This window comes from Pteronotus mesoamericanus, unplaced genomic scaffold (assembly GCF_021234165.1).
Source record: "Pteronotus mesoamericanus isolate MK-2021 breed Mesoamerican mustached bat unplaced genomic scaffold, CSHL_Meso_final contig_25, whole genome shotgun sequence".
NCBI lineage: Eukaryota > Metazoa > Chordata > Mammalia > Chiroptera > Mormoopidae > Pteronotus > Pteronotus mesoamericanus.
This window is the reverse complement of record NW_026555105.1, coordinates 21,300,322-21,363,249: the sequence shown is the minus strand read 5'-3', so window position 1 is coordinate 21,363,249 and position 62,928 is coordinate 21,300,322. Positions and strand designations below refer to the sequence as shown.

Genomic DNA, 62,928 nt, shown 5'->3' with positions numbered 1-62,928 from the left:
TTCAAGATGCCCCTAGCTCAGCCACTCTCTGATTGCGACCCCATGAGAGACCTGAGCTTACCGCCCTGCTGAGCTGCTCCCAAATCCCTGATACATAGAAACTCGGAGAGATAATAAATGGTTATTTTGGTTTTAAGCCACTTAGTATTGGGGTAACTGTTGGCAGCCACAGAAACTGGGAAACTGATGAAAGGTGGGGGTGAGAGCGGGTGGACAATAGCGCTCTGAACAAGAAAAGCATCACGTGCAAAGGTCCTGAGGTGAGAAGGGGGCACTGAAACAAAGGTGCAGATGTTGTTGGCAGGGCCGTTTTCCAGGCTTTCTAGAACGCTTCTTTCGATCCCATCTACGTTTCCACATTCATACAGAGAGACCCAAGTGTAATTTCAGGACTCCTGTCTATTTAAGCCTGTGCGGGGAAGGAAATTACATTTCATTCATTCATTCTTTCCATCAATAAGATTAAAGGTATTGCCGGTGCTAGGAGCTTCCCATCGTCATTTTCATGGCCCACAAGGAGGTTTAATACTCTCTCTGGTGCACAAATGAGGAGGCTAAGGCTGAGGGGGGCCGCTGTCCTTGCACACTGTCCTGGGATGGTAAGTGGGAGAAGTAGGTGGGGCTCTGGGGCCAGCCTGGAGGCTAAGCCTGTCCTCCGTCCTCAATTCGGGCAAAGCACCTCCAGGCTGCGGTGTGACCTTAGGTAAATCCCTCTCCTACTCTGGGGTTCAGTTTCTCCTCTGTAAAAATGGGACGATAACAACACTGGCTTCATCGGGATTATCACAAAGCTCAACCTGCTCAATCCTAACAACAGGCTTTTATGCTGCGCTCACCTGTGCTGTCCACTGTGATAAACTCTCAGCCTCTGTGAACACGCTTCCTTGCAAGGCCAGAGGTGACGGTGGAGGCAGAGGTGAAAACGGGGCCCTTGGCACGCGGAAGCTCAGCGAGTGCTGGTGCCTGATAACCAGCCGCCTTTCCTTTTCCTGCCAAAGCCCCGCACACCTGGCTGAATGTTCTCGGTCCCCCGGATGAGCCCCCTGTGTGCCACTGTCACAAGTGGCCTGCCCTGTTCAAAACTCCAACAGGATTTGGGAACACAAAGGGGAAAAAACAATACCAAACAGCCGGATCTGCCCCCACTCCGGAAAAAGAACAGAGAACACCAGAAGGCAACCCACCCGGGAGAGCCCCAACCAACTCCGGGACTCCTCCTGCCCAGCAACCATGTCCCCCAACTCCTTGCCCTCGTGGGGTTAGCATTCCCGAGGGCTGGGGCAAGGAAGACAGACAATAACTATGACACTGCCCAAAATTTAAAATTATTTAGTGCTCACCCGGGGCCAGCACCGCTCTAACGCACTCCATTTTCACACCCCGTGGAATGCTCGGTCTTCCAGGAGGGGGCAAAGGATGTTTACAGTAGCTCGTATGGGAGAAGACATACCTGCTATGATTATTACAATAGCTTTATTAACTCTGTGTTTTGCGTACGCATGACTGTAAACCTGCTTTTGCCACCCCTGTATTTTCTTCAGTTTACCAAGAGGAGTCAGAGGTACAGAAGGGTTCAGTGACTTGCCCCAAGTCCAACAGCTGGCAAGTCACGGAGCCAGAATTTGAAGCAGTAAAACAGGTAAGCAAGTAAATCAAAGATCCCGCAGTCCCCACGCCGAGGATTCGCATCTGTTCCTCGTTCAGGAGACTGGGTTCACCCAGCTGATGAATCAGGATATGGAAGCCCAGAGAGGCGACGCTGCCCGCCCAAGGTCTCAGGGCCAGCCGCGGGGGGGGCGGGGGGGGGCAGGATTTAGAGCCAGCGGCCTGACTCCGGGGCTGCATCCGAAGCTCTTCTCCTGGCCACCCACCTCCTCCCTCCAGCCACAGGCAGCCCCAGGACAAGGCAACTTCTCAGCACTGTCACAGGAACTGAGCCAGGGCCACCTCAGGGCACAACATCCCTTGAGGCCCCGAGGGAGAAGGGAGGATGGAGCCAGCTCCCTGGTGAAGCGTCCACTTCCCTGGCCTTGTAAGGATTTTCTGTCTCCTGAAACAGATTGGACGGGCTGCCTCCTCCTAGGCCTCACTCCTCTGCCCCCTCCCTTTACCCTCTCCCGGGGGGCACTTCACTTGTGTTCCAAGTGCTAACATGGAACTGGAGCGGGAATGTGCTGGTGGGGGAGAGAGAAAGGGAAGGCATGGGGGTGCTGAAATTTGAGATTCCAGCCTCAGTTGGGGGAGGTTGGAGAAAGAGACAGAGAGAGGAAGAGAGTCCAGTTGCGTTTGGTTTTCTGAAGCAGGCAGCGCTGGCGGTTTGGTGTTTGCGTGTGCTCGGGTCTGTGAGTGTGTGCGCACGTGTCTGTGTTGTTGTCTTTCCTGCACTCTGGCTGGGAGGCCAGGCCCCCACTGCATAATAAAAGGGCTCTGAGGGCCCCAGGCAGAGCAAGGCCAGTGTACAGACAGGGTGGTAAGCAGGCAAGTGAGGAGGAAGGAAGGGAAAGAGGGAAGAATAGAGGTGAGGGAGAGTCCTGGAACGGGAGCACGAGGCGGTGGGAGGAGCTGAGCAGCTGTGGCATTTGGAGCAAGTATAAATAGCTGTCTGGGTGGAGCTTGGCCAAACAGGGGTTTGCAGCTGCAGCGGCTCCGTGGGCAGACCTATCCACTGTTGGCCTCAGCGGGCGCATCCTGGGCACGGCGCAGGGCCCTTTGGGCTCTGACCGGATACCCATCACCATCACCACATCTTTGGATGCTCTCCCAGCCAGCCATGCTGCTAGGTGGCCTCCTCCTCACTGTGGCCACCATGACAACAGCCCAGCGGAGGGGAAAGGAGGCCGGAGGGCGCCGCCGGGCACACCGAGTCCAGTATGGCCAGTGCAGCTACACCTTCGTGCTGCCTGAGCCCGAGCCCTGCCCTCCAGAGCCTGAGGCCTTCAGGGGCTCCAACAGCCTCCAGAGGGACTCGCCAGCCCCTGCACTGAACCTAGGGGACTGGCCTACCAAGCGGGTGCAACGCCTGGAGAAGGTGCTGGAGAACAACACACAGTGGCTGCAGAAGGTACGGCTGGGCCTGCAGAGGCAGGGGTGGTGGGCAGCGACTGGCAGCTGGAACGTCCACCTCAGGGGTCTTCCCTGGGCTCAGAGGGCCAGGCTGATGGGACCGTTGTCTCTGAATTGTACAGACTGAGATAAGGAGGCCCAGAGAGGGCCAGCAACAGGCCTAAGGCCACACAGCCAGGATGGGCAGGGACAGAACTGGGAACTAGACTCCCTAACTGTCATTCATTCATTCCCCCGATAAAAGCTGGTTGACAGTTGCCATGGCCAGGCCTTCCTAGGTGCTGGGGGCACAACAGCAAAAAGACAGTGCAACCCCCTCTGTACTAGTGGGCATAAGAGGCATAAAGAGATAAACAGTAAAAATCCACTATGTCAGATGGTGAAGCAAAATGAAGGAGGAAAAAAGGCAAGCAAGTGACCAGGGGTAGGTATTTGAGGTCAGATAAGTCAAGAGGAGGTGACATTTGAACCCTGAGAACAACTCAAGTGAAGGAGCAGCCCATGCAGCTCTCTGATGAGGGCGGGGGAGGGAGGGCCTTTACGGCAAAGGGACCAGCAAGGGCGAAAGCTGTGAGGTGGGAACACAGTGGCGGTGGCTGGGGAACGGCAGGATGGCCAGTGTGGCTGGAAGGAGGGAGACAAAGGGGCGACAAAGGTGAGGAGGAGGCAGACCATGTTGGAAGGATGTTAGTTCTTGCTCCGAGAATCACGAGAGCCATTGCAGGGTTCCGGGCAGGGAGACACACACCTGAATTGGTTTGAACAGAACAGACTGGAGAGGACGGGGTGGGGGTTTGAAGCCCAGTGAGGAGGCTCCTGCAGCCGCCAGGCGAGAGGTGACGGAGGCCTGAAGCAGGACAGGGCTGTGGAGCAGGTGTCCTTGGTTGGATTCTGGTATATTCTGAAGGGGGACCTACTGGGCTCAGCTGATAAATTGGATGTGGGGTGGCAGAGATGAAGGAGTTGAGGACACCACTGCTGTTGTGGCCCAAGACCGGGGCCACTCTTAGATCTCCTGTCCTCATTCTTTCAGCAAACACTCCGAGCACCTACTGTGTGCCAGGCCCTGGGGGAGGCACCGAGGTACAGAGCTGAACGAGGCAAGCTTGGCCCCGGGGTGGGCATGGGGCAGGAAGGACACCCTGCAGTGTTGAAGAGGGGTCTGGCCGGCCCCCTAAGTAGGAGCTCCCAAGGGAGAGAACAGGCCCCAGGCCCCAGGCCCAGGAGACAGCCTGGTGGATAGCAGGTAGTGGAGGGAAGTAAACGGATTCCTGGAGCTTTCGAATGCATTAAACAGCAGACAGTAGCTTATAGACAAAGGTGAGAGCAGAGGAGGCAAGAAGGTTCCCCAAGGTGCCTCTCCAACGAACAGTCCCTTCTTACCCCGTGGTTCCCAAATTGTTCAAATCACATTCCCAACCAGCAACATCCGCTCCCTAATATATGCATATTTATTTAATATTTATGTACATGCACATATGTTAAGATAATATGTATAAGGTATGACACAAATGAAAATGAACATTAAAAAGATGACCCGTGGCCCTGAACAACGTGGCTCAGTTGGTTGGGCGTCATCACACAAACTGAGAAGTCATAGGTTCGATTCCCGGTCAGAGCACTGGCTGGGTTGGAGGTTCGGTCCCCAGACCAGGAACACACAAGAGGCAACCGATTGATGTTTCTCTCTCACATCAATGTTTGTCTCCATCTTTTACTCTTTCCCTTCCCCTCTCCCTGGAATCAATTTTTTTAAAAAAGATGACATATAAAATCATGTACATTGAAGTTCTGGTAGTTTCCTCCTGTTTTCCAAAGGATTGCCTTGTGCACACCCTGGGTTGGTCCGTCCTCAAGGTGGAGAGGATGCACGACCCCTATCTAACCAAGCTTCCTCATGCTCACGTTTGCATACACATTGTGCACACACGCAATTTACACCCCTTTGCATTCCTGCCCGGACCATCTGTCTCCTCAGCCCTCACGCACCATCTCCCCATAGTCTTCTGCGCCCAGCCCTCCCACCCCCTGCCCTGCAACACTTCCAGCCTCCCCCATCCCACCCTCAGGTCCCCCTCCAGGGAGCTCTTCGTCTTACACTCTGGAGCTGACTCTCTGGGGGCTCCACACCGCCCTGAAGTCTGTGTGTCTCTTTGGCACCTGTTTCCAGTCCCACCAGGATTATTCCAAACCTCACCCTCCTCAGGCCTCCCTCTTGGAGCCCACCCCGTCCTCTCGCCAGACCATGGCCCTCCTACTGCAACAAAAAAAGGGGCCTGGGAGAGAGGCGACCCTGAGCAGCCTGCCCCGCACCTGCAGATTCACCTCCAGTCCCCAGGGCCTTTCTCTGGCTCAGAGGGAAGGGTCCCTCCAGGGGCCGAGGCCACTCCCCGCCCCGCCGCCCCCAAGGCTGCGAGTCCCATCTCTGCAGCCCCTCACGCTGCTCAAATCAACCGCCCCTCCTGTGTCTCCATCCACTTCTTCCTCCTGCTGGTCCTTCCCCTTTGTGTTGAATCACATCCAAGTATCTTCCATGTTTCAAAAGGAGGAGAAAAAGGGCAGGGAAGAGAGGAAACAAGCCTCTTCCCCAGCCAACAGCTCTCAGAAGTCCACACGCTCTAGCTCTGCTTCCTCACCTCCCATTTCCTCCTCCCCGTAAGGTCACCCCCCACCATCCCACTTCCCACATCCAGCAGCCACAGGTCAGTCTTCATCGCATTTGGCCTCTTGACAAATTTAGTGCTACCTAACACCATCCTTCCAGAAACTGTCTCCATCAGCAAATCCTCATCCAATAAAACATGCTGTTCCAACCGCTCTCCCAACCTCCTGGCCCCACCCTGGACAGCCACCTGCCTCTCCTACCTAGACAGTCGTCACGGCCAGCGTCCTGGACTCCGTGTCTCCACCTTGGCCCCCACGGTGTTTTCTGTGCTCAGCGGGCAGAGCGGTCCTATTCAGTCCTCCGTTAGATCCTGTCCCTCCTCTGCTCAGAGTCTTCCCAGGGCTCCCATCTCTTCAGAATAAGAAAAGTCCTGACTTCCTGGGACACCCCTCCCTTCGACAGCCTCACGTCTCACCCCTGACCTCCCTCAGGTCACCTCCTCAGAAAGGCCCTCGCTGTCCGCGCTGTTTAAAATAGCCGCCCTCCTTCCATCCCTTCACCTGGCTTCGGTTTTCTCTTTTAGCACTTACTGCCACCTGTTCTTCAAAGCCTCTCTTTTGGTCTGCAAGCTACAAGAAGGCAGGGATCATGCCTGTTTTGTTCACTGCTGGGTTCCCAGGACAGTGCCTGGCTCATAATAGGTGCTCAAAACTTGCCTCCTGAATGCACGGATGCCCCTCCAGTGTCTTGGGTTGCTCCTGCTTCTCCCCTCTGAAATGTCAGTGTTTCCCAGGATTTCGTCTCAACCCTTGGTTTCCTCTCACACTCAGCGGCACGGCTCTGGGGGCTGCCCGCCACTCCTGCAGCACTGTCTCCAGCCTGCTCCACCGCGACACCAAATGGGCATCTGCTGGGTTCCTGTGTCCCAAACCCATGATCCTGACCCGTCCTCCTCCAGCCATCTCCCCTCCGAGAGCCCCAAGTGTCCTGACTCCAAAGTTGCCTGACACTCAGCTCTCCCCTCCCCTGCCCACCTCTCCCTCTGTTTTAGGTATCCCCACCCAACCAGCAGGCCTCTGCACCCTGGGGCTGTTCTCCACCCAGACCCCCACCCCAGCAGCAGGCCCCACCCACCCTGCCGCTCCAGCCCACCTCGTCAGCATCCCGTTTCCCCGGCCACCGCCCTGGCTCCGGCCCTGGCTCAGGCCTCATCACCTCCCACCTGGCTTCTCCACCCCAGGTCTCACCTTCTCATCCATCTTTGGCTCCGCTGGGTGCCTGGTGCTTGGGCAACACTGGCTGAGCCAAAGGATGGATCTAAACCAAAGGCTTTCAGGTCAGAAGGTCACCCAGCTCATCCCTTCAGCTCGCAGTGGAGTGTTCTCACCAGGCATCCATCCGCCTAACCTGATCCCACAGGCTGGGGGTGCACTGGGGCAAAGACCTCTGATGGAGGAGTCAGGTAGACCTGGGTTCGCCTCCTGATCCCGGCACTTGCTTGCTGCATGGCTAGAGATGAACAAGTCTCAGTTTCCTCATCCACAAAATGGAGAAAATGACAATATGTCACGGGGGGCTGGGAAGACTGGTGAGATCGTCACAAGCCACTGTCAGCCTGCTGCTGGGCCACATGAGGACATTGTGTAGCCCGCCTGGGCAAGAACACAGTAGGTTGATGGGCTTTCATTTAATTCACCATAATCTCTATTTTGAGCTCTATGCCAGTGGGTGGGGGAAGCTCAGTCAAGTCAGTCCAAGGGTGGCAGGTAATCTCAGGGCTAGGAATGTCACTTGTCCGTGCTTGTGTTCTCGAGGAGTCCCCAGCCATGCTCGGTCTTTGGTGGGGTTCATGCAGGTGTTTGCTCTGTCATCTCCGAGGTAAGGGGCCCTGGGGCTGACCACTCCACGCAGGCCCCTCGGTGTCTGGATCACCGCCAAGTCACTCTGTGCCTGTGGAGCCTGCCACAAGAGCGGACCCATAGGCCTAGACATGCCTGGCAGTCACTTTCCCCTGGGTCCTGCCACTTTGTTCGGTAGCAGCAGAACCTGGAAGATGAGAGCCCATCTCTAGAGCCCAACCGTTGGGATTCAAGACCCATTCTGCCTCTTCCTTGCTGTCTGAACTGGGGCAAGTTGCTTTATGGCTCTGAGCCTCGGTTTCCTCGCCTATAAAGGAGAGCGACACCACAAGGTGATGCACATGAAGTCCTTGGCCCGGTGCTAGGCATGTAACAAATGCTCAGTAAATGTTGGCTCTTTCTATTAGGTGCTTTGCCTGGAAATACAAACATGAGCCCTATCATTGCTGGGTCCTCCCTCCTGCTGGCTGAGACACACGCCCCCTGGCTCAGGAATCGGTAGTATCTGAACGGTCACCTCTCTGTGGCCCCAGTCGGGAATGCGCACTACCTCCCCAGGGACACTTGGGGCTCCCTCCCCAGTCAGGGGATGGTTGCGACCTTCCCCTGGCTCTTGTACATTCTCTCAGTCCAGAGTCTTTGAAACTCCGACACCTCTTTTTGTCTTTTGCTGTAATATCCTAGAAAAGGAAAAAAGTGAGTTTCAAATAGCCTCACTTAGTAGCATCACCATCATCACCGCCACGGCCATCAGGGAGGACCAGGGCTGACAGGAGATAACCTGCCCCCCAGACCCAGCAACATGCTGTTCATCTGGTAGGCGCAGGGGCGCTGCGGCAAGCTCCCAGGGACCTGCGCCTGCCGGGCCCCTGCCCACAATTCCTCCCCTGTACAAGTGAACAAACAGAGGCCAAGGAAGGGATGGGACTTGCCAGACACATGCGGCAGCAAAAACCAATTGTGGCTCACACTCCATGCTCCTGGTTCTTCCTCCTGACGGGACGGTGTCAGGGAGGTGGGGAGGCCAGATCTGAGAGACAGAGGATGTTCCCTTCCACATCAGCATTCCCCAGTCCCCGGATACCCACTCTTCTCCCAGCACGCAGCCGGCTGCTGTCCTTCTGCCCTGCGCTCAGATGTGCATGGAGTGGGGGGTGCCCTGCCCTTGCTCCCTCTCTCTGTTTCTCGCTCCCCCTCCTTAAACCCCTCTCCCTTTCCTTCCTTCTACTGTTCTCACCTTCCTTCCACCTCTCTTTCTTCTCCTCCTCCTCCTCCTTCCTTCTGGAAAGCCTCTGCCCCAGTGACTCATGTCCGGACAATTGGTGGTCTGCACGCGCATCAGCTCCCTGGCAGCAGCCAGGAACGCTGCGGGGGAGGGGGAGAGAGCTAGCAGGAGAGCAGGCTTCCGCAGCGGAGCTGTTGGGTACAGTGGGTAGTCACGTGGCCTCCTGGGGTCACCACAGACTAGCTCTGGAACCCAGTGCAGGCCCTTCACTCAGTGCCCCATCTGTGAGGCATGTGATGAGGGGTCAAGAGCAGCAGAGCTGGGAAGCGTCAGCCTGCAGCCTGCTCCCAGCAAAGGCACGCTCTTATTCCTGTCATTCCGCCTGCTACCCTGGCTCTCCCGGCCAGGAGGCGCCATGTTTAGCCCTCTCCCACGCCCCCGCCAAGGGGCCCATCCTGCAGATGAGGAGAGTGAGGAACACGAGGGCCAGGCACAGCCCCCAGCTCCTGGCCCATTCACAGCACCAGGCTGAGTCTCTGGGGCCCCAGGGGCAGGGCAGACTCCAAACCCCAAAATGGTGGGCTTCTCGCTTGTACCGGTAACGGCTGGCCCAGGGTCCTGCGTCACTGCCTGTCTCTGTCTCTCTCTTTTCATCTCTGTGTCTCCCTGCCTCTTGCAGGTCTCTCCTGCGGCTCTCACAGTGGCCCTCTGGTTTCTGCGTATATGTCTCTGTCACTCTCTGATTCTCCTGTCTAGCGGGTGTCTCCCTAAGTCCCTCCTTGTCATTCTCTCGGGTTCTCCTCTAACCACGAGGCGATCTGTTCCTCACCACCACCTCCCCCTCCCCAGGTATCCACATTCTCTCTCCACACAGGAGGACACACTGGCCCGATGGCCAGAGCCCACCCTCCAGCCAGGCTACTCAGCTGGTGCATCCAAAGCCAAGGGGGAGGGCTCCGGGGCTGGGCAGGGGCCTCCGACCTGGCATTACCACCAGCCTCTGCAATTTGCTCCAGGTCCCTGACGTCAAACCTCAGAATAACTCAGCCCCCCAGCCTGGCGGTTGCTAGGCCTCGCCTGACTGGACATGGGTCAAAATCATATTCAGCGGGAATGCGGTGTGGGGTCCTGGCCCAGCCCGAGACCCTCCTTTACTGGCCTGGGACTCCCAGCTTCCCCGACCTCCCCAGGCTGCCCGTAAATTCTTGGCATTTTCAGCCTTGGGTTATCCAAACAAGAAATGAATCTGGGTTGCCAAACCAAATCTCTTGGGGTTTGATTTCCTAACCTTACCGCTGGCTGCTTTCTGTTTGGGGCTGGGGGATGGAGAGGAGAAAACAACATCTGTTTCTTGGAGGAATAAGGTTATTTTTCCAAGAAAGAGCCTAGAAAGGCTGGCAGAGGTGCCCTTACCCAGGGACGGCCCGGGAGCGGCGGCCATGGAGGCCACGAGCACGGTTTTCCCCAGAGGATCAGGCTTATTTGTTCGAGCGGTGTGGCCCGGCTCTCCTTCGAGGCCCCTGAGCTCAGCAGGCTGGACCTACACGGACCCTCTCCCTCTTCTCTCCCTGGGCAGGAAATGTGAGAAAAACAAGCCCTACTCTGTCCCCTGAGCCTGCACCTCTGGCCTCTGAGCATTTGCTTAGCCACAGAGCCGGCTCTGAGGTATCTGAAATGGACCCCGGGATCCCTCTGTGGGATCTGAAGCAGCCTGAGCGGAGGTCAAGGGGTCATGTCCCAGTGGCGCTACTGGCCAGCTGTGGGGCCCTAGGGCAACCACCTGCATCATTTGGTTCCTCTAGAAAGTGGGACTCAAAATACCCCCTGCCTCCCAGAGAGGGCCTAGGATAAAGACAAGCAGCGTCGGCTAAGCGCTTCAGACGTGCTAGACACTGTCCTGTGTGCTTTGAGATGATGTCTACATTTAATTGTCACAATAAGCCTATGTAGCAAGACTGCTTGCCCATCAATGGATGGGGAAACTGAGGCACCAACAGGCGAGGTGACTTACCCAAGGGCACACGGCAAAGAAGGTCGAGGTCAGAGTCACACTCAAAGACACCAGACACCCCCCTATCTCAGGCCTTTGCACCTGCCTGGCCCTCCGCCTGGAGCGCCCTTCCTCCTGACTTCCCGCAGTGGCCCCTTCTCCTCCTCTGAGCTCAGCAGCCCGCTCAGCGGAGGGTTTTCCAGCTAAGCTTGGCCCTGACCTCGATCACTACCCCATCTCATTCTCTTCATAGTGCTCATTACTATTGTATTTAATGGATGGATTTAGTGGAAGTGCCCTAGAATCAGATAACTCGCCAATTTTGTTCCTTCCTGATTCCCTACTATAGGGTTGGCCAAAAAGTCCATTTAGTTGTTTCTGGAAAATAAAAGACACATTTTTCGTTTTCACCAATAACTTGATTGATGTAGCTATTTTGAGTATGTCGGCTGTCTCCTGCTATTGGCTTCTGGTGGGTAGAGGCCAGGGGTGCAGCTAAACATCCTCCAATGCATAGGCAGCCCCACAGCAAAGAAGTATTTGGCCAACATGTCTGTAGTACCAGGAAACTTCACCAACCATTTTTGACATGTTCAATCAATCACAACACCTTCTCCACTCACTGCACAGACCTTTTTTTTTTTTTTTTTGCATTTCAGTTGTGTTTTTAACCTTTCTTGAAATAATAAAGCGTATTTTCTTCCATCTTCAAAATTAAAATGGCTGCACGAAAATTCACAAATTTTGAAAAATTTTTTCAATGCACACTGACATGACAGCTGTCACAATACAATCTCACAAAATGGTTTCTAATGAAGTAAAAGACAATTAAGAAGCTACTAGAACCGTTGTACAGGAAAAAAACTAAATGAACTTTTTGGCCAACCCAATACCTAGGAAAGGCCTGGCATGTAGTACGTACCCAAGAAAAAATTCCTGAGGGAATACATGAATGAAACTCAGAGGGAGGGGTTACTTGGAGAAAACATATGTATTATGATGATATGTGTGGGATGTTTGAAAGAACCTTGTGTTGGTGGGTTTGTTTTTTATATTTTTAATTTTGCATACAGTGAAATTCACCCTTCTACACATATTTCTGTGCATTTTGAGAAATGGGTACCGCCATGTAGCTACCGCCACGATCATGATATAGACATTGCCAAATCCCAAAAGTTCTTGTGTCCCTTTGTAGTCAGTCCTTGCCCCCAGGCCCAAGCCCATGGCAACCGTGGATTCTGACTTGTCCAGAAAGCCCTATAAAGGAATCAAACCGCACGTAGCCTTCTGAGTCTGGCTCTTTTTCGCTCAGCATAGTATATCCGAGAGCCATTCAGGTCACTGTGAGAGTTCCTTTATATTGCTGAGCAGAGTCCATTGGATGGATGGACCGAAGCCGTTTATCTGCTCTCAGTTGTAGTAGCTTTTATTTAAACAGTGCAGGAGAAAAGAAGCCTTGGCTACCGAGAATGCGCATCGCAGATGCTCCTCTGTTGTCTTTCTGAAATACCTTGCTTCGTCCCCCGGCCCCTGCCTGGCAAAACTCCTCTCGTTTCCTTCAAACAGATGCCCTCTCCCTGATAAGGAGCAGGGCTTACCGTCCCCATGTCACACATTGGTAAAGGGAGCTCAGAAAAACGTAGTCCTCAACTATTCGAGGCCCCAGCTGGAGAGGAATAGAGCCAGAACTCAAACCCAGGACCAAGAAGAAAGGTAGGGAGGCCAGGGGTCAAAGATCAGCCTCTTTGCAGGCAGGAAGGGTGCTGGGGAGTCCAGGCGCCTGTTTCCCATCTGAGCCCTGAAAACTTGCCAGCATGAGGATTACAGAGAAGGGGCAGGACCCAGGGCGCGGGGGAGGCCGTGGCAGATCCCATCCCATGTCGGTGCCTCCACTGGGACCCTTCCCTCACCCTTTCATCTGGCTCCCAAGCCCTGGTCCACAACCGACACCGCCCCCCCCCCAACACACACAGGCTGACATGAGTCACCGGAGCCCCACCTTAGCCATACTGGCCCATCTGGCCTGGATTGCCTATCCCAGAATTCATTCTGAGTGTTGCAAGTTGGGTGATGGGCCCCAGCTGCAGGTGGCCTTTGTCCCACCCAGCCACTTGCAGCCAAAGGACAAGTGAGAGACCAGTGAGGGTGCTGAGGGAGCTTCTGTCACTCAAGATGACCCCAAGCTACCCTGAGGTCCCACCCAGCTTTGCAGACCTGAGGAAGTCCCTGAGCAAGGAGTTTTGGGACCTAGCCTACCAAGTAGGGACCTTAGGCAAGTCTTCTGGGCCTCAGTGTATCCATCTGCAAATGAGAGGCTTGGGGGAGATGCCTGAGAAGGTCTTATAGTAGGAATGAACTTGTTATCTCGTAGCGCGGAGCAGGAACTCAGGGCCAGGGAGTCTGTATTTTAAACCAGGTCCCAGGAGGCTCGTGACTCATGGGAAAGTCCAGGAGCAGTTTCAGTGTAGGTCTGCTCACCCTCATCCAGCCTGGCGTGCCCTGGCCAGCCGCATGTTGGACTCCCGGGGAGCCGACAGAGGTGCAGCGTGGACGCCAGGAGGGTACCGTCCCCTGGAGATGACGGTAGCCTGGCCTGGGGCGGAGGGAGGTGAACCAATTCAAAACTCGCAGTAGGATCAGAGTGGCCAGAACTTACTAGTGGATTGAGTGCAGCAGATGAGAAAAGAAGAGCCCGGGATGGGGTCTGGGTTTGGGGCTTAAGAGCTGGGCGGGGCCATTTAGTGAGAAGGAAAAGAGGAAGGGAGAACGGGGTGGGGATGCAGGGACGGGTGGTGGGCTCTGAGGAATCCAGGGTTCCATGCCGGACGCTTTTGCTTGAGGTGCTTTTTGGAAACCCGTGCCGAGACGGGTGGGTGGGACATTCACGGGAGAAGTCTGGCGGGGGCTGTGAAAGTCCTGGGAGCGACCGAGCACCTGCTACAGGGCCCCGGTGCATTTGTGGCCTCAGACACGTTGGCATCTGACCCTGGGTGAAGCATATGGAAGGCTTCTCAGAATAATACCTTCAAATGCAAAAAACAAAAGCATAAGAACACCAAGTGATGTTGCAATTGTAATCGAAATAGTAAAACTAAATCCGTGATCTAGTCGTAGCACTGTTTCGTGGTGGGTACAAGAATGTCCATAATTCCAGGGTCATAATGAGCAAAAACAGTGTGTTAAGGTACTGTAACGTGTGGGTGGCGATATGAAATTATGTGTGATTTCTGTTGGGAATGAAGTCCCAGGATCAGCTAATAGCGCTATGGTGTGTGGCCTGTGCTCATAATGAAAGAAAATGCCAGATTGTAATCACAGGTTAGTGAACAAAAGATATAATTTTTTCCTCATTCACATTCATGGACTCTCCCGAGTTTTCTTCACATTAAGGACCCTTGACCTCAGGAGAGAACGTGCAGAGAGACGAGGGCCCAGGACTAGGCTATGAGACCCACGCTCAACGTGGAGGCGCCTGGTTAAGGAGGGGACAGGCAGGAGGTGATGGGGGAGAGAGAAGGAAGACTAGGGGAAAGCGCTGCCAGAAAAAGGGAGAAGGGGAGCGGTCATCCGGGTTCACCGCTGCTGAGAACCCCACCACGTGCCTGGACCCCGCCTCGGCAAGGAGGCCGGAGCAAGGCGAGTTAAAGAGCAAAGGGGTTGCCGCTCTGGGGAGACAGGTGGGAGTCAGGGGGTGCACAGGATTTGACAGGATGGGTTATACTTTTTTCTTGAGCACGGTCAATACACAGCTTTTATTACATTATTTTTATGCTTTTTTTTCTGTATGTGTGAAGTACACCATAATAATGTTGTTAAATTTTTTTTAAGGTGAGGGGGAGGATGGGGGTGAGAAAATGGAGACAATTTGTTCAAGAAGTTGTATTGTTGAAGGGGGGCGAGAAACTAGAACCACAGTTGAAGGGATCTGTTGGATCCAGGATATTTTTTCTTTACTTTTTAGATGGGACCCGTTGAAGCATGTTTATGTGTTGCGGGAGACAATGAGTGTGGAGCTGAGGGTGCAGCAGAGGAAGGGGCGTCAACGGGACAGAGGCTTGAGAAGCTCGGAAGTGCTTGTCTTCCTGGTCCCCCGTCCCCTTGGTGACTTGTACACTCAGGGTCCTGTGTACACATCAGATTCACCGGACGGCTGGGGGTCACCCCAGTTTCTGATTCAGTAGGTCTTGGGTGAGACCCAGAAATGTGCATTTCTAGCAAGCTCCCTGGAGATGCTGCTCCAGCGACCACCCTTTGAGAGCCAGTGTTCCGACCAATACCAGTGAGCCCACATGCGCCCCCTTCAGGATTTGACCTTGCGCTACAATGGAATGTGCCCATACAAAAGCACTCTGGGGAGGGAGGGATGGGAGTGGGCCACTGGGGCGGAAGCGGAGAGATGAGATGGAGGAGGAAGCAGGAGAGTCTGGCCCTCCATCTCTCTCTCCCTGGCCACCTCTCTCCCTGGGGAGAACCAGTCTTCCCAGGGACCCTGGGAGCTGCCCTGAGGGACCTCATGAAAGACTGAGGGAGAGAGTGAGGAAGGTGGGAGAGGGTATTGGGGGAGGGGGAGTGGCAAGAGACCAGCATGTGTGCAGAATGGAGAGGGAGTGGAGGAGGGGCACTGAGCCCTGAGAACACACTGTTCACCTTTGGGACTTGATCCTGGTGTCACAGCCAGACCAACTTATCCTGCTCATGGCGGGGGGCGGGCGGGAACCCTGTCAAAGAAATGAACATTATCTTGTCAGATCCCAGAACTTTCAAGCTGGGAGAACCCTTGGAGCCTGGCTGGATCAGCCCTGTTTGGCACACGGAGAGTGAGGAAAATAAAAAGCTCAGTTTGGCAGATAGATCTGCAAACACTAATTCTGGGAAAGATGAGTCCCCACTCTCTGCTGCTGGCTCTCGCTTAGGAGGCTGGATAATGGGCATGACTTTGTGGGCTATTGCTGATCCTGGCTGCTCCTCTTTTCTATTAATGCATTGAATGCACATTTACTGAGCACCCAGAGTGCATTAAGCATTGTGCTAGACATGGAGGTAAAGGAGTGAGCAGGACCAAGTTCCTGGCTTTATGGAATTGACATTCTAAGAGTAAAACAGATAAATAGGTAATTTATGTTTTATCAGGGATTGATAAGTGGTAAGAAAAACCTGAAATGACATGAGGGAGTGAGCCATGCTAATGAGGATGGTGGGGAGAGGGGCTTCTAAGTGGCGGGAACAGCATGTGCAAAGCCCTGAGGGAGGAGCATGCTTGCTGTGTTGAAGGGATATCATTGAGGCCAGTTCTTCTGGAGCGAGTGAGGAAGGGAGGAGTAAAAGAAAAGATCAGAAGGGTAGCGGGAGGTCAGGTCATATAAGAAGCTATAGTCAGAGCAGACTTTGGCTTCTCTGAGTAAAACAGAAACCCTGAGAGGGTTTTGAGCAGAGGAAGAATGTGATTTCACTTAGGTTTAGCAGGATCCCTCTGGCTACTGAGTGGAGGATGAACTGGGCAGAGAGAGACAAGAGTTGAGGCAGAAAGGCCAGAGAGAAAGCTGTTGAGCCAGCCCAGGTGAGAAGTAATGGTGGCCTGGCATGGCAGAGAGGCCCCTCCTGTTTATCCTGTGTCTTTCATGGACACAGAAGGGACAGGAGCCGTCCCCTAGCCCCTGCCCATGACCTCAGCCCATGGTCTCCCCACAGCTAGAAAGGTACATCCAAAGGAACTTGAGGCCGGAGCTGGCGCAGTTACACCAGCATATAGTCCAGAACCAGACGGCCACCATGCTGGAGCTGGGCACCAGCCTCTTGAACCAGACCACTGCCCGGACCCGCAAGCTGACTGACGTGGAGGCTCAGGTACCAGAGGGTGAGCGGGCGGCCTCGGGGGCCTGTGGCCAACCAGGCTGGCTCACAGCCAGCCTTGGTCATCTTGCTTTGACCTCTGTTCCTGGGTAATGTCAGGGCCTCCTCTGGGTGTGTAATCCCCCTGGGGTCCCTCCCAATGACGCTGTCACAAAATCATCTCCCACCAGGCCATGAGTCCTGGGGGTGACACTGGGTTTGGCTCCTTGGCCTCTGTGACTCCAATGCCCAGGTCTGTGCTGGGCACTGGGATAAAGGGACAGCATACTCCCATACCCCGGGGGGGATCACAGGGGTCCAGGGGAGGTGGATAGCAAACAATTCATTAGACCTCAGGGGGCCAATGACAGAGAGGAAATAGCTGTATAAGTCAGAGGTGAGAAAGTGAATGGATGAAAGGTGACTGACAAAGGGCATGCGTTTGTTGATCACCTACCATGTGCCAGGCACTGCTGGAGGGGCCTGGTTGTAGCTTACAGCACTAAATAAAACAGATATGCATCCCACCCCCACGTGTGGTGGGAGTGGCCACTGGGATGAGTTGCAGGTTTAGGACCTGAGCCCAGGCAGGCCAGTCAGGCACCACTAGAAGGTAGGATGGCAGCACTTGCTGGGAGAGCAGTCCAGGCAGGGAAAACAGCGTGTGCAAAGGCCCAGAGATGGGACCAGGCAGGCAAGCTGCAGGGACATCAAGAAGACTAGAGTGGCTGGAGTGGCGAGGGGGCGAGCGGCGGGCAAGGGGTCAGAAAGGTGATAGGGCCGATGGCATCACAGGGCCTTGAAGGCCATGGTGAGGACTGGGCTCCTCCACTTCATGAGGTGGGAGCCACAGGAAGATTTTGAGCAGGGGGCCACGTTTTAAAGATTTTATCTATTTATTTTTAGACAGAGGGGAAGGGAAGGAGAGAGAGAAGGAGAGAAGCATCAGAGTGTGGTTGCCTCTCATGCACCCCCTGCTGGGGACCTGGCCCGCAGCCCAGACACATGCCCTGACTGGGAATGGAACCAGCTGCCCTTTGGATCGCAGGCCCGCGCTCAGTCCACTGAACCACACCAGCCTGGGCAGGGGCCACATTTTAAAAAGCTGCCTCAGGCTGCTGAGCAGAGAATGAACTGTAGGGGACAAGGGTGGGCACAGCTGGCACAGGACACAGAACGAGTAATGACAGAGGCCAGAGCCAGAGTGGGGGCCACGCAGGGGCAGGGAGGAGGTCAGGCAGCCATTTGGAACATGGAGCTGATGGGACTTGCTGATAGATTAGGTGTGGAGGTCAAGGGTGAGTCCTCCTGGAGCCTGCCTGAGCAGCAGTGATGGGAAGAGCAAATTTAGGAAGCAGATTATGAACTCAGTTAGGGCCTGTGAGTGAGTGAGTGAGTGAGTGAGTGAATGAATGAACAACCTCAGGAACTAACTGCTGGGAGGGTGGAGACAGATCAGCAAGTTTCTGGAATGGTCAAGCCTGTGGGCAGGTAGGCAGCTGCTGCGCAGGCCTTCTGCTGGGCTTATACAGTACCCCCCACCCCCTCCTGCTTGCCGAGGCAGGTACTGAACCAGACATCAAGAATGAAGATTCAGCTGCTGGAGACCTCACTGTCCACCAACAAGCTGGAGAAGCAGCTGTTGCTACAGGGCCATGAGCTCTACCAGCTGCAGGACCACAACAGGTGGGCATTGGCACCAGGCCAAGAGAGGGGCTAGGGCCCAAGCTGAGAGCCAGGGCCAGGGTTGGGGGCTGGACTTGGGTTGGTGCTTGCAACAGAGGCTAGGGACAGAGCTAGAGACCTGGATTAGGCCTGGAGTGAGGGATTATTTGGGGGCTATGGCTAGAGCTACAGCTGGGACTAGGCCAGGGCAGGGGTAAGGACTCAAATCAGGGGTGGAGACCAGGCTGCAGCGAGGAGTGAAGGTGGACACAGGGGCTGGGCGGGGGCTGGGCTGGGGGCCAGGTGCTGTAGGGCCTGGTTTCCCAGCCCTGGGTGGGGACAGGGGCAGGCGTTTTCCTGGAGCTCAGGACACCCTGATTCTTTCTTTCTCCTTCCTTCCTTCCTTCCTTCCTTCCTTCCTTCCTTCCTTCCTTTTTCTTTCTTTTTTTTCCTTTCTCCATTTATTTATTTCATAAATTTTTAAGAGCTTTGTTGAGTTACAATTTACATACCATTCAATTTGCCCTGTAAATTTTAATTTGATTCATTTACTTGTAAAGAAATAACTCTGATCTCATTCACCAACTTTCCTCCCCAGAAGCAACCACAATTACCGGTTTCTTGTCTACACTAGTGGAGGGAGAATCTCTGCATTTATACGCAAATACGCATGGGAGGAACACCCTTTACATTACAAAGGAAGAAAAGAGTCACAGAATATAGCTAAGGCAGAGAAGCAGACATCCGAGACTGATTTCATCTGAGTTTCAAGCTGAGTAGAGAAAAAACTGCCAAGGTCAGGGTGCTGGAGGAGGCAAAACCCACACACAGAGGCAGCCACAGGCCTGTGTACAGGGCGAGGTGTTATTGTTGCTCATGTGATGGGTCAAGATAAGTCCATAAGTATCGCTCAACTCCCTCTGACTTGGGTGCAGTTAATGATAGCTTGTCACCTTCTCATTCTTATTCTCCCACCTCAAGGTGGGGGAGGGCACTTTCCATCACTCTGGATTGGCACGAAGTGCCTAGAAATCAGTGAAGATGGATATCATCAATAAGCTCTTGGTCCCTGGAGTTGGCTGAAATTCTGGAATCTGGGTGTGCCCAAATTCCCTCTGTTCCTACAACATAATTTGGGATCCAGGGGAAATTCCTTCTGCCCTGGTTGGACTTTGTGTTTTAGTCTGGAGAATGAGTCAGCATAACCTGACATATAAGAAAATCTCTCAATTTCCCTCGGCCACCCACCCACAGCAGAGGTAGCTACTGTTCCTGGTTTCTTGTGTGTCTTTCTGTCCATTCAACCAACACTATATTTTGGAAGGAAAAAAAAGGAATAATTTTTTGAGGTGTTACGATGTGTCAGGCACTATTATGGACCCAGGGGTTACAGAAGGGAACAAATACAGAAAAATTCCTGTCCTGGTAAAGCTGACATTCTATAAGCTGATATTCCAGATTTCTTATAAATAAGTTTTTAAAAAATTCCCTTTTTGTCCTATTTAAACCCATATGTAAACCCACTCTTCTGCACCTTGGTTTTGAATGGGTTGTGGTTTTTGTTTCAATTACCATGGAAATGGTTCTATAAGTACAGGACACCCTTGTGGTACATCTGTCCCTGCATTCATTCCCACATCCCCAGTTAATGGGTATTGAGGTTGTTTCTGATTTTTTACAGTTGCAGCCTGTGATGCAATGAATAACATTCCATGTCTCCCAGCTCACACGTGAGCATATCTGTGGGATAAAATGCCAGCCATGAAAGTTCTGAGTCAAAAGCCCTCCTTTAAAAAAACAAAACAAAAAACAAAAAAAACCCCCACCTCTCCTTTTTTAAAACTCATTACCAGAAAAAAGCCTCATATTCATATCATCGGACAGCAGAGACCTGTATACATGAAAGGGGAAGCTGGCCCCCCACCAGCCCCCTCTTCTCCTCTCCAGTGCCCTCTGCTCCAAGCTGCTCCGCAGAAGCAGCGCCCCGCCCCCGCGGGGGGGGAATTCTTTCCCTTTATTTACTGCAGGAGCATCACTGTGTCCTTCCACTGTCTTTCCGTGCCTTCTCCTGTAAGTTCACCTGCGGCCCTGTATATTTACACTATACTTTTGTCTTATTTCTCTCTTTTTTATCCTCCCACATCCGCGGTTAAGACTAGAGGCACTGATGTGCGAGGGTCGCCCCACGCCAAGTCCTGAGCATCTTTCCAATTCTGTGCAAATGACTCTGCCCTCTTCCTCCTTGTGGCTCCAGAATATTTCCGGGAACACCAAACAGAACACTCTCAGCGAGCCTTTGGCGGCTGGGCACTTAGGCTGTTTTGTTTTACCTTATTACAACCCGCCCCCCGACGGGCATTCTTGCCCTTGCTCCCCGGACGTTACTTCCTGAGAGTGGATGCTGGATCAAAGGACGAGCGGATTTGGGATTTATCCTGGCTACCTGGTCGCTGGCCTGTTCCTCCCACTCCTACTTCTTTTCTGTACTGGACCCAAATCCATCTTACTCTTTTCTCCAATCCTCATTCTGCGCCACGGACCTCTGGGCTTTGCAGCCCTGAGCCAGCGCTCTACCTCTCTGAGCCTCAGCACCGATCTGTACCGCGGAGGTACCTTGGGACCCAGGGGAAAGTGAGACAGTGTGGCTGCCTTCTGGGGACGGCGGGCTCACCCCTGTGCGCCCCGCCCCGCCCCTCAGCGCGCTGGAGTCGCGGGTGCAAGCGCTGGAGACGCAGCAGCAGGCGGAGCTGGCCAGCCTCCGCGGGCAGAAGGAGCAGCTGCGGCGCCTGCTGAGCCGCCAGAACGGCGCCCTCGCCAACCTTGAGCGCAGCCTGCGTGCGGCCAGCAGCAACTCCAACCTCCTGCAGCTCCAGCAGCACCAGCTGCTGGAGTCGGTGCAGCACCTGTTGCGCCTGGTGGCCCAGGGCACCGGTGAGCGGGGTCCGCACGGTGCGGGAGGAGGGCAGGAGGGGTTGGCCGCAGACGCCGCTTACGGTCTGGGCCAGGAAGCCATCCCTGGGAAGGCCTCACCGTTCTCCCATCACCGGTGAAAGGGAAATAACCACATGCAACAATAATACTGAAGCCAACAGTCCCAACAGGAACCAGTCCAGATTCTTCTCCCAGACTCTATGAGTAACCCTGGGCATGCCCTTGTCCCTCTCTTGGCCTGTTTCCCCATCTGTTTAATGGAAATGATGATCATAACAAGGATAACCAGCTTAGACTAACAGTTTTGGATTCCAGGATCCATCCTCCATTCCCACTTTCTTGGGCTTGCTCCACCACTCCCTGGGCCTCAGTTTCCCTACCTACAGAATGGGGAGGTTGGATTCAGTGCCTCCCTAAGGACTTCTCTCACCTTAATACCCTTGTCCACAAGCTCAAGAGGGCCAAACAGAAGTGAGGGGGCACCTCTGGCCCTGACATCTGAGCCGAGAGAACACTGCATGGGCCAGCTCCCTGTTCCTCACTGGCTCCTTCTAATGGGGCTCGCCAGGGGTGGCCAGGGCATCCCTGGTTCCAGCTTCCATCACGCAGTCAGCAAACACTTCCTGAGCACACACTGTGTGCCAGGTGCAGTGCTAGGTGCTGGGCTGACAGCAGTGAGCGCCATGGTCTTGGCCTGTGTCTCTGGCAGAAACGCCCACCCGCCCTGCCTGTGGGTCTCAGAGGGAAAGAAGGAAATGCGTATTTGTGAGTGCCGACTATGCACCAGATGTTCTGCTAGCAGTGTTTCTTCTGAACTTTCCAGCCCATGAAAGGCCTAAAAAATGCTGTGCTAAGGAAAGGGAACTTGAACCTGAGGGCAGTGGAGAGTCCCTGGGGAACTGTGAACAGGGTAGGATTGTTTTAGGAAGCTGGGTAGGAACCATGGAGTGGAGGAGAGAGAAAGACACAGGAAAGGGTTCCTACCGCTACTGGATCGCGATAGGGGAATCTGGAAAGCCTTAATAGCACAAGGAGCCTAGAAATATTGTTGGGTGCCAGGAACTGTGGCTGGCAGCAATTTGGGAGCAGAGGGTGGCACCATGGCTCCATCTAAGTGAGCAGACACCTCTGGATAAGGGTTTGAGACCCTAGCAAGCGATAGGCAGGAGAAGTAGCCATCTTCCAAACCATGGGATACAGAGTGACCCAAACCCATCACCAACTGGTACATTGCCCTGGCAGGGAGGCTGCCCACATTAATCCCATGCGTGGGTTTCCTGTAGCTCGGCCCAGGCCACAGGGTCCCGGCACAACGCCTCTCCCCTCAGGCTCACACCAGCCCAGTCTCCCTCCATGGCCCAATGTCTGCTCACCAGTCTGAGGGGAAGTCGTGTTGGGCACCTCCCCTTAGGCACCCTTTGCCCAAAGGCCCTGTTCTTCTGCTGCACTGTCACCAGGGAAGGGCTGTAGGGCACTGTTTCTCTTCTCTGTCTAAATGGAGAAACTGAAAGAGGATTAGCCAGCAGGTGCAGAACAGAAGATTGGATGGAGACAGGCGCAGGAACCAGGCATCCTTAAAGCTTAGGAGGAAGCCTGCATTGCTTTGTCCTAGGGAGGTGGAAGCTGGCAACGGATGGAGAACTCAGGATGTCCAGAAAGTTAGAAGGACAGGGGCACAGGCAGAAAAAACCCAATGCATGCACAACATCAGAAGCAGCATTCATTAACACAGTCTGCTTGCTCAGCCTTATGTAGGCTCAGTGGCAGAGATCCAAGGGGAAGTGGGAAGTGGGGAACTGACAGGCTTTGCAGTCAGATGGAGCAGAGTTCAATCCCTGGCTTCTTCACTTACTAGAACTGGGACTTTGCCTGAGTCATTTAACATCTCAGAGCCTCACTTTTCCTCACCTATATAATGGGAATAATAATAGCACCTATTTCACAGAGTGATTGCACAGAGATCAGATAAGTCCATGTACATGAAGGGGCTAAGCACAGTGTCTAGGACCAAAATGGGTCCATACTGTACAAATCACCAGCCTAGAGATTCAAAAGGACCGAGGCTGGGGCCAAACTACATTGACATCAATACCAGCCCATTCTTACTTTTATACCTGCTGAAAATATTTCTTCTGACCCCAAATGACCCCAGGCAGCACCTGGCTAAGAAACACTTCAATACATAATAGATACTTCACTTCTGTTGTTATTATTTATCGCTATGTTGTTGACTAAGGAAAACAATAGTGGACAGAGCCTTGGGAAGGCCGACTGGAAACCTGAGGCCAGCTGCCCACTCTGGCCTCGCCGGGCTGGGTGAAGCGGGGCTGTCCCTGTTCACCTCTAGGCCTGCACTTTCCCTGGATCTGGCTGGGCTGCAGTTTCCCACGGGCCAGAGTGCTGAGAGCTGGAGCCGCAGAGACTCTGCCCAGGGAATGTTTATGGGAATGATTTGGGGTCTTAGTCACTTCATTTGTGATCTAGGAAAAACTGCCTCCTTCTGCCAGGTACACCAGCTCCAGGACCTAGGGTCCAGGTTCAAGGATGAGGCCAACACAGGAAGTCCTGCCCCCTGGTAGCCCTCTGGTTCCTCATTGGTGAGGCTACCGATCCATCTGTTATTTTAGCCCCATCCTTGGTTACCACCTACCTAGAGATTGGATTCTGGTGGACTCAGCAGCTCAAACCTCTAATTGGATCCCACTAAAAGGAGACAGAGAGGAGAACTTGAAGCCCTCATTGTTTATGTGTCAACAGTCACATTTTTCAGGCCAGGCCTGAAGCCCCAGGGCACCAATGGGATTTGGTCGTTAACAGTCTCCTGAGAGAAGAAATATGGGCTCTTAAGACCGGTGGTCAGCTCCCAGGGCTGCAGGGATGTCCAGCTGAGAAGTAGGCTATGGAGGGGGACCTTGGGCCTCTCCCGCAAGGGTGCTCCAAGGACAAATCCCCGAGGCGAGAGGAGGCTCTGCCTCTGCCAGCCGTGTGCCCTTGGGCGAGTTACTTCACTCTTGGACCTCAGTTTTCTGCCCTGTGGAAGTGAGAAGTACCCCATTGGAGTTCAGGCCCCAATTACCCTCTCCTGAAAGATTCTGGCAGCCTCATCCCTGAGTCATATCCCCTCTACTCTCTGCTCCACACTCTGGCCAGAGTGTTCTTCCTCGGCACAGTCTGGGTTCCCAGCCTGGCATTCAAGGCTGACCTGGCCCCTGCTGAAATTTCGGCCTCGTGTGTCCTCTCTGAGCCAGCCTTGCCCTGCTCCCCTCGGATTGATCGAACTCCCCGAGCTCTCTCTGGCCTCAGCCCTGTTCTCACGGTGTGAGTTGTTTCCCCTCCCGGCCTCACTCAGTTCCCCTGACCACACCTTGCTCCCTGCACACACCAGGACTGTTCCCACCTTGGGGCCTTTGCATATGCTGTTCCCTTTGCCTGGAACACCCTGTCCATCACCACTTGGGCAACTCCTGCTCTTTACCCAGGTCCCAGCTCACTGTCACTTTCTCTAGGAAACCTTCCCAGGTGCGATTCCTTTCCCTGTCCCCAGCAATTCCCACCTAGAACCTGGTACAGAGCAGGCAGGAGCGCGCACCGGGCCCCTCCCCTCTCTCCTTAGCTCACCTCTGGTTGTTTTTGCTTTGTCCTGTTGTAGCCTCCATTATGGCAGCTGAGCAGGTGTTCCAGGACTGTGCAGAGATCCAGCGCTTCGGGGCCAATGCCAGTGGCATCTACACCATCCATGTGGCCAATATGACAGAGCCCAGGAAGGTGAGGGGCTCTTGGGGGCTGAGGCTGTCACAGGTGGTGATCCAAGGGCCACAGACAAATCTCCATCCTCCATCAATATCAGGCTTGTACAACATTTTCGATTTCAAAGAAGGTGGGGTGGCCTCCCTTCTGGAGCCCCCACCCAGCCAGGGGTCAGATCATGGGGTTAAAGCAGAAGTTCCCAAAGTTGTGAGTTTATCCTTCTCCATCCTCTCCAGAGATGCTTTTAAGTTGGAATCACGGGAAATAGTTGTGTTGAAGGTAATGCTCGCTGATGTAACAAACAAACCGTGAAATTCCAGGATCTTAACACAAAGAAGTTTATTTCTAGTTTGCATACAGTCAGTTGAAGCAGGAGTGGGGCCTCTCTGCTCCATGTGGGAAGTTAGGGACCACCTTCAGTGTGAATGGCCCCCACGTTGCCCTGAGCTTTGAGGTCCAATTATCAGGTGGGGAGGGGGGTCAAGGGACAGCATGGAGGTCAGGAGGGAGGGTTTGGGGGCCAGGTGCAGGAGTGGAAGTATATGGGGAATAATTTGCCAGTATTCACACTTTTTACTTCCCTTTTCAATCTCCTTTCAAATCTGAATATGTCAAGGAGAATGGCTCAGTTTGTTTCCAGATTGTCTTTAACACACCTGCCAAACTCCCCTTTTAACAAAAGGAGATCATGCTCTCAGTGTCTAGCTAGATTTTCATAACACTATTTTGTTCTCATTTATTTTACAATTACACTTACAAAGGCAAGTGTACTAGTTTTCCACTTATGGTACTGATGTCTTTTTTAAAATACATTTGGTCTAAGTATTACGCTAGTGGGGGAAAAAAAAGGAGGGATACCATTTTTTAAGTAAATATTCCATATGAAATTAAGTATTTAGCTTTGGTAGAATTTGGGGAGCTGTGAATGGCTGAAATTTGGGAACACTGATAGAGAGGGGAGAGCTAGCCTAGGAGGCAAGAGATCTGGAATCAAACCTAAATTTTACTTTAGACTCGCTTGCCTTGAGCAAGTCCCTTCCCCTCTCTGGGCCTCAGTTTCCCTTACTGCACCCTCAGCCACCCCCACAGCAGATGCCGCTGTCTTCCCTCACTGAGCAGGCCTTTCCCATCTCAGAGCCTCTACTCCTGCTTCTCCTTCCACTGGAAACTCCATTCCCACTTGTCTCTACCCAGCAGACGCATTATCGACCAAGGCCCCGTTCCAATGGCATGTCCTCTGGGAAGCCTCCCAGGGTTTTCCAGTGACTCCTTCATGGGGACTCTCCTTGCAGCTGCCCAAATGTTTGTCATCAATTATCTGCCTGCATTATCATAGTCTCCTCCGAATCAAGTCAACACCGAGGGTTGATTTATGTCTGATTTTTCTCTGACTCTTCTCATCCAGGGCTAGGTACCAAGTTTGTCCTCACTGAACACTGACCATGTAATGCATTGGCTGGAAAAAAAATAACATGTGAACAAATGTAGACTGAAAGATGTGATTGTGGTAGATGGTATGCAGTTTGAGAGGAAGAACTCTTCTTTTCTTATCCATATTGGCACCTGGTGCCTTGAATGGAGCCTGGCACACAGGAAGTGCTCAGAAAACATTTGTCCACTGAATGGAATAGCATTTCTTGAGTCTATACTGGGTGCCAAGCACTTCACACCTACCAGCATTCAATCCTTACACCAGCCCCGCAGTGATAGCGAGTGAAAAGCCTATGTTTATTCAGATCGTTCTTGAGATGATTCATCTCATTTAATTCTTACAACAACCCCAGTTTGCAGAGGAGAAACCAAGGCACAAGGAGGTTAAAGTATTTCTGTCCCATTTTACAAATGAGGGAAGCAAGGCTCTGAGAGGCCATCGCTTGCCCCCTGGAAAAGTGATGACAGTGGGTGGGGAATCTGAGCCTGGATCCTTCTGATGCCCTTGACCGCCAGGCTCGCCTGCCGTCAAGTTGGCCAGATCACACGTGGGCTGGCCCATACCTGGCTTCCTGCTGCCTCCAAGGGCTCCCAGCCCCCGCCTCCCACCAATTCCCTCAGGTTTTCTGTGACATGGATACCAGTGGAGGTGGATGGACCCTCATCCAGCGCCGTGAGAATGGCAGCGTGAATTTTCAGCGGAAATGGAAAGATTATAAACAGGTAACATTACTGCCCTGAGGAAGGGTTTTTCAGCCCTGAAACCTGGTTTCGGAGGTGGGTTGTAGACAGGGGAATGATTCACCCTTTACCTTTCAGGAAATCCATGCTCTGAAATTTAACCTTTTTTTTTTTTTTTTTTTGCAAGTTCTAGCATATATCCTAATAATGAAAGTTTAAATTTCTGTTCTAATTTTTAGAAAAGATAATGTATATACACTGATTTTAAAAACCTAAATACCAAAAAACGCAACAGAAAAAGAGTAATCTCCTTCTCCCACCCCTGGCTGAATTGCTTAAATGAATTTCCTTGTCTTTGTACACTTCCGTCACCACACCTGCAGGAGAGATTCTGCAATGTGGAATTGCTGGCTCAAAGACCATGTGCATTTTACAAGATGAGAAATAATGCTCAATTGTTTTCCAATTTTTAAAATTAAATTTTGAATAAAGAATTTTTGGCAAGATGGCTGAAAAAACTCAAAAGTTTTCGAAGGCAAAACAAATGAACAAAAGTACCCACGAGGAATTGCAACAATGTTATTTTTTGTGGCTGCTTGCTGTTCATTTGATATAAGCTATGAGTGTTCTTGAACCTATTGGGTTTTAAATAGCCTTTAGAATAGCAGAGATACAGGGTGCTCCGATGCAAAAATACACGAAAGAGTGCTGAGCTTTCGGTAATCAGAGGCCAGCAAGACTAAAATGGGGAGTTGGGGGTTCGGTGTGCCCTGTCCTTGGTGCTGAATCCTTGTTCTCACCAAGGTCATTGGTTTGTCATCCTAGGACACCGTTGGCTCCTCTATTTCTTTATATTTCCATGTTGCTCAATTTTTTTCTTCACTATTTAAAGTATTTTTTCTTTCTTTATGTTTATTGTATTTTTCCATTACCATTTATCCCTCTTATATCCCCCTGCCCCCCACCAACCGCCACCCTGTTGTTCATTTCCGTGAGTCCCTTTTCCTTTTTGTTCTGTATTGCTGAAATTTTACAGTGGCTCCCATGTCACCGAACAATGTTTGCTCTACCATTTATGCAGCTGAATAAAATCTTTAATTTTTAAATTGCTAAATGCACGAGTATTAAGTATTTCAGGCTCAGTAAATTTTTACATATGTATTCACCCATGTACCCGCCGTTCTGAGCTGTATACACGGCGCTTCCAGCACCCCTGGAGCCTCCTTGCGCCCCCTCCAGTGAGCACTCCCCCAAAGGAAGTCGTTATTCTGACTTCTATCAACACAGATTAGTTTTGCCTGTTCTTAAACTTAATAGAAACGTGATTCAATTATTTTTTACAGGTTTTTACATTTGCAAAAATCTTAGTCTTTTTGCTCTAGGAGTTGGGGAGCTTCCCTCCCCCCAAGTCTGCCCACACTGTACTTTATGAACTTGATCACCAGGCACAGTGGTTTTGGATAAGTGGCCCCAGACCCTGGCCCAGCCCTGCTCTTTAGCATACAGCCCACCCTGACCCCCCTCTCCTCCTAGGGCTTCGGGGACCCGGCTGGGGAGCACTGGCTGGGCAACGAGTTGGTGCACAAGCTCACCAGCAGGGCAGCCTACTCTCTGCGTCTGGAGCTGCAAGACTGGGAAGGCAACAAGGCCTATGCCCAGTATGAGCATTTCCAGCTGGGCAGCGAGGAGCAGCTGTACAGGTGGGCTCGGGGCCCAGGCTGGTGGGTGGGCTGAGGACCCTTGGCTAGTAACTACCGAGTCTGCACCAAGGGTCAGTCCCGGGGCGTTTCCTCTTCCTACCATCTGTCTCCCATTCGGGCACACGTCACAGGATCTGGAGGCAGCTGGTTAGCACTCAGCACATCCCAGCCACTGCAGGGGCGGGGTGGGGTGGGGAAAATGTTGCTGATGCTGCCATCTCTCAGCGCAGGAAGGACCTTCCAAGGTCAATCACCCTAAGACAGTCATTTCACAGAGGCCCAGAAGAGGAGAGGCAACTTCCCCAGCCTGTCTTATGCTGTGGGGAGAGATGGAAAGATCTCTGGGCTGGGAGTCCAGGGACCTGGGCTCATTCTGGCTCTGCTCCAGCTCACTTTGTGACCTTGGATGAGTCAAGGCTCTGGCGTCTCTGCTCCTCTGCTTCTTAACAACAAGATGAGCTTAAATATGAGCATATTATAATATCATTAAGGTCTCCCTCCTTCAGCTTGGCTCTTGGCTCTGTTTAGGAAAAGGGATAAGCATCTATTGAGCACCTACCATGTTCCAGGCACATTATTTAACCTCCCTCAACACTCTGCTCTACCTAGTTTAGGGATGTTGGAAACTGAGGCCCTGTGGTCATATCTGCCATAGGTGGGCATTCTCCAGATGAAGGGAGAATAGGAAGGACATCTCAGATGGTAAAAATGTTCTGAAAAACGACGGAGAGAGAGCTGACATTTGGCTGGACACAGTTACCTGAAACCTGAGCAAGGCTCTTTGGAAGGCTGCTGAGATCATAAGGAAGAGTCCCACTCATTCAGAAAAAGCTTAGGGGACTTGGGGTAGAGACCCTGGAAAGCACAGTGGGGCCTGGAAACTGCCAAAGGAGGGCCAGGGGGAAAGTGGCAGAACAGCCGCTGGTCCCGTGCCACCACCATACAGAATCAGCCAGCTGGTGAGGTTGGGAGGGTTCCCACAGGGAAGCCCAGAGGCAGCAATGCATTGGCAGCCAGCAGCTGGGCATGGGCAGCAGCGGCGGGAGGGCCACCCTTATTTGTCAGTCACAATCTTGGGGGCTGCTGGAGCCCAGCTGGGGTGCATGCATAAGCCCAAAAAGAAAGTGGCCCATGAGGAGGGAAGAAGGGTGGCACAGGCCAGATACTGGGCACATGCTTCCCAGAGGCACCCACCAGACCTGATTACACATCCAAGATAGACATGCATGCACACAGGCAGGGGTTCGCCACACCCCTGGGGTACACGCAGAGCACAGTATCATACAAGGGCATAGCTACACAGAGAAACACAGGCCACACCCAGACACGTGTACAAATGTCCTTCACAGGAGCCCTCTCAAGTAAAACACGACAGCCCCAGGCACAAAGGCAGAGCACACCCTCAGACCCACAATGGACAGTCTAGCACCAACGCGAACAAAACACACACAGGCAGGAAGAGGCTATCCAAATGTTCACACTGCAGACACATAGACTCAGGCACAGATCCACAGACACATGGAAGACACACCTGATGTGTCCAACTTGGGGACCCCCAGAGAGCTGTGGGTTTGTTTGGGTTCCCCAGGACTGAGCTACAAACATATTCAAATACATTTGAGCAATGGGGCAATTGGGGTTTCCTGACCCATGACTTGGGGGTTCCCCAGAGGTCACAGATGCTCATGCTGGCTGCCAAAGGGGAGAAGAAGAGAGGCAGAGCCTGAACTGGGGACCTGGGCACAGTAGAGAGGCCAGTGCTGCTGGAGTGACCCATGAGGACAATCGGCTTTGTTCAGCCCTGATTTTGCGCAGCCCCAGACTGAGTCTGACCCCAAACCTTACCCTGTCTCCACGCCTGGCTCCGAACTGACATCGCTGAGCCTTCATGAGGCACCCTCAATGGCCACAAGGAAAAGTCAGGACTATATTAGCATACGAGCAGGGGGACCAGTCTGCCTGCCCCACCCTGGGAGTCCATATTCAGATGGGCCTCGTGGCAGGCAGTTTGTAACACCAGCCAACTGAGCCCCAGGTGGCATGTTTAAGGGCACAGTGAGAGCTTCAAGGCTGGCCGCAGCCATCTGGACCCTGAGAGACATGCCCCTGCCCCACCACAGGTAGAGCCCATGGTGGGAGGTGAAGGGACCTAGCCAGGCATATGTCCAGGTCCTACATTCCTTCTGGATCCCACTGGGAAAATCTCCCAGGCCCTGCCCTGGAAGAACCAGAGCTTCCCTGAGCTGCCCTGGCCATGTCTGGCATCCACTTGCCTTCACCTGTAGGACCTTCTTAATTGTTCCAAAATTGGCTGCTCATTTCAGGGACAAGCGCAGCCCCTTCTGTGCTACAAGCACTCAACACTCTCCAACCAGGCAAGTGGAGGCCTGGGCCAGCTTTGTGCCAAGGGCCAGGGACACAGGAACAAATGACAAGCAACACTACCTGTGCTGAGCGTTTATCATGCGTCAGCGCTGCTCTGCGCCCATCACGCACTGAAGTCATCGAATCACAACAGCTGATTGAAGTCCTCACTGTTAATATACTATCATTACCACCTTAACTGCTGAGGAAACTGAAGCTGAGATGTGAAGCAGTCTGCCCAAGGTCAGGCAACTGGCGAGTGGCAGAGCTGAGACTCACAGCCTGGCAGAGAAATAGAAACCCTCCCCAGCTGGCTGCAGAGGTGGAAGTCGCAGGAATAGGGGCTCACCCAGGGCAGAGGTCCAAGGGGGCTGGTGTGGTCAGAGAAGGCTTCCTGGAGGAGGTGGGTGGATGTAAGGGGGTATGATGGGGCTGGGGTCGCAGATGGTCAGCTGGGCAAGAAAATGCATGTAGCTCCCAAGTCAGGCCCCAAAGGGCTGAGATCTGGCTCTCACGCTCATTTGTTCCGAGACCTTAGGTAGTCTCCTTTGGTTTTTAGGATCTTTGTTTTCTCATCTATAACATGGAAATAATTGAGTGTTGTGAGGCTTAAACGAGATGAGTTAAACCATGTAAAGTGTTTTGAACAATGCCTGGCACATGGTAGATGTTTTTTAAAATGTTAGCCGTTGTCCTCACTATCTTATTATCATAACCATGCTCACTCCCGTGTAAGACTCAGGTTCAGCGAGATGAGGGAAGCCTGGCAAACAGTTGGTGCTCCGTCCCTGAGAGGCAGCAGCCAGGGAGGGCAATCTAGGAGGGAAGATGGGCCAAGCACCCCAGGCTGGGGCTCCCCCCACCCAGAACAACCAGATCAGAGCCCCTTCCTCAGCCAGCACAACCTGACTCTGGGCCCCTCTCCCACCACCACCTCCGGTGGCTTCCAGGCTTTCCCTGAGCGGGTATAGCGGCTCAGCGGGGCGCCAGAGCAGCCTGGTCCTGCAGGGCACCAACTTCAGCACCCAGGACGCAGACAATGACAACTGCCTCTGCAAGTGCGCCCAGATGTTGTCCGGAGGTGGGTGCTGGGTGAGGGGAAGCCCCATCTACCCACAGTGGGAGGTAGGAGAGACACAGAGGCAGGAGCAGATGGAGACAGAGAAACACCGGAACTGGCACAGAGACAGAGCAGTGGAGACAGCGCTACGTGGAGACAGAATTACAAAGGGATAGATGGAGAGAAAAACGCAGACCAAGGAAAGACAGAGAGAGGCACACTGTGTAAGAAACAGACAGACCCAGAAAGACAGAGGCGGTAACCAACAGGCAGAGATGAGCACAGTTTAAGAGAGACCTGCAGACTGACAGACTGCACAGGGACCATCAGAGAGAGAGAGAGAGAGAGACAAACCCGGAGTGTGAGAGACTCACAATGACAAAGAGCATTAGAAACCCATGGAGAGACAGAAATGGAGACTTTGAGGGAGTAGGAAAGAGGTTGGCAAGGGGAGGAGACTAGGACACAGAGGGGTTAGGGAAACGGTTGGGCAGCGGAGGGGCCGAGAGGTTGTAGCTGGAGCCCAGGGCCACCCTCCATCGGCCTTAGGCGGGGCGTCTGGGAGTCTCCCTCGCATCCCCATGCCCACTCCCACCTAACCCCATCTCCCATGAGCTGGCTTCTTGGCGGAGGCAGCAGCCTGATTAGTCCTTGGGGTTGGGGGCTGCCTTCACCCCACTGGGGGGCCTCCCGCTCCCCAGAGCCTCTTCCTCCCTTCCACCAGGGTGGTGGTTTGATGCCTGTGGCCTCTCAAACCTCAACGGCATCTACTACCCAGCTCACAACCACGTCCGCAAGCTCAACGGGATCCGCTGGCACTACTTCCAGGGCGCCAGCTACTCACTGCGTGCCACTCGCATGATGGTGCGTCCTGCCGACATCTGACGGCGGCTGCGCGTGGAGGCTGGACCCACACGAGGAGACAGGACTCAGTATTCCCTGGACAAGCAGAGCCCAAACACAGGACACAGCGCCAGGGCCTGAGCCGGACACCTGGATCTCCTGAGCAAACCCTTCTTGCCCCAGGAGTCCCCAAGAGTCAGCTGCCTGCCTATCCCCCTCAGGTTGTGAAACAGTGGGCGTTTAGGGGTCCCTTTCTCTGCAGGATCCCTCTTTCTCTCCTCTCCAGTCTTCCGCAGGGGCCCCCTGTCAGTGTGAGGGTCACGTGCTCCTGAATGAGCTGGGAACAGACGACTTGGCTCCTCCAAGGAGTGCGTGGCCGATGGCAGAATTTCAGACAGGTGGGAAGGTGTTTGCAGACTGGAACTGCTCAGATGGAGACCCAGGTTCTGTCCCCAGGGTTGATGGGAAGGCCATCTCCTGTCCCAAGTTTTCTCAGCCTTGAGATGTCCTTGAACTTCCTGTCCAAGGCTGCATATGACCCAAAGTAGGAGTCATTATTTTCACCCTCCACCGTCAGCTGCTCTTAGGCCCCAATATCTGGAGCTCAGCCCTGGTCCCTCAGGGGACCCGGGACATCTAAGGAAGATTCCTTTACCCTCAGCAGGTCCTGAATGTGTCCCACAGAAAATAACTCCGACTCCCCTCTCAAAGTGCCTATGGTCAAGTGAGAGGGCAGCAGCAGGTGAAATCAAGCGAACAGGCATTCTTAGCTGCAGGTCTTATCAGAGCCTTTAATGTGACTGCCTATGTAGAGGCTAGGGTGGACAGCTCTCTCCAAATTTACTTATTTGAGTAATGGGCTCTGTTTATTCCAAAGCATCTCTCGGGGCTGTGGATGCCCTTGGAGAAAACTAGTCCTGCAGTGTCATGAGGCAGAGCCCCAGCGCACCACACCCCAGCCCCCAGCTACTCACCCTTTCTGTCTATAAAAACCACAGTGACGGTCTCAAACAGTCTCTAAAAACAACTGGAAGGAAATTTTTAATTAAGACAGACACACAGCATCCCTGAAGAAGGGTCTAGAACTAAGTTTCCTGTCTATGTCATGGGCTAGTGTTCTCCAAGGCTCCTTCTGCCCCAGGAAGCTAGCCCTCTGCCTAGGGCTGCCCCCGGCACTCCCTGTAAGTCCAGCTCGGCCCAGCCCAGCTCGCCCAGCTCAAGTACAGGCACTGCCGGGACTGTCCCCACGGCCTTGGGCAGGACACCAGCCTCCGGGTCCAGGTCCTCCCAGGCCTAACCCAGGAGCTCCTAGCCCTTGCCTCCTGCCCCACCAAACATGGTGCTACACCTAGAGGTCTAGGAGACCAGGGGCCCCTCATGAGCTTCTTTCTGCGGACAAGTTCAGAGAGGGACCACAGCCTCTCTGCCACCCACCCCTCATCACTGTGTCACCCTCTTCAATCCCAGAGGGGCCTCCTGTGTTATTGGGTGTCCAACCTGCAGCACGCGGCTGCATGCAGCCCAGTATGGCTGTGAATGCGGCCCAACACCAAATCGTAAATTTACTTAAAACATTATGAGACTTTTTTTTTTGTGATTACGTGTCGCAGTGGATTTAATGTGTGGCCCAGAGATGCCAAAAGGTTGGGCACCCCTGGGTGGTATTGTGGGCAGGGCTTGGAGTCGGACAGACACGCTCCAGTTCTTTGACTTGAGGCCCATGGCCCAGCCTCTCGAGGCCTCCGTTGTCTCGTCTGTGAAACGGAGAGGATGGCAGTCACCCTCTCCGGGCTGAGGCAGGGAGGGGATGAGGCCATGTATGTCAACTACAGGACAGAGCCTGGCACGAAGCAGGTGCCTCATAAACACTAGTTCCCAAAGAGACGAACGGGGTGAGAAATCGACCCCTAGTGCGTGTCATCCCTTCTCCTGGACCCAGGCAAGGCAAGCACTTATTGCTGTGTCCACAGCATTTATTTTCATAGGGCCATGTGCTGGAGAGAAGACGATGGTGAAACTATGGTCCCAAGGGCACAGACTCGTCTGGACGGGGTGAAGGCCCAAATCCCTGTCTGCACTCCAGTTCTCTAAAAAGGCCAAGAAGCTGATTTGGGTTACTCTCAGACACTGTTCTTAAATATTCACCCTTCCCTCTTACCTTCCTCCCTCCTCTGAGACAGGACCCTCCAGCTCAGCTATTCAAAACTCTGTCCTAAGGAACGGATTGGCTCACATAACAAGAAGTCTAAAGTAGATTCAGGTGCAGTTAGATCCAGGGGACTCAAATGACATCCCTCTCCATTTCTTGGTTCTGTCGTGTTGACTTTATTTCCAGTCATATTCTCTCCTGACAAGGCGGCCCCACCAGCCCTGAGCTCACATCCTCCCAGCTCAGCATCCCTAAGACAGAGAGTCCCAGCAAAGGCATGATTCCCTCCAGCCAGGCCTGGTCCCGTGCCCATCCCCGCACTTGTCACTGTGATTCTCATTGACCAGACCTGGGTCACATGATTATGCCTGGGACCAGGGAGCAGCATTAGTCCCACCCAAGTCATGTGGATGAGCAGTGGGGAAACCAACACTGTTTCCGGGAGCAGCGATGCTGGGAAGGCAAGTACCAGTGATCACTTTTCTCCATCCGTCTCTGTGACTCCCATCCCTTTTCTCTCCATCTCTGCCTCCTGACCCCAAGGCCTCGCCCCCGGCTCCAGCTCATCCCCAGGTTGCCCCAGACTATCAAGGACACAGCTGTGTCCTGCCTAGGAAATGTCAGTCCCTGGTTCATAGCACCGGTCTCCCCCAAGAACAGAGTCCCTCGTCCTCGATAAGCCTCCGTTCTCCACCCGTGCAGTAAGGACGGGACACCTGCAGACCTCTAAAAGCCCTCCTGACATGATGCTGAGTCATCATGGCTGCAGAAACGACCAGCTGAAGGACCACAAGCAGCTCAATGCCCTGTGGGGGGCATGGCGGGTGTGGCCTTGGCACTAGCTGGGTCTCCTGAGAGCCACTGCTCATAGGAACTGGCTTCTGGGATACCTGCACCTGCAGGTTCCTGTGCAGAATCCTTGTCACCTCTCCCGACAGCAGACCAGTGTTCTCCCTGTTTCAGTGATGAAGAAATTCAAGCTCAGAGAAGGGAGGGGCTTCCTCCGAGGCGGCACAGCCAGTCACCCCCTCCAGTGCCCATGTGTCTATCAGCTGCCTCCCTCGTCCAGAGCTCTCTGCAGGCATCTTGGCACCGACCACAAAAATGCCAGAGTGGTGTCCCCTTCACCAAAATCAGGGGCTGAGGAAACTTTCTGGAAAGCTCTCTAAGACCTGTCTGTCTTTCCCACTGGCACCTGGTAAGTCCTGATGGAACCAGACGGACAGAAGGAAGATCCTCTGCAAGCTCCCAGGACAGGCAGTTTCCATGCCCGGACGGGCAAGAGAGTTCACTGTGCATACCCCAGAGACGGCAGCCGGGTAGAAGGTGGTCCTTGGCAGGGGATAGGGGAGGAGCCGGCATAAGGATGGATTGTCTTGGGGGCTGGGGGATTTGACCCCTTTGTCCAGATCTTCCAACCCTCAATGTCAGTGTGAGCCTTCACCTCCGCCATTTACAAATGCTTCAGGAAGCTATCAGTGTTGCTTTGGCAATACCTGCAGCAGCGTTTGATGGAGCAGCCCTTCAGAGAATGGAGCCTGGTCCAGGCCATGTCCCGCATAAATATGTTGCTTTCTTGTGTTAGACTAATGTGGGAATGCACAGCTGATGTCTTCACGTGGCCTGAGGGCAGGGAAGTCCAAAGGCCTTTAGTATCCAACCCATTCCTGCCCAGTCTGGCGAGACCTCTCTGAGCCTCCCTTTCTGCATCTGCACAATAAGGAGACTGGGATCTTGCACAGGGCGGTCATGCAAGTTTAGTGTCACAGTGGACATGCAGGCCTGGCACGTTCATTCACGCACACAGTCATCTACTCACATAGTGACTATGTCTTGAGGACCCACCGAGGTTAAGGCCGGGATGGGTGATGGGAATGGAGCAGTGAACAAGATACACATCCACAGCTCTGTACTCACAGAGCTTAACAGCCTAGAGGAAGACACTGGCCAAAGCCAAATATTTTTTTTTTAATAATTAAATAATAAAAAGCCCTGGCTGGTGTGGCTCAGAGAATTGAGCGCCGGCCTGCAAACCAAAGGGTCACCTGTTCGATTCCCAGTGTAGGGCACATGCCTGGGTTGCAGGCCAGGTCCCCAGCAGGGGGCGTGTGAAATGCAACAACACATTGATGTTTCTCTCCCTCTTTTTTCTCCCTCCCTTCCCCTCTCTCAAAATAAATAAATAAAATCTTTAAATATATATACAAAATAAATTTAAAATGAATATATTGCAATTGAGGAAAATAAACAGGAGGTAGAGTAAAAGATTACAAAGGGCCCAACGTAGGGTAATCAGGGAAAGCCTCTCTGAAGAGGTGATTCTTAAACTGAGGACATATAAGATGAGGGGAGGCAGCCAGGGGAAGAATAGGCCCACTGGAGGAAGAGCAAGTGCAAAGGCCCTGAGGGGGTCACGAGGAACTACGGGGAAGCCAGTGTGGCTGGAGCAGAGGCAGCAAGAGGGAAAGTAGAGGGAGAACGTGCCCTCCGATCACCTACGTCAGAGACCACCCCTGCCCAGTGCTGCCAAGGACTGGATCGGCCGCCACTCTGCCAGAATCTCAGTGGAGCTGGAGCCCAGTCCTGCCCCCGTCTAGACCTCAGTGTTCCAATCTGTAGAGTGCAGGAGAGGGGTGTCTGAAAATCATCCACATGCTGCTTTTGTGTAAATCTGGGTCCAGGTTGGGTCCAGGGCCAGCGCTGAGTGCCTTGGGGGATCAGAAGGAGGAAGAGGATGGGGAGGTCAGAATGCCCCCTGCACGGGGCCAGCCAGGGGCACGTGGGTGGAGATGCCGGGCACTGACTGTGTGCCTTCTCCGAGCTGGTTCTACAGGTGCCGTCTCTGAATCCTAGTAGGTTCTCTCATGACCTCATTTTACAGATGTGGGAAGTGAGGGTCCGAGAAGTAAAGTGCCTTGCCTAAGGCCACACAGTGACTTAGGATACAGCTAAGCTGCTGTAGCTAAAAGACCCCAAAATGCAGTGGGTTAACTATTCTCTGCCATGTAAGTTCTTAAACTGGGGTTCAGAGGCCTTGGGTCTGAGACGTGCCTTCTGAAAAAAGGTTCCCAGATGCCCATCAATTGTCCTGGAAAAATCAACAATTGTCATTGGAGCTGAGTTGTCCATGGCTGGCGGGTGGCCCTGCCATCCTCCACCACAGCTTCCCTCTCTGAGGCCAGAGCAGCTGCACTCAAAGGTGCCATTTCCCATCTGGCATGAAAAGAAACAGAACACCCAGCGCTGCTTCCTTTCCAGGACCCACCTCTCACCCTGGCCTCATCTTTTGTCTGGAAGCTCCCAGCAGCCTCACAACAGGCCCCACCTGCAGGTTTTCTCTCTCCTGGCCTCCAGTCAGCTCCCTTCCCCTGCCTGGAGTCTTCAGTGGCTCCCCAGCACCCCGAGAATAACGCTTAACATTCAGCTCACAATCAGGGCTCTTTGCCACCTAGGCCAGTCCTTCTCCAGCTCCACGTCTCTTCCAGGGGTTCTTAAATCGGACTTCAGAGGCTCAGGCCTCATACATGCCTTGTGAAGCAGCGTCCCAAATGGCCATCTGCTGTCCTGGAAGATCTACCCATTTTCACTTGACCTCTATGTTCCTATGGCACAGAACGCAAAGCCCAGCATGCAATGGCTGTTCTCTATAGGTAACATTTTTATTGGTTCCGCTGCCTGGTTCTACAGAAATCTGGGTCCAAGTCCCACTTGTGCCCCTTAGAAGATTAACACTAGAGCTTCCAAAATCCCCACCAGACTTAGGAAGTTGTAAGGCCCCTGAGACAGGGTCTGTGCACAGTGAGCTCTTGGCGCTGCTATCTCCAGGTATTCCTCTACACCAGGCACCTCATGCAGACCTTCCCTTAGAATAGCCAAAGAAGCCCCAGAATGACCCAATGGGATAGGTACTATTATCATCCCCTCCTTTGATAGGTGGGGAAACTGAGGCCCAGAGAAGTGAAGTTCATTGTCCAAAGTTACAAAAAGGAGAGGTTACAGAGGTGGCTTTGGACCCAAGTCACCTACTCCAGAGCATGCTTCACCTTGATCTTATGTTCCCTGTGACCAAGGTTAAAAGCATAAATAAATATGTAAGCAATTGCCAAGTTCAAGCTGGCCAGCCACTGCTTGAAACTCACACGGGAAGATGACGGCCCACTGCCCCCACCGCCCCCGCCCCCCCGGGCAGGGACAGGACCTTCCTTCCTGCTCTGGCTCCCTGGCTTCCCTGCTCTGGCTTCAGAACACATGGCCACAGCCCACCACCGCTGGCTTGTTTCTGTGTAGGACTTAGTTTTCTTCCTTGTCAACCTCCTTGGCCTTCCCCCTGTGCCCTGGGCAGGGGAGCGCAGGCCACACTTATTGATTCTAATCTGGGAAGGCCACAAGCCCCCTGGCTGGCTGAGGCCCCTTCCCCCAGCCTTATGGTTCTGAGAGGTGTCAGAACCATAGTCACCCGGGTCTGGTTGTGTCCACAAATCAGAAGACTGGGCCAGCCTCTTCCCTCTCTGGGCCTCCCTCGCCTCCTCCATAAAACAGGAGTGAGCAGCCCAGCCCTGCTTGCTTCACAGAGTTGCTATGAGGCTCAAATAAGATGGTCCCTCCCCTCGACAAATATCCATAGGGTACCTCCTATGTGCTAGCAACTGTACTAGGCCCCGGGGGATGTGGCCAGGAGTGGGTGAGAGGAAACAGAAATTCAATAGAAAGTAACCAAACAACAAAAAGTACAATTAATGTGAAAGAGAAAAAAACAGCGTTATTGGAGCAAGAACATGAACTTAATGGTGAAAGGCATGCTGTAGGGTGAGAAGGAATTAGGTGAACAGGAAAAAGAGGATTCCAGGGCTGGCCCAGGGGGAAGCTTCAGAGCACTCAGGCAGAAGAGGCTAGAGCTTCGGTAGGGGCTGGGTAGGCAGGGCTTTGGGTGCCAGATAGAGAAGAGGACACGAGGAGACGCGGCCTAAACCTTAGGAAGCCGGCATCCTGGGGTGGCTCAGAGCCTGCAGGCTTTCTCTTCCCCTGATATGAGCGCACAAACTTCAGCAAACTCCTTCCCCTCTCAGAACCTGGGCTTTCTGCCCCCGTGAAATAGGAATCACGACACCTATCTTGCCAAAGCTTTAGAGAAAATTTATCCATGGAAGACCGCTCCATAAATGGTGGCCACTGTTATTTTCCAGTGCAGGCTGAGGTATTTCTGGGTTTTCCCATTATTTCCTGTTTCTTAACATTTGTCATTGCTGAAACTTGGTAGCAGACAGCTGGGAGTGGACCCCAAAGTTTTTAGGGAAAATTTTAAACTGAGAGAAGCCAAACCAGGCACTTGTTCATTTCCTGTTTTTGGGAAAAGACTCCAGGGTTCCACAGGAACCTAGTTTGAGAACTATGACCCAACAGAAAGGTAAAGGAGGATCTAACAAGCCTGACATTCATGCAACAGGTCCTGAGGACTATACCATAGCCAAGAAGTATAGCACAGATTAGCCCCTAACTGGAAACATCAAGAGGAAAATGGATAAACAATGATATGTTCATACCACCAAAGTGAGTACTCTCTGGGAAGGGGACCCAGGGCAGACTTGGGGTGCTAGGGTGTTTGTTTCTTGACACACTGAGGGTTTCACACACGTGTGTAGTTTGCAAGAAATCATCAAGCTGTATACTTATTTGTGCAGTTTTCTCTATGTTCATTTCTCTGTATGTGGGCATATTGGGGAGGGGGGATTATGCAAGTATACATATATTATAAACACAAAGAAAGCTATTTGGAGAAAAATAAAGTTTAGAGATGAATTTGCCAATAGCTAAAAAAAAAAAAAAATTACATATGCATTTACCCTTTGGCACAGTAGTCCTCATTTCTAGGAATCTGGCTTGAATATGTAATAACATGCCCAGAGTTATTTATTGCAACTTCCTTTGTGTTAACAAATGATGGGGATCAACCCAAACGAATAAACTATGGTACATTTATTTCTGCATTTCCAACTTCCCCATCTTAGTGGCAAAAAACAACATTTTTCTCATGGATTCTGTAGGTCAGGAACTCAGACCGGGCACTGAGGGATGGCTTGTCTCTACCCTGTAATGGCGGGGCCGACCCAGCTGGAAGACCCGGAAGGATGGGGGTGCCTGGAAGTTGGGGCGGGGTTAGGGAAGGCTGGGAGAGGTGGCAGTGGAATCATATGGAGGCTTTACTTCTGTCACCTGGGCTGGGGTGACTCAGAGCCCAGGCTTGGGCAGGACTGCTCACAGGAGGACCAACTCACGCCCTCGCCGCGCCCTCCCCACAGGCTCCGGCTTCCTTACAACAGGACAACTAGGTGCTGAAGGGACGCGTTCTGACTGCAAACGTTCCCAACAGGGCCAGCATCAAAATTTGCAGGGCTCCCTGCAAAACGAAAATGTAGGCTCCTTTGTTCAAAGAGTAGGAAAAAGTGCCCGTGGGGGGACTGAAATATAGAGCTTTTTCCCTTCTTCTGGTCTCTCTCTCAACTTGTCATGGTGTTTTTTATTTACTACTAAGTGTTGTTTTAAGTTAAAAAAATTTTTAATTCAAATTAGGTGCATGGGTTTTACCATTCCCCTTTATATTGCGCAATGATGGTTTTAATGCAAATGTAAGAGCATTTGACTCATACGTAGTAGAATCACTGAAATTACACCAATGGTGTTTCATAACTCATGCATGTGTGTGTATTTCATCCTCACGAGAACAGTGGAAACGCTGCACCAAACTCACTGAATTGTTTTTATTTCACTTCCTGATATGCACACACCTACTGACACTCTCTACTTCCTACTTACTGGTGAGTAAGGAAGACTGAAAGGAAAGGGAACAATGGGATGGCCTAAGTTTCCCTTTCTTTCTATGTCATCATTTTTGGTGGCTGGCTAACACAGGAAAGCAACATGAATAACAAAGGCTGTATGATAAGTTTCCTCGGTTGTCTGTGTCTCTTGGAATGCCACTGCCCTTTCTCTGTGACCAAAGGAACTTCTAGTTTGAACAAAAAGCATGGTCTCTTTGGACGGTGCCCCAGCTTAATCACAGGCATCACAGGCGTCCCTTGCACTCACTGCGAGTCTCTCCGAATGTCCGTGCAGTGTGGGCCCACCACAATTCTACGCTCGTGGGGCGTTGTGAACACTGAATGGTGGACGCCCACAATGTGTGTATCTCTCCTGCCCATATGCATGATCCATTGCCTCATCAGACTTCACTTCCAATACACAAGTTCAAGGACAAAATTAAGAATTTGAAGACGGTGAGAGCAGAGCATTAAGACAAGAGAGGAGTGCTTCTGAGCATGGGGCCGTACATACACGGTAAGCGTGTTAAGGGAAGCCATGAAGCAGGCATCAAAAATGCATATACTAATGATACGGGGTGGAAAAGGGGTTCAGAAAAAAGCCTCCACAGCCTTGGCTTCAGGGATGGGAAAGCCAAGCGCAGCAACTGGGAGATTTTGCATAACTATGGCAACTTGACTAGCTTCACAATTACATTAAAAAGCTGTGCTGCCAAGGGAGGTTGGCATGTTTAACCTACATTGGGGGGCGGGGGGATGGGCTTGCTGCACCTGCGCAAGAATGGGAAGTCCGTTCACTCTGTGTCACAGGGCCACGCCTGCCCAGAATAGCAATGACAGCTGGAGAAAGGCAGGAGATGCAGAGAATGGGCAGGTGTAACCCATTGTGGGGGGAGTCGGAAATGAGTTCGCGCGGGAAGATCCAGGCCGGAATTTAAACTAGGCGCCGCAGCCATGCGCTCTTTTCTCTTGGCCATGCGCAAAGTAGTAGTGAAGGAGGAGGCACGCTGTCCGTTGTAACGGATTTTTGCTTTGTGACTTAGAAGGGAGAAGTAAGCAAGCAGCCAGGCAGTTTATAGCGATGAAGGAGGCCATGCGGCCTGGACTAATAGGAAAGGAGATACTGCTGCTGTGATCATGCCTGCTCTAGCTGACTCTGGAGCGGCAAAGGTCTTCCTTGCAGGTGGCTGCCTTGCTACACCTGGATTTTACCTGGACTCTCGGGACTTGGGCCTTTCCTGGACTGTTATATGGAGGCTGATGATCACATACCCCAGATCCTGAAGGAAAGAGCAGCTGTGTGAGGATGGCAACTCTGGTACCTTCCAGAGGAACTGGAGAACTGTGTGTGCAGCTGTATTAAGACCAGATAAGAACATGGGAAACTTTGGGGGACTTTTTGGCTAGTAGCCTGCTGGGGAGCTTGGGAAATGCTGGGTCTCACAGGAAAACTTCGAGCTGAGCTGCTCCGAGCGTCCCCAAGGTTGGAAATATTGTAAATAAAGACATGCTGCTTCCAGCATGAATTGTTGGCTCATTCACCAAGGCTCCACGTGGACAGGTCCTGGTCTGCTTGGTAACACTAATAGGGTGGCAAGGACCTAGTGTATACACATCCTCTGACACAAATCCTCTACTCAGGCACATCCTTCATTGTCCCCAAAACTTCTCTTGCAGAACACAAGTTCAAAGATAAAAGTCATTAAAAATTTCAAGACTATAGCAGAGCATTAAAGTGAGTAAATAAGCCTTCTGGCACAGGGCCTTGTGCAACTAAATAGGTCACACACCCAGGAAACTGGTCCTGGTTCCAAGCCAAACAGGCAGAAGCTGCATGGCCTTTTATGACCTGGCACAGAAAATTACAGTACAGAAGCTTCATTTCCACCCTATTCTGGTGTAAATGGCACAGGGCCCCCAGCCCAGGTTCAGTGGGTCTATGGTCATAGAGTATGAAAGATGGGAAAGAGTATCAAAGGATACACAGGCTTTTTAAAAGAAAAAGAAAAATAAACAATAAAACCATACACACACACACCCATTTTGGGTGGTAATGTGGCCAAATAAAGATCATATTTCCCAGATTCCCTTGATAGTAAGGTATGGCATGTGACCAGGTTCTGGGCAACGATACGTAAGAAGAAATGTCATGTCGGGAAAATGGGAAAGCTGGCCCAGTCAGGAGGTGGACCCCCTTTCCTCTCCCCTTTCCTTTCATCTGAGGTGCAGGCATGATGGTTGGAGCACCAGCAGTTTGGACCAGGGGAATGAAGCTACAAACTGAGCTGGTAGGGCAGGACAATAGAAGAAGGTTGGATTTCTCTTAATCATGGAGTTGCTATACCAGCCCTGCACCACCTTACACAAGAAACAAACTTTTATCTTATTTAAGCCAGTGTTGGCTAGAACTTAAAATCTTAACTGATAAACATTTTGTGGGAAGACATGAGATCCCACAAAAGGAACCCAATATGCTGCCTAATGTTAACTCTATTGTGATTCTTTAAAAAAAAAAAAAAGGATTGTTCAAGCAAGTTGGTTTGGTTTGGTTTGGTTTTTAATTACTGTTCTGGCTGTGTACCACCGCTGGTGTGATCTTCTCAGAATTCAGATCTAATCAGTCTCATGCTTAAAATGCCTTCCGAGGCTGTCCGCTGCCACTTGACTCCAGAGTAAAGAACAAAGCCCAGGGGTCCGACCCCTCCCTACCTTTCCAGACTCACCTCACAGGCCGCCGCCTTTTGCTTTCATGCCAAAAGCCTGCCCCTGGGGGCGGACAAGGAGAAAAGCAGGGCCTAGCAACGAGGTCTGCAGTCCTGAGCTGAGCTGCGCTTGACCAGATTCATTGTGGACTTTTCATCTCCTTGAACCAATAAAAATTCTGTTTTGCTCAAGCAACCTGGAGTTGGGATTTTGTCACCTTCAGCTTAGAGAAGCCCAAATGGCACCTGGATGTGGCTGTGAGGGGTTTCAGAAGTCAGCAAAGGATGCACATGTGTATGGTGTGGTCTTTCTTGGGCTTAGCAAGTGAGCCTCAGTCTGGTGATATGTACTGGACAAGTCTTCTCAACTTTTTTTTTTTTTTTTTAAGATTTTATATATTTATTGTTAGAGATGGAGAAGGTGAGGAGAAAGAGAGGGAGAGAAATTTTAATGTGAGAGAGAAATATCAGTCGGTTGCCTCTCACATGTGCCCCAGCTGGGGACCTGGCCCACCACCCAGGCATGTGCCCTGACCAGGAACCGAACCAGGCACTCTTCATTTTGTGGGGACTGCGCTCAACAAAATAAGCCACACAGGCCAGGGCTATTCTCATCTCTTCTGAAAATCACAGGCAAATGAGGGTCCCCAGAGCCCCGGTTCTGAGACAATGCCTTCCTCTAAATTACATAGGTGGAAACATTTATGGGTAATGAATATGTTCGTTATCTTGACTGTGGTGATGGTTTCAGGGGTGTATACACATGTTGAAATTTATCAAGTGATTCGCTTTAAATATATGCAGTTTATCACATGCCAGTTTTACTTTGATAAAGTTGTTCTTTAAAGTTACTAAATTAGACATTAGATAAAACAAAAGCCATCATTTTCTCTTTGTGCCCAAATTTCCTCATACATAGCATCAACCAGACATGCGAGTCTGTCTGAGAAAAGTCCAGCCACTATTAATATAACAAGAACAGTTTGCGCAATATCAATGTAACCTAGCAGCCAAGGAAGATGGACTGAAGTGTGCATTTGTGAACAATGATACATACCTTCACTGTACTCAGTGGGGCCAGTAGATGCCATTGAGCGAGCACATGTACTGTGTGGCCGTCGCATTCAAAATGAGGAAGAAAGTAGAGGAACAAATCTGCCTCCAATTTTGCATTAAGCTTGAATATTCCTTTGCAGAAACAATTCCGGTGATTCGGAAGGCTTTCAGGGACGATACAATGAGTGCAGCACAAATAAAAGTGTGGTACAGATGCCCCAAAGATGGTTGAGAATCTGTTTAAAGCGATCCATGTTCTGGAAGGCCTGTAACAAGCAGACACCCGAGAATGTGGAACGTGTATGGGCTGCAATCCACAAAGATCGGTGACTGACAGTGCAAGGACTGGAAGCTGATCTGAGGATTCCAAAAACTACTGTGTCCGAGGTTTTGATGCAGGATCTTGGCATGGCATGTGTCATGGCAAATTTTTTTCCACGGTTTCTGCTACCAGAGCAGAAGGAACATCATGCTGCAGTTGCTAATGACTTGAAAACCGCTACTGATTTCCTCAAGAGCCAGATTTCCTCAAGAAGTTCATAACCAGAGATGAATCATGGGTGCCTGCTCTGAAGGGGAATGAAGCATCATTGTCCTATGTACAATGTTTCTTGTATCTTATATCTTCTTCAATAAATGTCTCTATTTTGCATAGTATGTGGATGTATACTATCTGGACAGACCTACCATTTAGAATTGAGAAAATACAGTACTTTATTTAATCCTCATAGTTCAGCAAGTAATTGTCCCTGTTCTTTAAATGAGCAAATGAGATGAAGCGATTTGCCATCACTTTTCCATCCTGCCCCGACTCCTTAGAAAGCACATCACAAAACTATAACCGATCCAGTATGGCACAGGTATGAGAACTAGCAAATGATGCTCATGAATAACCCATGTGATGTGTATGTATTCTTTATTGATATCACTTAGCTTTAGAGAAGAAAACAACAATTAACCAGACTTGTTGGCATTTTGAAGACTACATTAAGAGGTACACCTGGGGAGAAGGGAGGACTGGATACTCAGAGAGCGGGGGAGTTGCTCTCAAAGGGACACTTCCTGGGGACTCCTGTCCCAGCAGCCATGAGGTGGAAAGAGCCTTTAGCCCTTGGGTGGCCCACATCCAAAGGCCCCCCTGCGGACTCACCCCCATCAAGCTATGGGCCCCCGGACCCCTGTATGAGTAGACACCAGGCTTTTCTAAGCTCCTGTGATAGTTGTGATTTGTAATAATATATAGATTTGGTCTTGTGGGAAAAAAGGGGCCACATGCAATACCCAACAAGCTCAGGAGAGGCCTGTGTGCAGCTCTACAAACTCAGAGACCTAAAGTAACCGCAAAGGATGGTCTGAAATTAAAAATTTCTAACTAAAAGCAGTTCAAGGCGGTAGTCACGTCCTAGGCCGGCATCTTTCCCTGAGAAAGGTCAATCTTTACCTTCACCGAGCCTGTCTGCTGTCCTTTCGCATCTAAGATAACAGACCTCTGGAATGTCAGGATAGTTTCCTTTTTCCAGACCCCTCAGGGCATAATCTCCCACCAGAGCGATCACTACCGGAGCCCCTCATTGTCATCTTGCTCTCCCACACACCATCTCTGTGATAATAAGTGTTCATTGTTAACTACTCTGTACCCACTAATGTAAAAGAAGTATGTGTCTCTCCATTTTACTCTTTGTCCAGTGTTAGAGATGTCCCCACTTGGCTTTCTCCCACCTCCCAAATCTATCACCGGTGGATTTCATGTAACTCTCTTATGTCTCCTCTTCTGATTGTAATGTATAAAATAAGGCGCTGAACTGCCATTCTCCGGCATTTCTCAGTCCATTGAGATTTTTGCTTCCTGGCAACTGTCTCCATTTTGGTTCAAATAAACTCATAAAAAATTCTCTGCAGCTTTGACTGTTCCTTACGTAGACGGTCTTCACCCCATTTCTGGCTCAGAGCTCCCAAAACCCATGGAATTTTCTAAGCGATACAAGCATCCTTTGCTATACTTGGTCTTTCACCATTCCTTTCTGAAGTTGCTCCAGAGCCATAAAGATGAAAGGAATGTCTTGTTCTGTCACCTGAGTTTGTGTCAATGAGATGACTTCTGGGAAGCCCCAAAGGATGGTACCCCGTGCTGGTAATCTTTGGAACTTCCAGTCCCCCAGGGGAGACAGATGGAAGGTTGACTTGATCACCAGGGGCCAATGAGTTAATCGGTTATGACTATGCAGTGAAGTCTCCATCAAGAATATGGGGTTCAGAGAGCTCCTGCGTTGGTGAACACAAGGAGGTTTGGGGAGACTGGTGCACCCAGTGAAGGCGTGGAAACTTCCACATACCTTGCCCTTTGCTTCTCTTCCATCTGGCTGTTCCGTCCTATCCTTTTACTGTAAACCTGAGATCTAGTAAGTAAACTGTTTTCCTGAGTCTGTGAGCAACTCCAGCAAATAAGTTGAACCCAAGGAGGGGATTGTGGGAACCTCCTATTTATAACCAGTTGTCAGAAGCACAGGTGACAACCTAGACTCGGGGCTGGTGTCCGAGGTGGAGGGAGGGCAGCCCTGTGGGACCCGATGCTGACTCCAGTTAAACAGTGTCAGTATCAAGTGAAATTACAGGACACCCAGCCAGCGTCACCGGATGGCTTGATGTGTGGCAAGCGCGCACGCCTGGCATCAGAAGTGAAGGGCGCCGTGCTGTCGAGGCGCACGGGGAACAGAGGAGCCCCGGGAGCGCGGCTTTCCTTCACGGCCCGCAGCGCTCCCACCCCCGACAGGTGCAGGGACCGTGCCCTCAGATATTCCTCAGTCACAAGTCCCAGGGAGGACCCACCATGGGAACTGTATCCTGGCCTCCAGATTCCTTTTGCCCCTCAAGCTGTCCCAGGTGACACTTCCAGGCTCAGGCCAGAAGCCTAGCCCTGGGGCCATGCCTGCCCTCCTACCTCCCCTGCTGCCCCCCTATGCCTGCCTGGCCCTCAGTCCTCCCCCCGTCCAGCCCTTCAAGCCCAGGACCCAAGGGATGTGAGGACGCAGTTAATTAAAGTGATCCCAGAAGCGAGACAGAGGCCCAGAGAGGACAAAGGTTTGTGTTCCCTTTTCCACCATGTGCACTACACACATCCCCATCCAGAAACATACACCCATGTGCCCGATACCTGCTGCAGAATATTCACATCCACGTACCTAATACAGACAATGAGCCCACAGCAGCCGGAAGGCTGTAAAGACAGCTGTCAGAGCTAATAATGGACGGCCACTCAGTGTCTGTGTGACCTGAAGCTAACCACACACCCTCTCTGTGCCTTGTGTCCCCTTCTGTAACAAGCCGGTGTTAAGAGCTGCTCACGGATCACTGGAGGATTGAACAATTGTCAGACCGTGGATCCCTTTGGCATCTCATAAAGCCACAGAGCCCTTCTCAGAATAATGTTTTCAAATGTTGAAAAAATGTGTATTATATTATGAAGGAAACAAATTATATTAAAAACATAGTCATGAAAATATTTTTAAAGAACACAACTGTGATATAGTACCATACATGCTTCTTTATTAACACTTAAATAACAAGATCAAGTGGTGGATCTCCTAAGTACTGTTATTTCAAAGTAACGATGAGTATTAACATTGTGAGATATCTGCAGCCGCTGACAGAATATGAAAGTAGCTGTGTTTTCTGGTGGTGATGAAGTTCCAGCCACTGCTGATACCATGGTGGTTTGTGTCCTACATTCATAATTAAAGGAAGTGCTGAATTTAATTAATGCTGAGTGAAGATAAATTTCATTCGTGGACCCCAGTAACATCCCAGGTTAAGAATCCTTGAATTACATGTAAAATGCTTGGACTACCATCTGGTACATAACAAGTGGTTGAGAAATGTTATGATTAATCTATCTTATTAGCAATATAACCCATTTAAGTATAGTTAAAATTATAACTATATGATTAAGATGTTTTAAATATAATGTATAAATAACGAAAGAAAACTTCTGGGAGAAAAAAATGTCTATGATAACGTGTCCAGTTTGAGCCAGATTGAACTTGTCGATCTAACTGGAGCACTATCTGGGGTCTTTGAAAGGGGGAAGGAATCCTCCCAGACCCTCTAGTGTTGACTCAGACTGAGAAACAAAAGCAGCCTTGCCCACCCGGGAGCTGGCCTGGGTAGGGACCAGCCAGGCCTGGGGGTTACTACGAATTGTCTGACACAGGTAATGTAACCATAAGCAATTTTACAGAGCACCAACGTCAGACAGGGTATTCTCTGACTCATGAATAAAGAGAAAAACAAGACCACTCTGTAATGATGTCTGAACAGAAAATGTGAACATTTCAAACCACAGAAATAACCCAGCTTCCCCCCGTCCTGGCTCATACAGTGACTGCTGCCTCTTCACCACTAACCAGCTTAGCCTAGCTCTGCCTTTTCTAGAGAGAAGATTTATCAAGATCCAAACAATATAATTACTCCCACGGCCTGACAGCATCCAATCTAGAGAAAAACCCCACTCCTGTGAACTCAGAATCACCTAACATAAGCCCCGATCCTGTGAGAAGCCCCTTCTAACACCCTGAGATGCCCCAGGGTTCCCTGAGGCACATCTTCTGTCACTACGAAGGGTGGTAAGTCCCACGTGGCTGACTTCAGGTGGCTTCTGGTGGCCTTAGGCTGGAAGGCATGAACAGAAAATTATTTATTCATATACACTCAGAAAATGAGGCCTCAGCTCCTTAAGCTTATAATTCCCAAAAGACTAAACTCTGAAACAAAATTACAAATTAAATACTAACACACTAAAAACATCATTATTATTATTATCGTCCTTATTATTATACGCAGGCAATGTTATATGTAATGTCCCTGCTTCACTCATTCAATTCTCACAACCTTCCTGTGAAATAAACTTTGGTCCCTTTAGGATTAGGTTTGACTTCATTTAACAGAAAAATCAAATCACAGACCTGCAAAAAGAAAGTGGCTTGCGCAGCAGTTAGCTTTTGCTACCTAACAAACTACCTCGCCGCTCTGTGGCTTAAACTAACCAGTGATTTGCTCATGACTGCGGGGTAGGTGTTGGACTGGGCTCCGTGGGGACGGCTGGTCTCTGGGCCCGCCAGCCACCCGCAGGAAGCGGTGGTCGGGGGCCTCACGCACAGTGCTGCTGTCTGGCCTTAGGCAAGGGTAGCGGAGGGAACTGGGCCACACGGTTGCATCCCCTGGCAGGCAAACCTGCGCTGGCTCTTATGACGCTGGCTCTTATGACGGTCTCAGGGTCCCAGGGGCGGCAAGCCCCACACATAAGCCCTTTCAAGCTCTGGCCTTTGCCCATGGATCAAAGCAAGTCAAATGGCCCAGCCCAGATTCCAGGGATGGAGAAAGAGATTCGGGCTTTGATGAGAGAAGCTGCAAAGTCACATTACAAAGGGGTGAGTATGCATGAATGGGAGGAATTTAAGACCTTAGTTGCAAAATACCTACTTCGGTGTGTTTTTCCCTTGTGCTAAGAAGTCTGGGAGCCAACTCAAAGAGCTCCCAATGACCAAATGTGGAACAATTTGAGAAGAAAAAAAAAAGTTCAGTGGTACTGGATTATAACGCAAAGAATAAAATAAATATCCATGAGTCTATACTGATATAAATAAATAAATGAATGAATAAAGAAACAGAAAAGCTTACTCTCCCATACAAAAGAATTCCAAATAATTTATGTAGATACACCACACTTAGGGAGGGAACATAACTCCCCCCGCCTTACGTGTGGGCTGTGCACGACCACCTTACTCCAAAGAGCACAGCCTGGGAAGGCAGCGAACAGAAGGAACTGCGCAGCGAAGAGACCGACAGTAATCAAGGTTCACGTCCAACTGGTAAGTCCCGGGGACGGCGTGCCTTCCCGCTGTGCGATGGGGGAAGTGGGTCACTTTACCTCCGTAATTTTCTCCCCAGAGCACAGTCTCCTGGTATCATCATAAGAAATCATCAAAGCCCAACTGAAGGACATTTTACCAAACACCTAACAAGGTCGTCAAAACAAGAAAAGTCTGAGAAACTGTCACAGCCAGGAGGAGCCTAAGGAGACATGGCAACTAAATGCAATGTGGTGTCCTGGATAGGATTCTAGAACCAAAAAGGAACATTCAAGGAAATCGGAATGAAGTATAGACTTTTCAGTTAATAATAACATGGCAATATTCTCATTAATTTTGATAAATGTACCATAAGATGTTAGTAATATGACAAACTGGGTATGGGGTATATAGGAACTTTGTACCATCTTGGCAATAATTCTGTAAATCTAAAACTGTTCTAAAATTAAAACTTTGTTTTATTTAAAAATAAAAAAGTCTGGAAAGATCAAGCCAGGCCAGGGGTGATAGCATCTCCATGGGGTCATCCACGTCTTAGGTTTCCTACAACTTCATGTGGCTTCATTTTTGCTATGTGGCTTCATCGTCAAGGTCACTTCTTGATCCAAGATGGCTGCTGGGTCTCCAGCCTTAATGAGTGAGTCCCACGTAGGACTACAGTCTGTCCTCAACTCCCAACAATGCTCTGCCCTCCCAATCATCACATCGGCCAAAGGGGGTTGGGTGGCAGACACCAGAAAGTTACTAACCAAGGAGCCATCCGTGGATGTACAGGAAGTGGTTCCTGGGATGGGAGAAGAGCAAATCCTCATCATGAGTGCTCCTCGGTGGTCTCTGGGGGACTTAGTGGCAGAGTAGCTGTCCTCTCTAGGGAGCTGGCCAGGGATGACGCACCTCCGACCACTCTCTGCCTGTGTGCCCACCATTCGAGTTCAAATTCCCAGGAGAAACTGTTGCCTGCCCAGCCTGCTGTCAGGTGTCTGTTCACACCAGGGGATCAGCTATGGTCAGAGGACAGCATGCATAAATCGGACCCAGCTAGTGGGTCATTGTAGTGATGTGTCTGACACACAGTCCCGCCACTGGCCATTTGCACAAGCTATTGCCATCCCTGTAGAGAAAAACAGGATGTAGTTCCTAGACCTGGGAACAAAAATAAATGCATATTTCTGTTTTAATGCATATTTTTGCTTACAAGGACAGTGATATTTGGGCCAGCAGTTTAGATGGGTGCAGGGACAGAGAGTTGAGGGAAAAGAACTAATTTTGTTTTCCCAGAAATGTATGCAGGAACAAAAATGTTCCCAGCCCACAAACATCTGTCTCCAAGGAAACCAACTTCCCTCAACCCGGGAGGCTCTGCCCTGCTGCCCTTTCCAGCAGGCATTACCTCACTCACTCACTCGGAATGATGACAGTGACGATGATAAAGACAGCTGACATTTTTTAAGGCACTCAGCTGGGTATCTGACCTGCATCTCTCATGGAATGGTAGGCATTATTATTAGCCCTGTTTCGCAGGTGAGAAAACTGGGGCTCAGAGAACTTAAGTGATTTATCCAAGGTCACACGCAAATAGAGCTAGAATTCAACCCCAAGATGGTCAATTGTTAGGGCCCCCAAAACAGATCTAGGGTACAAAATCATTTAACAGATGGGGAAAACGTGGCCCATAAAAAGAAAGAGGTCGGGGCACGTATTTGCGCGCGTTGACGGGGCCTCTGTCCAGAGCCCCGTGTGCCTTAGCTCACCCACTGCCTGAAGCGAAGCATGGCTCCTGCTTCGCAGATGTGGACACCGCAGCTCAGCGATAGGAAGCCCTTGGGCCAGGGCCCCACAGCTGATGAGGGGCAGGGCTGGGATGCTACCAGAGTCCCGCTGACTTAAGCTTGTGCTTTGTCCCTCTCCTGTGAGTTCCCAGATTCAGTCAGGTCTGGCGCCCGCACCCCTGGGCCATGCCGTGCTGTGGGGGTGAGGGCTCTACCTACTGGTCACCTGGGAGCCAGGTGGGGGGCCTGCGGGGAGCCTGCCTGAGCTTGCTCCCCAGGAAGATGAGGGAATTCAGTGGGTGGCCAGGAACCGAGAAGGGAGGGGGTAGCAGAGGGGCTGGCACCACAGCCTCTGAGGAGAGGCGAGGCTGGGTCTGGCAGAGTCTCCTGGGGCCACTTCTGCCTGACCTCACCTCCCTACGAGAACCAGGATTCAAGTCCCACCTGTTCTCTGGGCTAAAGTTTCGCCATTTGTACATAAGGAGGTTGGACTCAATGGGTGCTAAGGACTCTCTTAGCTCTGACATTTTCGGGTTCCAGGATGCCTGTATTAGTCATCTACTGCTGAGTAAAAAGTATCACAAGCTTTTTCAGAAGTCTGGGCACAGCATTGCTGGGATCTCTGCTCAGGGTCTTGCCAGGCTGAGATCAAGCTGTGGCCTGGGCTGTCCTTCTGTGGAGGTTCAGGGTCATTCGGGCTGTCAGCAAAGTTCCGTTCCTTGTGGCTGCTGGCTAGAGGTCACTCTCAACTCCTAGAGGCCACCTCAGGTCCCTGTTTGTCCCCACTCGCTCATCAACACTTCCCCTGCAGGCTGCCCTTTAGAGTAGGTCCAGAAGCTGACACTCCTCACCGTCCACCTCGTCCAGCCCGCCCCAGCCCTTTCCTCTCCTGCCAGGACTGGCGTAGTGGCCTCCTTGCTGCCTTCCCTCCTTCCTCGTTGTTGCCCTGCAGCTCGGTCTCCGGTCTCCGCTTGGCAGCCTGGGGTAGGGGCTGGGGGTGGGTATTAAAATACAAGTCTGATCCCATCCCACGTCTGCTCAGACCCTCCCACGGGTTGTCAGGGTAACCCCAATGGCCTTGCCAGGCCCTACGCTGTCCAGCCCTGTTACGCTCTGACTCCCCCGCCAGCCCTCGCCCCGTCGCTCACTCCACTCCCGCCACACTGATCTCCAGGCTGCTCCTCACCTCAGTTGGCCCTGCAGACAAAAGCTCCCCAGGACCCCCTTCTCACCTCCTCCCAGCCTCTGCTGAAATGTCACCTGAAATGTCAGCTGACCATCCTACTTTAAAGCACAATCCCCCCTTGTAGTTAAGTTAAACGTACACTTACCGCAAGGCCCAGCCATTGCACTCCTGGGCGTTTACCCAAGAGAAATGAAAACATATGTGTGCACAAGGAGTTGCACATGAATGTTTACAGTAGCTTTATGCGTAAGAGCCAAAAAGCGGAAACAACACGATGTCTATCAATAGGCTGATGAATAAACAAGAATGAGACATTTAATCCGTAGAATACTACTCAGCAATAAAAACGAGCAAACACACAAGAGCATGGATGAAATGTAAATGTATTGTGCAGACAGAAAGAAGCCAAATTCCATTTGTATCAACCTCAGAAAAAGATAAACCCAATTGACAGTGAAAGGAAACTGACCAGCAGTTTCCAGATGGAAAGTGGGCGGGAGGTGGGGACCGTCTACAAGGGGGTCTGAAGGAACTTTAGAGGTTGGTAGAAATAGTCTATAACTTATCTGAAGTGGTGGATACACAGATGTCTACAAATGTCAAAACTCACTAAATTATATCTCTAAAATGCGTCAATTTTATTATCAATTATACCTCCATAAAAAGGGAAAAAACCCCGGAGTCCCTGCCTCCCTTCGCTGCTTCTTTCTCTCCATGGCATTTCCACTCTCTGATAGGCCCTGCGTAGCTCTTGAATGTCAACCCAACAAGAACAGGAGATTTTATTTGCTTTGTTATCTGCTGTATCTTTGGTATTTAGAAGAGTATTTGGCATGTAGCAGGGGCTTAATGAGTATTGGGTGGATGGATGAACGGATGTATGGATGGACGGACGGACGGATGGATTCAGTCCCTGAAGGTTTGGAGCTAGTTAATGGGCTGGCTGTTTTGAAGTGTCCATACGCACACCTGGAGGTTGCAAGACAAACATCAGACCAGCAGGGCCTGTGAGACTGCAGGAAACGTAAGCCTCCATTTGGGGCTGTGTCATCACTCAGGCATTTGGACAACGCCATACCTGGGGCCGTGTCATGCCCACCACCAACGCTGGCAGGAGGCCCAGCCCGGAACTTGATGCCCATTGGCTGGGGGTTCCTGTGGGTGCTGTGCATGTGGAAACCAAAATATTACTATAGGGTGGAGCCACAAAACCAAGCTGGGCAGAGCCTAGAATGCAGTCTGTGGGTGCCCCAGGGTGGGAGGAGAGGGAGCTGACTGAGCTGGCAGTCGTATCTGTTTCAGGTTTCTTGTTGTCTGCTTTATTTTACTTTATTTTACATTTTTTCTGCATAGCTAATGTAGTCACATGATTCGAAATTCAAAAGGTATATAAAGAAGTGAAACCCCTCCCACCCCTGGCTCCAGCCAGCTGGTTTCTCCACAGGCAGCCAGTGTGTAAGGTCCCCTGAGCAACTCTCCAAGGAGATTATATGCCAGTACAGGACACGAGTGTGTGGACACACGCTGCAGTTTCCACAAGCACAGCACACCATGCACAGGCCATTCCACACCTTGCTTTGTTCACTGAGCCGGGTATCAGGTGTCTTGACGTTCCACATCAAGCGCACACAGGCCGTCTTTGCGATGGCTGCATGGAATTCCATTGCTTGGCCAGAGTTGATTTAATCACTTCTCATGGATCGGCATTTATTACTCTTTGCTATTACAAATGATGGTGTAATAAATAACATTATATTCTTTGAATGGGAGTATTTTACATTTAAACAATTACTTTCCTATATTTAAACAGTGAGACAATAACCTACTAAACGTTTTTGAGATCTTGATTCTCATGAGAACTTGGAACTTTGGTCCCACTGAGCCCACATTCCTGAGGGGCGCGCTTGGCTGGGACACGGCCACCGTGCCCCTTGAGCCAGGCAGGCCCCTGCATTTACCACTGACTGTCTCCCCTCTCCAGTTTTGCCAAGAGGAATATGCAGACTCAGACAGGGAGCAGAGCATCTGCCCGAATAAACACCACTGGGCCTCAAGGAGCCCAGAAGGATGGGTGCTATGGTCTCAGCCACCTTCGAACTTACCTGCCTCTCTGCCTCTGCTCTCTCCCAGAGGTGTGACCTTGGGCAAGTGGCTTCAGCTTCCTGTGTCTCCATTGGTACCCACTTCACAACGGTGCCCACTCCGAGGAATGAACTCCCCTAAGAGCACTTTGCTCTGTGCTGGGCACACAATAGGCGACTAATTAAATGTTTGAAACCCAGTCCTAGCTAAAGCTAGTTCTGATAATATCCAGGGATTTTGCTATTAAGGGATTTGTCCCATTGGCAGACACTGAGGTGGAAGGTCGATGGAGACCCAACAGTCCACCCAAAGTAGCAAAGGTGGGATTTGAACCCAGGGAGCCTGGCTCTAGGTGCTATTAACTGTCATGCCCTATCAGGGACCAAACATCCAGGGGACCAGTGGTGAAGGGAGGGTATCGATACTAAGGCTCAACCTCAGTCATGCCACCTTACACACACACACACACACACACACACACACACACACTGTCAGGACAGGGCAGGGCCAGACCTAGGTACCAATAGTAACTGTACTACGTCCTAGCTGTGTGAACTCCAATGAGGCAGCTGTCTCTGAGCCTCAGTGTCCCCACTGGTACAGTAGCTACCATGCAGGGTGAAATTAGACACGGACTGAGAGAGAGAGTTTAGCAAGCTGCAAAGGCTGTAGGCATGTAGGGGATTAAGGGATTTATATGGCCAGTGGACACTGAGGGAGGAGGGCGAGGTGGGGAGGGAGTTTGGGGACATCCAAGAGGCCCAGTTTGCCCTTAAGAACCTCCCAGGACTGCAGGGCCCAGCTGTCAGGCAGCCTCGATCCCAGCCCAGCGCCAGGCTGGCAGGCTCCAGACAGAGCCCCCTGGCTCCAGCTGGATGCCACAGTGAGGGTAAGGGAACAACCTAGGGACTACGCTAGGCTATTTTTGTCCCCAGGAGGGCCACAGAGAAGGCCCCAGCTCCTTTCCTCCCCCTCCCCCCCCCGGGCCTGTCCCACAGCCTAGAGACTTCCTTTCCAAACCTGGAACCTACCAAAGACAACAGGGGCCCCATAGGACAGCTGGGGAAACCAAGCAACAGAAGGGCGAACAATATACGTAGGTGACTGATGGGCTGGAACCCAGACTTCCTCACTTCCAGGAGCCAGTTCCTTCCAGCATGCCATTGGCTCACTTGTTTTCACTCTTTCCTTCATCCCACAAATGTTATGGAACACCTACCACTCCCCAGGAAACAGGGACACAGCCTAAAGCAGGGAAAGTCCCTGCCTCCTGGAGCTACCTGGTTTCTGGTGAGAGAAAGAGACAGGAAACAGACAACATGTAAGTTAGAGGGTGAGGTGTATTTTTCTAGGAAAAATAAACAAACAAATAAACTAGGGTGGGGAAGCAGTGACTGCTGGGTACTGATGTTTTAGCTGGGGAGGGCAGTAAGTAGGTGGGTCAGAGACGATCTCTCTACGCAGGTGACATGCAGGCAGAGAACTGAATGAAGGAGTGAGGGAATGAATCATGTGGATGAGGGGGACAGGATAGATACTGGCGATGAGCACAGCAAATGCAAAGGGCCCGCGGTAGGAATGTGTCTGGTATATCCCTGGACCATCAAGGAGACAGCGTGACTGTACAGAGTAGGTAAAGGGAAGGTAGGAGGAGTAACAGGAATCCAGGTCACGGGGGTCTCACGGAGCAGCTAGGCCTTTGGGTTTTATTTCAGGCTGCCTGGAAAGACAGACCTTCACATTTACAGTGACTCTCATAACCCCACACAGTCTGGCTCTTAATGCTCCAGGTCTGGCCCCATCCATCTCCTCTCTGTTCCTAGAATCTACTCCTCCCACCACAGGGACTTTGCACATGCTCTTCCTTCAACCTGGTATCTTGCCCCACTCCGATCCCCTCTTCTCCTGGTTAACTCCTACCTACCCTTCACATCTGAGCTCAGCTATCTCAGGCTTCTAGGCTTCGGGGCTTCCCTGGCCAGGTCAGCAAACTTTCCTCCCTCCAGGACCACAAAAATTATTGGGTGATCAATTCATATCTGTCCAAAACTAGACAGAGCCTCCCAAGGGCAGGTGTTTTGGCTCATTTTGTTCACCACCAGACCGTCAGGGTGCAGACAGTGCTTGGCCCAGGGCAGGCCCTAATAAATCTGTTGCATTAATGACAACTGAATAGGATAGACACTTTATAAAGACCTCGTTTCATTCGATTTTATCCAGTTTACGAAGCTCAGAGTGATGAGGCAGCTTGACTACAGTCAGACAGCAGGTGAGTGGTAGCACCAGGAAACCCAGCTTTTTCTGATTCACAAGCTGGGGATTCCCCCGATACTTTTACTGGCACACATGGGCTATTGTCAGTTGGAAACCGGCTGCGGCAACTCCCCTATGCCTGTACTCCTGCCCTTTTGCAATGTGACCAAGAGATGGAAACTGTTTCTCCATCCCTTGAGTCTGACTTGGCCATGTCATGTTGTCTGGGACATCTGCAATCACGACCAGAGGCACTGGAGCTTGTCCTTTCTTGATGAGCATGGAACTCTGAAATTACCACGTAAACGATTCCAAGCTGGCCGCATAGAGGTGAACTGAGGCACCCGAGCGACGAGCCCGCCAACTGCCAGACATGTCAGGGAGACTCTCCAAGACTGCCCAGCCCCCCACTGACTGCAACTACAGGAGCAGGCCTGGGTATGACCAGAAGAGCTGCCCTGCTGAGCCCAGACTGCCAATTCACAGAATGATAAATTGTTGTCTTAGGCCACTGGGTTTAGGGTGGTTTGTTAAGCGGGAAAGACAGATACACATACCTGTCAATACACACTGTGCAGACAACACCTATACATATATGCATATAAATGTACGTTAATGATCTCCCATTGAAAATCTGTCAGCACCCACACAGACACTCACACACCTCTTGCAGGTCACACACGCACACACACACACACACACCCCCCAGCCACCACCCAACCCCACACACATCTTTATTCCAACCATTCTCCTGGCCGCTCTCATGTCGATGTAAATGCCAACCTGGAAATGGGAGGGTGGACGTTGTCCAAGCTCTCTGTCCCGGGCACTGGCCAGCACAGTGCACTGTGTGCAGGACGTCCCAGAAGACATTTATTGAATGAACAGACAAATAAAGCAAAAGACGAAGAGCAGGCCGTAGTGCGACAGGTAAGGCTGAGGGGTTCCCATGGGTAAACAGCGAGGCCCGGCAGCAGGGGCCACGGCATCAGTTTTTTCCCTCCTCGAGACGCACGTGGGCAGGGACATACCGTGGTGCTCACAAATGCTTATCTTACAAGTTGTTCTTGTGCTTGAGATTCTATTTTTAAAACTGGTCCCTCTGCTTTTATTAAAGTGGAGGTTGTTAAAGAGCACGTAAAGGGTTACGGGAAAACAGATGGAACCAATAAATTATCCTCTATGTGTAACTATGGGAAAACTGAAGGCATCTGAGAATTAAGGGAGGTTTATGAAAAAACTGAGGGAATGAAAAGCAAAGCAGGTAGGCAGTAAATCCAGGAAAAAAACAAAGAGCTTCACAAAAAGGAAATGTAACCATAACGTGTGATTTGGCTTGGCAGGTAACAATTCTTATATAGTTATAATGTAAATAACACTATTCATTTAATGGGAAATCATGACAAATGTAGATTGAAAGGAGAGGAATGGTGAGTACAGTTAATCTTTCTTGATACTAATTATAAAAAGAAACAGTTTTAACCACTCACTGGGTACTGTGCATTACTCTAGGCATTTTACATAATGAATCCTCTCAACTATCCAGCAACTTAAATATTTGTAGTATTCTCATTTTATATATGAGGAAACTGAGGCACAAGAAGGTTAAGTCACTTGCCCCAAGTCATAGGTTCAGTCAGGGGAAGAGCTGGGGATTCAAGCCCAGGCAGGCAGGCTGCAGAAGCCATATGTGAAGACATGAGACCAGAAAGTAGGTAAATATTTGCCTAAAATTAATTTTTAAAAGAAAAGCAGCAGGAAAAGCATGTTACTTAGAAATGTGGAGAAAAGTATCAGAAGAAATTGTTAAAAGAGCTGAATGTGGTCGCTTGGGGGCGCTGGGCTGGGAGTGAGAAGGACAGGGCAGGGGAATGTTTTTTATTTGTACTATGTAATTTTTATAGACACATACCCATGAAGTGGGGACAGGAATTGACAGAGAAGGAGCATGAGGGAACTTTCTACATTGATAGTATTGTGTCTGTACCCTGATTGGAGTTTTAGGTATAATATGCTCTTGTGTGAACTCAGGAAGATTTAAGATCTGTGCATCTTACTGTATATAAACCTTATCTTCCCTCTGAAAAGATAAAAGAACTGTAAACAAATACTATTGAACTATAGCTAATAATATGCATGTTAAAGTGCCTTTAAGGGGAAGTATATTAATGTTTGCTACTTCAAAAAGATAAGCTGTCTTAATTGATGGATTGATGGATAGATGAATAGATGCCTGATAAAGCAAATCTAACAAAATATTAAGAATTGTTTACTTAGTAGGTAGGCATATGTGTTCACTGTATAATTCTTCCAAATTTTCTTTAAGTTTGAAATTTTTCTTCATAAAGTGTTGGAGGAAATACATGACTATATTACCTGAAAAATAATATTAAATTTTTAAAAACCTGAATGGGGTGTTCTGCCTTGGGCCTGGACGGACACACACAACTCTAGGCTTCCTGGTTGCACGTCTAGCTGGCAGGGACAACTGTCACCATGATCTCACCCATGTCCCTACCTTATCCTGGGACCCTAGAGTCAGGGACCTATAGCCTAATTCTTCAGTCCCTCCACGCTCCCCCTGAGTGTCATTCAGGATGGGGGCCTCCTTCCCTTGGTCCCTTTGAATGCCTCAGTAGCAGAGCCAGAAGCATTGGATTGTACCAGGGACATAACAGGGCCCTCTAGCTACACCCCATCCTCTGCCAAGAGGCTAAACTGAAGTCTGGCAAGTGGGGTCAGGTGCCTTTCCCAGGGGCCCATCACACTTTCATGACAGAAGTGAACAGCCAGGTTGTCGGTCTCCCAAGCCCACGTGTATATAATTAGCTGGTGGGAAATAGATCAGGGGGCAGATCTCATCTTTGCCTAATTAGGGGCTAGGCAGCTGGGACCAGTCTGGCCTGGGGGAGCTTCTGTGGGGGCCAGGAAGCCCCAGGGGACTGGGCAGCAGCTGCAGACCCTCGGAGGGGCTGAAAGGCAGCGGCTGACGCTCATTGCCCTTCACACTCCAACTGGAGGGGGAACAATAGAAGGGCTGTTTCCATAGATCCCCAAGGCAGAGGCAGGTGAGGCTGTCAAGGCTGGCGGGCTGGTTGGGGGGAACGGTGGAAACCCCAGCTGCTCCCTTCACAGATCCCTACATGGGAAGACGGTAGGCTCCAAACTCCTGGCAGAGGGGAAGTCCTCCTGAACCAGGAAACCTCGGTTGGAGAAGTCAAGGCTCAGACCGGCCCCTTCCCACTTTTAAGAATCCCTCCCTGCTCTCTTCCCAACAGACCCTCCCAATGCCCTGCTCAGCTACCCCAGGCCCAGCTCAGGGGAACCGATCTGGCCTTCAGGGAGAAGTCCCTAAGCATACCGGCTCCATATTACATGACTGTGCTTACTGCTTAGCTGCCTGTCCCCTCCCCATCCCAAGACTACGGCAGGGCCCATGTCTGTCTTGCCTACTGCTGGGCACCCAGTAGGTGCTCAGTAAAGTGACCAGGAAGAAAAACTGCCAGGATGGGGAAGAGGTGAGACATGTGGCAAAAGAATCAGGGAGCCTTCGGGCCACTGACTGCGGGGTGTCCGCAGACCAGAGTGCAGACCTGCTCTGGGGCAGCCCGCAACCTACTACCCCTCCTGCTCTAAGACAAGAGTTGACCTTCTAAGGTGACCCTGAAAGGTCACCCTGAGGATTCGATGGCAGAATGAATGTAAAAGGGTCTGAGTCCAGCACTTAAGCCTCCTCCAGGAAAAAGGGGCTTCCCGGCCTCAATTTCTTCACATGTAAAATGCAACGCACCTTCTCGTGTGTCTAGGGGGTGGCAGGTCATGGCAAGGGGCAATGCTTAGCACAAAATTCTAGCCAGGCTGCCCAGCGGGGTTGGTCTTCGACCCCTCAAAGGATACACCCTCTGCAGGGCCTGCCCAGATTATCCATTTGCCCTTACCACTCGGTTAACGTAGGAAGCAGGAGGCCCCGCTGCTGCATTATCAAACCCTCCCTGTGCCTCAGTCTCTTCCTCTGTATTAGGAGGGGGCGGGCTCCGCTCTCAAGGGCTCTAACAGACT

The 62,928-nt window shown here is 51.3% G+C and overlaps 1 protein-coding gene across 1 annotated transcript; it reads left to right on the top strand.

Annotated features, from left to right (window-relative positions):
- The first annotated feature begins 2,660 nt into the window (after positions 1-2,660).
- ANGPT4 (angiopoietin 4) lies at positions 2,661-33,133 on the top strand. Its single transcript, XM_054573463.1, has 9 exons — positions 2,661-3,061; positions 16,431-16,586; positions 18,136-18,257; positions 20,935-21,167; positions 24,817-24,932; positions 26,967-27,068; positions 28,560-28,726; positions 32,041-32,171; positions 32,875-33,133. The coding sequence occupies exons 1-9, from the start codon at positions 2,753-2,755 to the stop codon at positions 33,033-33,035; spliced, it is 1,497 nt and encodes a 498-aa protein (XP_054429438.1). The 5' UTR covers positions 2,661-2,752; the 3' UTR covers positions 33,036-33,133.
- The last annotated feature ends 29,795 nt before the right edge of the window (positions 33,134-62,928 follow it).

Bases quoted from the DNA above. Each gene is read 5' to 3' on its own strand.
- ANGPT4 (XM_054573463.1), top strand. From the start codon at position 2,753: ATGCTCTCCCAGCCAGCCATGCTGCTAGGTGGCCTCCTCCTCACTGTG. The intron at 3,062-16,430 runs GTACGGCTGGGC...GTCTCCCCACAG, and splicing joins ACACACAGTGGCTGCAGAAG to CTAGAAAGGTACATCCAAAG. The intron at 27,069-28,559 runs GTAACATTACTG...CTCTCCTCCTAG, and splicing joins AATGGAAAGATTATAAACAG to GGCTTCGGGGACCCGGCTGG.